The sequence below is a fragment of the Chiloscyllium plagiosum genome, unplaced genomic scaffold (assembly GCF_037043375.1).
Source record: "Chiloscyllium plagiosum isolate Xiang-an unplaced genomic scaffold, Cpla_swu_hap1 HiC_scaffold_14, whole genome shotgun sequence".
Lineage (NCBI taxonomy): Eukaryota > Metazoa > Chordata > Chondrichthyes > Orectolobiformes > Hemiscylliidae > Chiloscyllium > Chiloscyllium plagiosum.
In genome coordinates this window covers 16,618,147-16,673,771 of record NW_028270152.1, presented here as the reverse complement: position 1 = coordinate 16,673,771, position 55,625 = coordinate 16,618,147, and the positions used below count along the sequence as shown (strand labels likewise).

The window sequence follows — 55,625 nt, the reverse complement described above, 5'->3', positions numbered from 1 at the left end:
TCACCAGTAGTTGCTCAAGTGTAATATGGATGGGCACTAGTCAGGCAGTGCCAACATCTCATGAACAAATTTTAAAAAACAAAATTATGGCAACAAGTGCTGAACTTGCCAGTGATGCTTGCAGCCTATACGAGGACTTTTAAAAACAAATAAATTGCTTCAACAAAATTAAAATTTAGGTTCAGATATATTACAAAACAACAAAATTGAAACAGGTAAGTTTGCACAGAATATGGTTGATCCTTACTAGGCGTTTTTTTTTAAACTTGGGACCCCAGCCAGAACCACAAGTAATAATTGGCCTCAGTCACCCTGGACAGTAGAAAGTTCTCTCACTGTTACTTATAAAGCATGTGAAAATGGTTGGGTGTAATTGCATTATCCTCTGGTGAGTGAAAAGCTTGCTTCTGATGTGAACCTGGACAAGGAACAATCAGCAATACTACGGGAATGGTAGCAAAATGGTTACATTATTGAAGTAGTAATCCTGGTTGATCCATACGCAGACACAAATTCAAATTCCAATTCCATCACAACTGCAAGGGAATCTGAATTCAGTTAAATTAAACAAGTAGTAGTTAGGACCAGTACATGTTCAATTTACCAGACTGTATCGAAGGACCAATTACCCTCAGCAATCTAGCCAGTGTGGGATGCCAGGCACACAGCAATGTGGTCGACTTTTCAAGTTGCTCTCAGAAATGGCTGACCTAAGCTACTCGTCAAGGTGCTGACTCACTATCACCTTCCTGAGGCCAATTAGATGCAGGCAATAAATGTTGGCCTAGCCAGCAATACCTAAACCCATTATTAATTTGTAAATGTTTACTGAACCTGGAAAATTCAGATTCATAATACCTTTTTTCTCTCTATCATCCCACAAAACAACTGGAAGAGCAACAAAAATGATATCTCCAAATGTAACGGGAGGAGTTACAAAATTTGCATAATTCCAGTTGCCTGGTATAATAAGATGAGAGAAAAATAAGTAAGATAAAAGGTGAAAAATAAACCAAAGAACAGCAGATGCTGGAGATCTGAAACAAAATCAGAAATTTCGGGAGAAACTCAGCGCATCTGGCATCATCTGTGGAGAGAAAGCAGAGTTAACATTTCAGATCTAATGACCATTCTTCAGATAAAGATGACCAATAATTTTTGCACTGTGCATATTAAATCATTATGCAGATATAAGTATACTACATTCTCATGTGTTCGGGTTGCAACAATTTGAAGGCATTTCTCTGCCTGCATCCACGTTTTCTCACATTAGCTTTTGACAATTACTGAAAACAGAATTGAAAAAGTCTCACTTTCAGAATTTTTGCAGTCAGTATTCTCTCATTCTTGTTCCATTGCACCACCTGGTGATCATTTTGTATATTATAGTAATAATGTAGCAATCACAATTAACACTTCACAGAAAAAAAAATTATGGATCAAGGAAATCGACAATCAGCCCGACTGCAGTAAACACGACAGAAGGCCCAGGGATCATTGAGTGCAAAACAGTGAAGGGGTGGTGCGGATTAGAGGAAAACATCCCACACAAAATACAGTGCCTGCAGATCCTGCTGCCAGCATTTGAATGAAGTGTGCCCAGTTGGGTAGAGGAGACAATGTTCGAAATATTCAAGAAAAACGTTTACTTTCGGGATGTTGGGTGACAGCCAGTGTAGGTCAGTGATTGGCACATTTTTGGTACAAATGTCAACTGACGTGGTTGATTCTCAAGTGCCCTCTAAAATAGCCTAAAAAGCAGTTGTCAAAAACAAATACAAGAACCAATTTATGTGGACTACAGCAGTTCAGCCGAAGGGAGCTAGAATAGCAATTAAAGGCTGATCTTGCCAGTAATGCCAACATCCTTCAAATAAATTGGAAATGGTAAGGCTACGAGCAGGACATGATACAGTAGAGATGGGGATTAGGTTAGGATTCCAGGATTTCCTCATGGCCTGCAGGAACTTTGCATATGTCTAGATCCTTCTTTAGCTGAAAATGTGTTGCTGGAAAAGCACAGCAGGTCAGGCAGCATGCAAGGAGCAGGAGAATCGATGTTTCGGGCATGAGCCCTTCTTCAGGAATGAGGAAAGTGTGCCCAGCAGGCTAAGATAAAAGGTAGGGAGGAGGAACTTGGGGGAGGGGTGTTGGAAATGCGATAGGTGGAAGGAGGTTAAGGTGAGGGTGATAGGCCGGAGTGGGGGTGGGGGCGGAGAGGTCAGGAAGAAGATTGCAGGTTAGGAAGGTGGTGCTGAGTTCGAGGGTTGGGACTGAGACAAGGTGGGGGGAGGGGAAATGAGGAAACTGGAGAAATCTGAGTTCATCCCTTGTGGTTGGAAGATGAGGCGCTCTTCCTCCAGCTGTCGTGTTGCTATGGTCTGGCAATGGGGGAGTCCAAGGACCTGCATGTCCTTGGTGGAGTGGGAGGGGGTGTTGAAGTGTTGAGCCACGGGGTGGTTGGATTGGTTGGTCCGGGTATCCCAGAGATGTTCTCTGAAGCATTCGAAAAGTAGGCGGCCTGTCTCCCCAATATGGAGGAGGCCACATTGGGTGCAGTAAATGGTGTGTGTGGAGGTGCAGGTGAATTTGTGGTGGATATGGAAGGATCCCTTGGGGGCTTGGAGGGAAGTAAGGGGGGGGGGGGGGATAAAGGTGTGGGCGCAAGTTTTGCATTTCTCGCGGTTTGCAGGGGAAGGTGCCGGGAGTGGAGGTTGGGTTGGTGGGGGGTGTGGACCTGACGAGGGAGTCACAGAGGGAGTGGTCTTTTTGGAACGCTGATAGGGGAGGGGAGGGAAATATATCCCTGGTGGTGGGGTCCGTTTGGAGGTGGTGGAAATGACGACGGATGATACGATGTATATGGAGGCTGGTGGGTTGGTAGGTGAGGACCAATGGGGTACTGTCCTGGTGGCGATTGGAGGGGCGGGAAGTGGAAGAGATGCGGTGGAGAGCATCATCAAACACGTCTGGGGGGAAAATTGCGATTTTGAAGACGACAGCCATCTGGGTTGTACGGTATTGGAACTGGTCCTCCTGGGAGCAGATGCGGTGGAGACGAAGGAATTGGGAATATGGGATGGCGTTTTTACAGGGGGCAGGGTGGGAGGTGGTGTAGTCTAGGTAGCTGTGAGAGTCGGTCGGTTTATAGTAAATGTCCGTGTTGATTCGGTCGCCCGAGATAGAAATGGAGAGGTCTAGGAAGGGGAGGGAGAAATCCGAGACGGTCCAGGTAAATTTGAGGTCAGGGTGGAAGGTGTTGGTAAAGTGGATGAACTGTTCAACCTCCTCGTGGGAGCACGAGGCAGCGCCGATACAGTCATTGATGTAGTGGAGCAAAAAGGTGGGGGGTGGTGCCAGTGTAGCTGCAGAAGATGGACTGTTCCACATATCCTACGAAGAGGCAGGCATAGCTGGGGCCCATAGCTACTCCTTTGGTTTGGAGGAAGTGGGAGGATTGGAGAGAGAAGTTAATCAGGGTGAGGACCGGTTCAGTCAGTCGAAGGAGGGTGTCAGTGGAAGGGTATTGGTTGGTACGACGGGAAACGAAGCAGTCCTTCGTGATGGGGGAATGGAGGTGTATAGGGACTGGATGTCCATGGTGAAGATAAGGCGTTGGGGACCGGGGAAGTGAAAATCATGGAGGAGGTGAGGGAGTGGATGGTGTCCCGAACGTAGGTGGGGAGTTCTTGGACTAAGGGGGACAGGACCGTGTCGAGGAATGCAGAGATGAGTTCGGTGGGACAGGAGCAGGCTGAGACAATGGGTCGGCCGGGGCAGTCAGATGCGGGGTTGTGGGACTATGAGGGAGATCCCCTGAGGTGATGAGGTTATGGATGGTCTGGGAGATGATGGTTTGGTGGCAGGAGGTAGGGTCATGGTCAAGGAGGAGCTGTCTGCGAGCTGGTGCTTAGCCTCAGCGGTGTAAAGGTCGGTGCACCAAACTACTACCGCGCCTCCCTCGTCTGCCGGTTTGATAGTGAGGTTGGGGTTGGAACGGAGGGAGCGGAGGGCTGCACATTCCGAGGGTGAGAGGTTGGAGTGGGTGAGAGGGGTGGAGAGGTTGAGGTGGTTAATGCCCCCGGGGTAGCTGGCTATGAAGAGATCGAAGGCAGGTAAGAGGCCAGCACCTTCTTTACTCCTGTGCATTCTGCTTGACAAGGCACAAGTCCCCCAACGAAAACAGAAAACTGTCCACTTGCCCAAATGGGTACATGCTTAACAGTATTCAAGAAGCTTGACATCATACAGGATAAAAAGCCCACTTGATGATACCCACATTCACCACTGACAGACAATAACAGCACTGCTTACCAAGACAGCATTGTGGCTCTCACTGCTACCTCACAGCGCCAGGGACCCAGGTTCAATTCCAGCCTGTGGCAACTGTCTGTGTCTGCGTAGGTTTCCTTCAGGTACTCCGGTTTCCTCATTCCAAAGATGTGCAGGTTAAGTGAAATCACCATGCTAAATTGCCCGTGATGTTCAGGGATTTGTAGGTTAGGCACATCAGTCAGGGGTAAAGGGAGAGTAATAGGGTAGGGGAATGGGTCTGGGTGGGTTACTCTTTGGAGGGTCGGTGTGGTCTTGTTGGGCTGAAGGGCTTGCTTCCATGCTGTAGGGATTCTATGATTCCATACCATCTACCAAGATACCTTTGACAGCACCTTCCAAATGCACACACACTTCCAGTTAGGGCAAAGACAGCAAGTGCATGGGAGCACTATTGCCTGCAACTTTACCTTCAAGCCACAAGAAGCAAGGGTTCTCAAGGTAAATAGCCAGAACAGCAATTTCAACCTTTAGGTGGTGAGTAACATACCAAAGGGTCAGCAGCAAAAGGGAGGGTCAAGGCCAGGAAGCAATAATAGAAGCAATGCTTCAAAACTTGGCTGAGACATAACGGGATAACAAGGGGGGGGGGGGGGGTAATGTATGAGCTTTCTAAAAAAAAAATTCATTTATTGGACAAGATAGGCATCAGAAAATTAAACCTGGACTCTATGGTGAAACAATTTAAGCACTTTGTGCTGTTCTCTCATGTCACTGTTACTTCTGGTGCATCTTGCAACTTGAGAAGGACAGATGGTGTCTTGGTGCACCACACGGTGCAATGAATTAATGGATTATCGGCACGCATGGATTAACTTTCTGACTTCAGCCTACCCAAACATATAAGCAAAGCAAATTTCTTTGGGACAACAAGGACGGTATTTTCTATGATCCAGATACTCGATTGAGATACATCTCCTACAATGATGTTGATATTAAACACCAGAAGAAATTCTGAATAAAATACCCTGTAAAAAGTTTCAATATCTGCCTAACTGACATTAGATATGCCTTCACCTTCTGTTCCTTTAAAATTACCTTAAATTTATTTTTGTGGTCTGGTCATAGAACAATAATACCATAGGGTTTGTACTAGGATTTAAGTAGTTCAAGAGCAACATTAGAAAACTGAACAGAGACTTCCACTATTAGGCTAAACCCTTACCACAGTGTGCAATGTTGGTGAGTAATCGAAAGTAAAAATATTGTTCAATTTTTGTTCAGGAGTTTGACAAGATGCCCTCACACATTAGCAACTGAAGTCTATAAAATGCTAAAAGGAATTGACAAAGTAAATGCAGAGTGGCTGTTTCCCCATGGGAAAATGCAGAATGAGGGGTCATGGTTTTAGGCATAGGAATGGCAGATTATCACAAATCTCTGGAATTCACTAAAGTGTGGTGGATGCCAGGACAATAAATTTTATGAGATAGATTTTTAATTAGCAATGGTTTAAAGTGTTATGGGGAGCAGACAAGAAAGTGGGAGTTGAAGATGAGATCAGTCATTCTTGCATACAATTGCACAGCAACTGAAATACACAAACTGAATGGGACAGGCTCTCTGAAGCTGAAAATCCTTAGGCCAAATAGTTCGAGTTGCTGCCAAACTGACCTGAACAATAAACACATGGGTCAAGACAATAGTGCCAAGTGACCCATGGAAACTTAATTAAAAAAAACAATATTTCATATGTAATGTTCACACCCACCTCTCCATCTGTTGTGCAGAAGAGCAGAGTTTATGTAGTTCGCAATTTTCATATAACTGAACAATTTCGGCTTTTCACTTCAAACACTTCCATTTGTTTACTTGATTGGAATTTTAAAAAATGGAACATAGCATCTATGTTGATGAAATAAATGTCTAATTTAATTTTACCACAGTTTACAGAAATATTTCCAAGCAAATCTTCATGTATACACTAGCAATATGCAAAAGCTTTATACAAAATTTTGCAATACAATAGCTTTATAACTAATGAAGACAATTTCACCATATTCAAGAACAAATTGCACTGGTCACGGTTTAAAACATCTTCCCCGTGCTCCATTTCTTTTGGAAAAAAGAAAAAAGGTTTTGCCTCTCTTTCAAGCACCTCTCTGATAGATATACTCAGAGCAAAGAGAGTGGAAAGTGTCTTAATGCCAACAACATGACAGGATCATTCAAGGAGAACAAGCCCATCAAAATTACTTTGATGCACATGGGGAAGCACCAGATTATCTACCAACACAAAATTGCATCCTTGCATTTTCAACAGCAAACAGTCACTGGTCCTTTTCTTTAATAAAAAAATTTCTTATGAAACGATATAAAACGTTAAATACCACTGGGATATAAAATAATAATATTACCGCTAGGAATTAAACTACAGAAGCTGGCTGGGAACAGTATTTACAGCAATATGATTAGCTCTGAAAATACCAGAGATTAAAATCACATTAACAGTATTGTTTCATTACTATAGGTATTATATACATTATATTTAATTTATTGCAAGGATATGTGAAGTATCACATTTAATGTGCCAGAAATCATTTACTACCTTTCAGGCAGTGCAAGACCCAAGTACTGCTGCACATTAGAACTTGCATATGTTTCATAATTCTTCAATACTTATGACAGAATATACTGCAAGAGACTCCTAATATTGCAGAGGTTACAGCCATGATGTACATCATCAGCTATCATGTGATCCAAAAGCCCAATAGTGAATGCTGCAGGTGGTGAGCAGAGTACAAGTCAGAAGGTTCTCAGGATTCAAACTGCAAAGATATTTTCAAAACAAAGTTTTTGATTCTATATCTACCTCAGCAACCCAGACCAATATGACTTTTGACACTATTGTTATGTTATTTAAACTTGAGTAATTGCACATATTCATTGGTCAAAGCTGTGGACCTGCTAAAGAAGTACTGCTCACCTCAAGCCATTTACATTTTTATTGTCTTTTTATTGGGGGGGGGGGGGGGGGGGGTGTTTTAAATAAAACATGAAGTCCATAATCTATTGAACAAAGCAATCGAGAAATACAGAAAAGAACAGCTAATTTCACTAGGTCACACTAATGGAACATCTGTCCATAAATAAGACCGTTATAAAGCAGTTTCCAGGTGAATACTGGAGAAAATGAACACTGGTAACAACACAGCAGGCTGAACAGAATTTGGGAGATCAGAAAAAGTCAAGTTAGTACTTCATAATCCTACCCCAAAGAAAATAATTGCGATTTCACAAACTATTGGTTCCCTTCAATTGCATCCTATCCACAATATTTATTTTCTTGACAGGATTGAAATTCTGCATTAACAAGACTGTGTTAAAAAAACTCAGGAAACACCTCAAATTCAAGTCTCAAGTACAGAGCTTTGCCAAAACAATCTTATGCTAGCTGCAAGGTGTGTTATAGTCCATCACTCTCAAAATAAAAGCTCACTTCACAAAGAATAGGTGATGACTTTTGCACTTAATCCAATTCTTTAAACTTTCCATCAGAACCGTCAAAGTTGAAGTATTCACTCGAAGCCAAGAGTTGCATTGGTAGTGTCATTTGAAAACAATCATAACAATTTAGGTACAGAATCTGTACTTGAAGGGCACTATGAAATGTTGCATCCTTTTATAATTACTGGAAGTAAAATTGTTTTTGCAGATAACTCCACTAACAATTCCATTAATAGATTAGATTAATTTTCCAATCATCGCATAAAAATGCAAAATCCCCTATAATCAGAAAAATTGAAATTCTCTGGCCTATTATCAATTGTGGAACTGGCCAGCATGATTTGTTGCCAAGACAGTCAACTGAAAGGAGGAACCACTTTTCCCTCCCCCTCTCCAGTTCTGAAAAATTGCATAAGAATGGTGAGAGATTCTGATCTAGACTGTAAACCAAAACCTCAATTCAATACTTCAGATCATTCAAAATTTTCCAGGAAAGTAAAAGCCTTGGAGGCTTTTTTGCCAGTTGTGTGCAATTTATTGTTTTAACCTCCTCCCAAAAAAATTCCATCTTCCAAAGGGCTTCAGTGGTTTCAAATATTTAACTCAATGGATCAGAGATCCTCAGTTTTTGCATAGTTAATAATACTTTCCTGGTTGTGGCAGAAATGTTTCTTTGGCACATCAAAACACCCTAACAATAGAAGCAAACTTACTCAAAGCTGCAAAACACATCTCACTACAATATATTTTCAAGAGTTTTTAATATTTCAAAATGCTGATGGAGAAAGGGAGAGGGCGAACAAAAAACATTAAAATTTACATGTGAGAGAGTGCATTTAATAACATTTAAGAACTAGGCAAATTTAAGGACAGAACAATGAAAGAAAATACAAAAAAAACCCACTGAAATCACCCGACTGTATTCACATAAAGGATATCTCAAGAACATTCTTAAGAATAGTTTGTTCAGAATTGAAACCAGGTTTTGAACTGTACAAATATACAATATAGAAACAGTGATATATTTCTAATTAAAATTCAAGAGCAGTTGCAAGTGATTTAGAGTACCACAGCAAATCAACTGGCTCAACTCTGAAAAGCACACTGCCACTAGATGCTCAAACTCTGGAAAACAGGAGAAAGAGTTAATGATTCAAGTTCATGACAGCTATGAAGAAACATCAGTGGCTTGAAGGGTGAACTTCAGATGCTGGTTGACATTGCCAAAAGGTAGCAGTCAGATTTTAGCTTGGTTCTTCTGTAAAGCTAACCATATAATCCAAACAAGGAGATTCTGTTCTTCATATGCTGACATCCATTTTGATGAAATGCTGAATTGAATCTTCAGTTTTTAAATGAGCTGAACACCTAGCCTAACTCTGGATGATATCTGAAATGAAATCACAGCCATACTTGGCCCCAACATCTTGTGGCTAGTACTGTCCATGTTCCCAGACAACTTGCAAGTTCCTACTGAAAAAGAAATTCCACTATCTTCAACAAGTTTTAAAATGCAGTTGGCACGTACCCAAGAAAAAAAAATCATCATGCAGCAGGGATGAGTGCAAAATCTGAAGACTATTTGATGAGGGAAGAATAGTGGGCAAAAGAGTCTTTACTTTCACTGCTTCTTCAAGAACATACGCAGATGTAATCATCACCATGACCAATGACACCCAAGCACAAAGATTTCATTTGTCAGCCTGTAATCAAGTTCACAGTTCTATGGAAACCCCCAGAAAATCTGGGCATCCACTTTCCGCATTCAGTCTGTCATTGATTTCTCAGCCAATTTAAAAAATACCAATTTGTTTCTTTCTTCAGTCATCAATTGTAGGTAGCCAAAACGCCTGCAAAGAAATCAAAACACATAGTAAAGACTTTCAACCAACTAAAACACTATTCCACAGAGGTGAACAAATTCACTAGTCTGCATTCCAATTTTAGACCAAAACATGCTGCTGGCAGTATCCATGTCAAAGGTTTTGAAATATTGATTGTAGGCCCCAGGAAATATTGATACACCCAAACCCTTTATTCTAATTTCTGAAAAATTGTTTTATACTAAAAAGGGAAAGTATGCTATTGTGCAGAAGATTAGTCTACTGTAACAGCAGAGATAAGTACCAGAAAGCCCCTGAAGAATAAAACAAATGGGTGAAGGTGGAATACAGCAATACTTTAGGACCTTAGCAACCTTGTGCAGTTCAGAGGAATGAAAACCAAATTTTCTAAATCTATCCACATTTGAGTTGTTAATTTTATTAGCAAACAGTGCAACGCAAAACATTTACAGGGGAACCTCGATTATCCGAGCACGATGGGCGGGCACTATTTCGCTCAGATAATCGATTATGAGGTTAATCGATTAAATGCCTTTCCTCTAGGGCTTGGAGTTTTTAAAGTCTGCTCCCTATTCAGGAAACTGCAGCAGCACACAGTGCGTGCGTCTCAGCCCCATCTCGCACAAGAGTGCGCAATAGAGCACGAGAGAGAGAGCGAGAGTGAGAGACAGACAAAGAGAGGTCAGTCATTTGGAGACGGTGCCTGTATAAAATCAGTGTAAACAAAAGATGTGATCACTGTTAGAAACATGTCTTTGACGTAATGTAATCGGGACCTCGAGATCTCCTTCGGATAATCCGATTTTCGAATAATTGGTATTCGGATATTAGAGGTTCCTCTGTACTACATAATAGTTAACTTACGTAGAAGAATTAAATCATCCTGTTAGTGAATTGGTTTCTTGCTGTAGTTTGTTAAAGGGGCAAACATGTATGCAAACAGCCTAAAATAACATATCTTAAATGTAAATTTACCGTTTGAATGCAAATTTGTGATGGCCACAGGGCAGCCTGTTCATTATCACTTTCTCAGGTTGACAAAATTTAAAAGGGTAGGGAAGGGACAGGGAAAAATTATCCATTCTGCATTGGCAACTGGCTAATTGGGCTAATCAGTAAGCATGCTCCTCAGTGTGAAACCCATTCTTGTAGATTGGAGAGAATCCAGATTTTTGCCAAGTTCGCTGATACTTACTGATCAATAACTGAGGTACTCTCAAAAGAGCCAGAATAATATTAAATCATAAAATTCCATATTATAAATTCTGGCAATTGTTTTTTCTCTCAGATTGCTTTGCATACATACCATGTTTGAACATGCACTGGCAAATGTCATAAATTTGGGATTAAACTGGAGGCAAGAGACAGGACCTGTATGCTTTCCATCCAAAACAGCCACCTTTAACCCACTTTCTGCATTCCACACATGAACTTTACCATCCTCAGATCCTGAAAGCCAAAACACATTTGAATTGCACACTAGAACAGTTTCATTAATTTCATACTGACAATAACAAATTTAATAATCAACATTCTGACAAATGCAAAACAAAAAACTCTGTAGTGACCAAGATGGGTTCAGAGACATTGGGATCTATCAAATTAATTTACCTTTCGCTGCAATGTGTAATTTGTAATTATAAAAGACCGCAGATGTCTGCCCTCAAAGGGCAAACTGAGAGGCCTATTAGCAATTATCTAAAAGAAACCACAAAACAGCCAACATGGTTACCAAACTACCATAAGGATGTGGATGGTTTGGTCAGAGTGCAGAAAAGGCTTACCAGGATGTTGCCTGCAATAGGGAATTTTAGCTATACAGGAAAGTTAGATACACTGGGTTTGTTTTCACTGGAATGCAGGAGGTTCAGGGGCAATCTGACAGAAGTTTATAGGATTGTGACTGACATGAATAGAATGGAAAGTATGAGGCTTTTTTTTGGGGGGTGGAGGGGATGATGTTCAGATACCTCCCTACACAAGAACCTCTTAATTCACAAAATCACATTATAAACAAAACAGACATCTCAAATCTATTAACCAGTGTTTTTATGAACTTTGAATTAATCACCCCTGGTTTAGACAACTTGATATTTGTCTAATTGCACTCTTGAAACCTCTATGTATCACCTGCAACCAATATCACTTCCATGCAGTTCAGTTCACCGTATGGTACAGTGTATAGATGTCAACTTGCATGCTATCTGCAGCAATGCAGTATTTGGAGCTTTGGTGCAATGCTGCTTGCCTCGATTTCTTGATATGAGAGTGTTTTTGTTCAAATTTGCAGAACTTGAGACCTCTTTAGGAGTTTCTATTGACAGAGTTTGAATTGTTTTTCCTCTGTACAATGTTGCTGAGGGGAGGGATAAAGGCCTAGATCAAAACTAGCACACTTTTTCCACAATGGAGGAAGAGTGAGCAGCTAGCATATAAATATACCATGTTTGCAGCATTTGAGCAGAGTAGGCTGTTCAACTCTTTCATTACATTCCCATATTTTTTGATTTGACAGCAGAAGAGAAATAAATACATCAAAATGCTTAAACTGGAATTCCCAAACTTACCTATCATCACAAACTGAGAATCTGGTGTGAATGATGCTTCCAAACTAATACCTTTGTTGTTGTTGTATCCCTAAAATATTAAATAACATGATTCAGCACAAAGTCAGCGTTCTGTTAACTGAGAAATTAATGAACAAGGTATTAGTTTTAACAGTGCAATCCTCTTCAGAACAGCACAGGGAATTAGGCTACATTTTGCAGTGCTGCTTCCTTTCCCCCTGGGGAGACATTAATGTATTGAACTAATAATCCAGAACCCTCAAACATAGGTTTGAAACACACCATGCAGATGCTGAAATTTGAATTCTATCAAAACCTGGAATCAAAAGATAAAAAGCATTGCCGATTGCTATAAAAACTCATGCGATTGACTAATATCTGAAGAAATCTGACAGCATTTCCTGGTCTGGCCTTCACGTAATTCCAGACCGATACAGGCAATATGGTTGACTCTTATCTGTGCTCTGGCAATAAATAAATCATGTCCACATCCCAGTTGCAACAAAGTGAGTATGCACTATGTTGTTATCACACATTGGTCTTGAATAGGACCACTGGAATTCTTGCAGTTGAAGAGGAGAAGGCAACTCCAAATCAATTAGGTTAATAGTAACTGTTACAAGAGTCTTACAAGTGTCTAACTCAAAATAAAACTGGTGAGTACTTAGAAATGTATGAACGAATGAGAACAGCCAAACATTTGGGATACATGCAGCATTTGACACAGTTAACAGATTTGTGTGTCCAATTGGAAAAAGAATGTTTGGAAACAAAAATCACCATGCTGGTTCATTACAAAACATCCTGCTTATGGTATGAAAGAATTGCAGCAGTATCATAGATAGGGAATAAAAGGTTGGGTTTAATGGGTTTTGCTCGAGTTGGGGGTGATCTGACAGAGATGCAACTCAGGATCAGTGCTTGGTCCAATACAGCTCTTGGCAACTGAACTTTTGGCAAGAAGAACATGATGATTCGCTGATCAGGTAAAATTAGGGGATCAAGCTGGAATGTAAAGTGCTTAAGAGGGCAAATGGTAGAGGAGTGGCCAATACCATTTAATACAGACAAATGAGGCACCAAGATATTTTGGGCAAAACAGGGATTTTAGTTAATACTTGAGGATGTAGCAGGTCAAGTGCAGAAAGCCCTGATGGTACTAGTAGAGCTGCAAAGAAAAGCCAGTAAATAATTTGAGTTTTATAAAGTGGACAAGACTGTATTCTAGATTTGTTAGATAATACAAAGGCAACAAGGATCTGAGAAATTGGGATATGTTCACTAAAATAAAATGTTACAGCCAACATTTGAGGTTTACAAAAAAATTATGGAATATTTAATTGGGTAAAGCCTCTTTACACTGGAGTCAGTAACTGGTCATCTGTAGGAAAAGTTTATATTTCTCCTAGACTCATGGGCATGATGCTTTACTACAGGATTGAGGCAAATTTCAGTGCACTTTCCTTTTAAAAAAAGGCAGTAGAGATAAATATCATAAAGCAGAAGAAATGGGACTATGGGTCAGAACGGAGCAATGAGGTTTCTTAGCAAACTAATGACACACGTTTGGCCACATTGTGTTTAACATTTCTTGGATTCTAATGATCCGTTGTTGACCTCTACTTTATATGCTAAATACCATTTTTTGAAAACAATCTTTAACTCAAAAGCTTTACTGTGCTCATAAAAATTTCACCTACCCCAAATGTTTGAAGTACTGCTCCTTTAAATGCATCGATGAGTCTGACCATACCACCATTGGTAGACACCAGCATCAGTTTTCCATCATTGCTGAATTTCAGTCCTGTCCACTCGCATGTCCGCTCATACTGCATTTTAAAAGTGGCAAAAGGACCCTAACAGAAGTAGGAAACTACTTTCACTTTTACTGGATAAAAACTTTACAATGTATTTAATTTTCCTTGTAACTCCCAAGTTCACCACATTGGTAAGAACTAGGAGCAGGAATAGGCCGTGTGGCCCTTCAAGCCTGCTCTATCATTCAATAAGATCATGGCTGATCTTTTTGTGGACTTAGCTCCACTTACCTGCCCACTCACCATAACCCTCAATTCCTTTACTGTTCAATAAGTTATCTAATGTAGCTTTAAAAAACATCTCCCTGCTTTTAAACTCAACTCCTTCAGCAATGAAGAACAAAATTCGATTTGCCTTCCTAATTACCTGTTGCACCTGCAGACCAACCTTCTGTGATTCATGCACAAGGACAACTAGGTACCTCTACACAGCAGCATACTGCAATTTTTTACCATTCAAATCTTTTTACTGTTATTCCTACTAAAATGGATGACTTCACATTTATTAACATTGTACTCCATCTGCCAGACTTTTGCACACTCACTTAAGCTATGCCCCCTTGCAAAGTTTCACAGTCCTCTGCACACTTTGTTCTACCACTCATCTTACTTACTGTCATTCGCAAGCTTTAACATACTACATGTGGTCTCCAATTCCAAGTCATCTATATAAATTGTGAATAATTGTGGTCCCAACACTGTTCTGAGGTACACCACTAGTCACTGATTGCCAACCTAGAAAGCACTCGTTTAACCCTACTCTCTGCTTCCTGTACATTAAGCAATTCTCTATCCATGCTAGTACAGTGCCCGTAACACACCTTGATTCTTTATCTTCTGCAGCAGCCTTTTGCGCAGCACCTTGTTGAATTTAGGGTGTAGGTTTGCTCGCTGATCTGTAGGTTTGATATCCAGACGTTTCATTACCTGGCTAGGTAACATCAGTGGCGACCTCCAAGTGAAGTGGAGCGGTTTTCTCCTGCATTCTATTTATATCTTTCTCCTGGATGGGGTTCCTGAGGTTTGTGGTGATGTCATTTCCTGTTTGTTTTCTGAGGGGTTGATAGATGGCATCTAGACCTATGCGTTTGTTTATGGCGTTGTGGTTGGAGTGCCAGGCCTCTAGGAATTCTCTGGCATGTCTTTGCTTAGCCTGTACCAGATTAGATGTGTTGTCCCAGTCGAAATGGTGTTTTTTTTTCGTATACACACGGATGAAAAAACAACCCACCATTTCGACTGGGACAGGCTAAGCAAAGACATGCCAGAGAATTCCTAGAGGCCTGGCACTCCAACCACAACGCCATAAACAAACGCATAGATCTAGAAGCCATCTATCAACCCCTCAGAAAACAAACAGGAAATGACATCACCACAAACCCCAGGAACCCCAACCAGGAGAAAGATATAAATAGAATGCAGGAGAAAACAGCTCCGCTTCACTTGGAGGTCGCCACTGATGTTACCTAGCCAGGTAATGAAACGTCTGGATATCAAACCTACAGCTCAGCAAGCAAACCTACACCATAAAACTCAACCTGAGCTACAAACCTTGCAAAAACCTTGTTGAATGCCTTTTGGAAATCCAGATACGCATCTATTGGGTCCCCATTGTCCACTGTCCTCTTAATCTCTTCATAGAATTCCAGTAGATTAATTAAGCATGACCTATCCTTCGTGAACCCATGCTACACTGGCCCAACAGGACAATTTCTATCTAGATGCCTTGCTATTTCTTCCTTGATAATAGATTTGAGCATTTTCCCAGGAGAAAATGAGAACTGCAGATGCTGGAGATCAGAGCTGAAAACTGTGCTGAAGAAGGGCTTATGCCCAAAATGTTGATTCTCCTGCTCCGCTGCGCTTTTCTAGCAACACATTTTTGAGCATTTTCCCTACTAAAGAAGTTAAGCTAACTGGTGTATAATTCCCCATCTATTGTCTACCTCCTTTTATTTTTAAAGCAATGGCATTACATTTGCTGTTTTTCAATCTGCTAGAACTGCCCCAGAGCCCAGTGAATATTGGAAAATTATTACCATCTCCTTTCCAGCTCAAGTAAAGGCTACCTAACTTACAGGTTCTGATGTCACTGATAAATGCACAACAGTGATTCAGTAAGATTAATATGCATGGTGCAACATGTGGTCTCAGCTTGCCACTGTCTCCCATGTTAAACACTTTGATGTAAAGAGAAAATAACTCTACAAATCCATAGCCCATGACTGCCAGAAGACCAGCCTCATGGACAAATAATCTGCTGCCAATGGTGTTGCTCAGGTTCAGTAATTGAAAGGAGATGCTAGAAATGCAATAACATAACTAGACAGAGTATAAAAAAGTAATGCCATTTTTAAAATTACACAAATCTGCAGTAATACCATGGTGTCTTTTGCCAGTCTATCAGAAACTGAAAGCTAACTGGATTTCTCATGAGGAGAAAACTGAAATGTATCTATTGCCATACAGCCAGAATGTGGTTCAGATGTACAATCATTCAAAGAAAGCATAAAAAACATATTGCTCTTCCAAAGCAATTTTCAGCACATTCATTTCTAAAGATAGCAGTGCCTCTTTAAGAGAAGGTGTTATGCAACAGTGATCCTGCCCAAAATCTTACCCGTTGAACTACTTCCCAACCAGGAGTTGCACAGAAGCAATTTGCTTTCAAGCTGATATCAGCACTAGCTGTCTTAGTCTACCTCTAAGAAAATACTACACCAGGCATTATCTGCCTCTGTAGAAAACCAGTGCCATCCATTTGAATTTAGTGCTTGTAGAATGCATATCAAGTTAAAAGAAAAGATTCTACCTTGTCAAATGATCGTAGATCATAAAGTTTAATTATTTCAGAATTCACACCAGCTGCAAATATAAGTCCCTCAGGATCAAAAGAACATGTTGGCCTCCCCTGAAGATGCATTAATCCCTGGAAAAATGAAAACAGCAATTAATACCAGCAATTAACAACACTAAAAGATGAAAATTGTGACCAAGTTCTGTGCTTTTATTCTTCACATTAAAAGATGAAAATATCTATAAATTGTATTTCATCATCTTCACCTTTCTATTGTTTTCAGATTTGTTTTCACATCTGTGTTAAATTGGATCTGCTGCCAGGTCTCTGGGAGGAGGAGCTCCAAGTGATTCTTCATCTGCTCAATAAAGCAGTTGCCTTTTGCTCACTACCTCTCCCAATGCAGTATTGCCGAGCACGCTAAATGTATAATACTGCAGGATCACACAACCATATGATTCATTCCAATTTATTCAATGATTTCATCTACCTACCCAAGAAAATTTCCAAGGACCAGATGCACCATGTGATTTAAAAGGTTAAACATAGCAAACAAAGGAAAAGGTGCATAATTATACAAATATACGCAACAGAAGATTGGTCAAATACAAATCAAAGAATAACTAAAACGAGGAAAAAAAAATCAAAAGTATAAAACTAGCTAAAAATTTAGAAGACAATGTTTCTATAGCTATTTAAAAAGACAAAGAGGATGTTGGCCCTATAAAATGTAGGCCTACAAAATAATGAGATGGCAGACCAATTGAATGGATAATTTGCAGCATTCTTCACTTTAGAGGACTGAAGTACTATCCCAGAAGCAGCTGTAAATCATTAAAAATGGAAAAAGACACTGGGGCAAAGGCTCTAGAACGGAGTAAAATTACAAAGTGATACTAAGTAAATTGACAATGCTGCAGGCAGTTACATGCCAGGCCCTGATAAACTTAATTCCAGGATCTTAAAATAAATGAAGAGTGATTTTAATTTCTTCCAAACGTGCCTGGATTTAGAGAAGGTCCCATTTGATTGGAAGATCATAAAACCTCAAGATACAGAAGGTGTTCATTCACCCCCTCGAGTTTGATTAAGATATTAAAATTTAGATCACGGTTGATCCAAGAATCCTCAACTCTACTTTTCTATAATTTTCTCTTTTATTTTGGATTCCCTTAAAGGTTTGAAATCTGCCTCTCTCTACCTTGAAGATATTTAACAATATGGCCTTGACAGCCATTTCATGGTAAAGAATCCCACAGACATACTACCATCAAAAGAAACTCTATCTCATTCTTAAAAGGGCTATCCTTCACACAGATTATGCCTGTTAATCCTAGCCTTTCCCACAAGGGGAAACAATCACGCCACATCTATTCTTTCAAGCACTCAAAGACTTGCATATTTCAATAAGATCCCATTTCATTCTTCAACTCCAATTTGTAAATGCAGAAAACTACAGGTGAGTTAACATCTATCGTAGGGAAAACGTTTGAAGCTATGAAAGTCATTTAGCAGGAGATGCAGGAAAATTCAAGGAAAGTCAGTCAATATGGTTTTGTGAAGGGGAATTCGTGTTTAACCAATTTACGACATTACCTACAGCACATTTCCTTTAAAGGAAAGTGGAACTGGGGAATGTACTGCACTTGGATTTCTAGAAGACATTTAATAAAACACAAAAAAGATTACTGCAGAAGATAAAAGGTCAGTGTAAGGGGTATCATTTCTACGTGGATAGCGAAGAGGAAGCTATCAGCAGGCATAACCGCGGCTTTATACAACAATGACAGTTATGCAAAAGTGGTCTGCCATAATCAGCACTGCGACTTCACTATATTATATCAAATGACTTGTATGAAAGAATGGAAGGGACTGTTGCCTAAACTTCTGATGACAGAAAGATGGCTAGGCAATCAAGTTGTGAAGTGGACTTCAAAGAAAAGATTAAATGAACACGCCAAATAGAGTATAAAATTTGATTTTGGTAGGTACAAAACAGCACGTTATTTAAATCAAGAGAGTTCATGAATCTGAGAAGCAGAGGAATCTGAGTATCTTGTGCATGATTTTAAAAATGTTAGTCTGCAGGTAGTGCAATACTTATGAAACCACTAGAATGTCATTGCTTATTGCAAGGAAATAGGGAGGTTATGCTTCAGTTGTAAAAGACACTGGGTAAAATAGAGACACAGATAGCATCCTTTTGTAAACAGGATCAAGAATCCTGCATGGTTGTGCTGCCTATCTGGTGCCAAGGCAAGGGACATTCCGAATTGACATGAAAGGATTAGGTGGGGGAGGGGAAAGATATAATTGTTGTGGTCCATATTGGAACCAACAAAGGTAAGAGTAGGCAAGATGTTCTGTTTGGGGATAAACAGGAATTAGGAACAAAATTAAACAACAGGACCTTGAGTGTTGTAAACCTCACGGTGACCAGAGTAATATGAAAACTAGCAGAGTTAAAAAGAAAGTAAACACTAGAGGAGTGGTGCAGGAAAGAGGAGTTTCATTTTGTGAGACCCTGGCGTCAGTACTGGGGCAGGAAGGAACTATACCAAAAGGAAAGACTGCACCTGAACTGATCTGAGTCCAAAGTCCTAGAGGAAAGGCTAAACTAGTCAATTGGGAAAGGGGTTGGGGTGAGAATAAAGAGTCAATACAGTTTAAATCAAGTAACAGGGCAGAGAATAAATAAACAGGCAGGTATCCTACTTAATGACTGGCAGGAAATGGCCTCACAAATTTGTCAGAGATCTCTGAAGTGACCAGGAAGGTTGATGAGGTGAATAAAGGTATCAGCATTGAGGGACAGGAATAGTGCATGGCCCAAATAGTTTTTAAAATGGGGCAAGGTGAATTATGATGGCATTAGACAGGAGCTTGCATGGGTTGATTGGAGTAGTCTGTTTGCAGGCAAAGGGGCCTCAGGCAGGTGGGAGTTCTTTAAAAGTGTGATAGCTAGAGTTCATGGTCTACATGGAGACAGCAAGGACTGCAGATGCTAGAAGCCAGAAGCAACAGACGCAAAGCTGGAAAAGCATACCCTAAATGTTTTCTGACCTGTTGTGCTTTCTCAGCTTCACATCTATTGACTCAAGGTCCATATGTTCCTGGGAGGGTGAAGGGTAAGATTGCCAGGTGTAGGAAATTCTGGATGACAAATATTGAGGCTTAGACCAGAAGAAAGGAGGCATGGCTCAGGTACAGGCAACTGGGATCAAATGAATCCATGGAGGTATATAGGGGATACAGGAGCTAACTGAAGAAGAAATCAGGAGGGCAGAAAGGAGGCTCGGGATTGCTTTGGCTGAGAAGGTTAGGGTGAATTCAAAGAGATTCTTCAAGTATATTAAAGGAAAAAGAATACTAGAGAAAGAATAGGACCCCACAAGGACCAAATTGGACATGTATGCATGGAACCGCAGGAGATCGGCAAGGTCCTTAATGAATGTTTTGTCTGTGTTTATTGTGGAAAAGAAAAGATGACTTGGGAACTTGGGGATGTTAATGATATCATCTTGGAGACAGTCCATATCACAGGAGAGGAGATATATTAGAATGTTGGACATAATAAAATGTAAGATGATGGATAAATCTCCTGATCTTGACCAGATATATCCAAGAACACTGCAAGAGGAGAGAGAAGAAATTGCTGGGGCCCTGGCTGATAGTTTTGCATTACCATTAGCCATAGGGGAGATTCTGAAAGACTGGAGAGGAGCAAATGTTATACTCTCATTTAAGAAGAGCTGTAAAGAAAAACCTGGGAACTACAGACCAGTGATAGCCAAGTTACTTGAGAAGATTCTGAGGGATAAGACGTACATTCATTTGGAAAGACAGGGTTTGATTCGGAGTTGTCAGGATGGCTTTGTTAGCGAGAGGTCATGCCTCACAAATTTGTCAGAGATCTCTGAAGTGACCAGGAAGGTTAATGAGGGCAGGGCAGTAGACGCAATCTATATAGATCTCACTAAGATCTTCGCTAAGGTTCTATATGGTAGGCTGCTCTGGAAGGTTTGATTGCATGGAATCCAGGAAGAGCTGGCAAATTGGATATACAGTTGAATTGATGGTAGGAAGCAGAGGGTAATAGTGGAAAGATACTTGTTGGACTGGAGGCCTGTGACTAGTGGTGTGCCTCAGGGGTCGGTGCTGGGCCCATTGCTATTCGTTATCTAGATCGATGATTTGGATGAGGCAGGATTCATAAGTTTGCAGGTGACACTAAAGTAGGCATGTATCAGACGCGAGGAAGGTTATCAGAAATTGCAGCATGACCTTGATCAGCTGGAAGCGAGCAGAGAGATTACAAATGAAGTTTAATATAGATAAGTGGAAGGTGCTGCATTTTGGAAAGTCAAATCAAGATAGGAGTTTCATGGAGAATGATAATGCCTTAAGTAGTGCATAGTTTTTTTCAAAAGTGCAGTCATGGGCAGTGAAGGCTTTTGGCACAGTGACTTTCATCAGTCAAGGCATTGAATAAAGATGTTCAAAAGTTATGTTACACTTGTACAGGACTTCAGTGAGGCTACACCTGGAGTATTATGTTCAGTTTTGGTTACCTTGTTATAGGAAGCATGTTATTAAACTGGAAAGAATGCAGAAGAAATTTGCAAGTTTGCCAGGACTCAAATGGTCTGAGTTATAGGAAGTGGTTGGACAAGCTAGGACGTTTTTCTTTAGAGCGCAGGAGAACCTTATGGAAGCGTATAAAATCATGAGAGGAACTGATTGGGTGAAGGCACTCAGCCTTTTTCCCAGGGTTGGGGAATCAAGGATTAGAAGGCATCATTTAAGCTAAGAGGGGAAAGAATACATGGGAACCGGAGGGGCACTTTTTAAAAAAAAACAGAGGGTGGTATGGAATGTGCTGCCAGCGGAAGTGGTTGAGGTGGGTACATTAACAATATTTAAAAGGCATTCGGACAAATACATGGATAGGAAAGGTTTAGAAGGATATGGGCAAGTGCACGGAAACAGGGTGAGCGTGGATGGACATTTTCGTCAGCATGGACAAGTTTCGCTGAAAGGCCTGTCTCCACGCTGTAGGACTTTGACTCTAAGTAAGAATTCTATATACGAATGCACAGAGTGCAAAGGAATACATTAAATGAACTACAAGCACAAATTCAAAGTAGAGATTATATTACAGTTGTTAGAGACATGACTGTCAGGATTGGGAAATAAATATACCAGGTTGTAAAGATTTACAGGACAGATGGATAATGGCAGACGTGGAGTAGCCTTGCTGATTAGAAACAAACTTAATTGATGAGAGAGGATGTAATAACAGTAAGGCAGTGGAGACAGTACGGATGCAACTGAGGAACTACAAAGGGTTAAAATTCTAACAAGTGTAGTGTACATACTCCTGGTAGCAGCTCTGAACTGCTAGACAGCCTAATTTCTGTATTTATACAAGCATGTAGCAAAGCCACAGTGGTATTAATGGGGGGGGGGGGGGGGGGTTATCTTTAACATAGCCTGTGGGAAGCATACAAGTGCCTGTCAGAAAAGGTAGTACATTTCTGCAGCATGTCCAGGATAGTTTTCTGCAGCAATATTTCCTGGATACAACAGAACAGGCAATATTTGATTTGGCAATGAGTTAAGAGCCAGATTTAATGATTAACCTAACTGCGCATGAACATATGATCAAGTTTAATGTAGCACATGAAAGTGGAAAGTATGAATCAGCTACTCGAATTTCAGATGTCGGCAAGGCTGACTTCAATGAGCTTAAAAATGTGTTGCTGGAAAAGCGCAGGTCAGGCAGCATCAAAGGAGAAGGAGAATCGACGTTTCGGGCATAAGCCATCCTGATCCCCAGCTTCTGCAGTCCTCACTTTCTCCTAGTTGACTTCAATGAGACCAGACAGAGATTGTCCACAGTGAAAGGGGAAAAGTCTACCAATGGGTGCAACAACGGAGAATGTTTAAAGAAATACTTAACAATACAAAATCAGTTTATAGCTTAGAAATGGAAAGTGTCCACTTGACAAGAAAAAAAATCATGGACAATATAAAACTAAAAAGACTTACACAAATGGGAAAAAAAAAGGACAGACACTGCTGAATGGGAAAGATACAAAGACCAAAGGGCCACACCACAACTTATTAGAGCTAATAAAAGGAATAAAAAAGAAACTGGTCAGGACAACAAAATAAATAAGCAAAGATTTGATGTTTTATAAAGGGAAAGCGGGTTATAAGGAGCAATGTTGGCCTACCAAAGACTGAAAACGAGACTGTCAATGAGGAAAATGGCAAACATGATGAATAATTACTTTGCCTCTATATATAGGAGAAGTACCAAGGAAATGAATTGTGGATCAGCAATAGGGACTAAATGAAATTTAAGTTAAACATCACTACTGAGGAAATTAACAGAAATAGGTCAAATCCCCAGGACCTGGTGTCTTCCATCCAAACGTGTTAAAAGGGAGCAAGGATGCACATTGTAGACACTATAATCTTAAGAGATCTTCAGATACAGGAGTTGCCCTTCTGGATTAGAAAATTGCACATGTCACTACACATTTTCAGAAAGGCAAAAAAGGCAAGCCAGGAAATTACAGGCCAGTTAGCATAACACCTGTGATAGGGAAATTGCTGAAGTGAATAATCAAGTAAAGGGTAACTTATCACCTAGGAAATCTTCAGTTGATCAGGAAGGACCAGCATGGATTCTTGATAAGTAGGTCATGCCTGAAAAACCTGATTAGTCACCTCTTCAGAAAAAGGAAGGAGTGGACAGGAGTGTTAATAGATGCTGTTTAGGTGGACTTTCAGTAGGCATTTGATAAAGTCCCACATAAGAGGCTATTAACCAAGGTAGAAGCCCATGGAACTGAAAGCAAATTACTCAAGACTGGAAATTGGTTGAGTGGTAGGTGACAGAAAACATGAATAATGACTCGATACTCAAATTGGCACAAGGTGTCCACTGAGATCTGTAATTGGGCATCAGTTATTCACATCATTCCTTAATGACTTGGATACAAGACTATCTATCCATTATCCAAACTTGCTGATGACAATCTTAGGCAGAACCATAGGTGACAGCATAATATTTCTAAGGAATATCGATAGATGAAGTAAAAGAGAAACTCTGGCAGACAGAGATCAATGTAAAAAAAGTGTTAAGTTATCCATTTTGGACTAAACAGTGAGACCTAGACTTCAGGGGTTATGTTACAAGGACAGATTATACAAATTAGCCCTGCTTTCTCTAGAACTTAGAGTTAAGGGGTGATCTGATTGAAGTCTACAACTATTTCTGCTGATTTGGGAATTCTAGAACTGGGGACATAGTCTGAGAATTAGGACCAGATTGTTCAGGAGATATGAGGAAGCAACTCAACACACAACGGGTGCTAGGTGTTTGGAACTCTCGTCCACAAATGGCAGAAGATGCATGATCAATTGTTAACTTTAAATCAAGGATAGATAAATTTGTGTTAAAGCAAAAAGATGTTGAGAGATATGGGCCACAAACAGATTAGATTAGATTAGATTACATTACAGTGTGGAAACAGGCCCTTCGGCCCAACAAGTCCACACCGACCCGCCGAAGCGCAACCCACCCATACCCCTAAACCTAACACTACGGGCAATTTAGCATGGCCAATTCACCTGACCTGCACATCTTTGGACTGTGGGAGGAAACCGGAGCACCCGGAGGAAACCCACGCAGACACGGGGAGAATGTGCAAACTCCACACAGTCAGTCGCCTGAGGCGGGAATTGAACCCGGGTCTCAGGCGCTGTGAGGCAGCAGTGCTAACCACTGTGCCACCGTGCCGCCCACACGGTAAGATAATGGAGTAAGGCCAGATATCAGCCATGGTCTCAAATGAATGGTAGAACAGAAGAGAGGCTGAATGTCATACTCTTGTCCTATGACACTGGTGAAACCACATTTGGAACACAGCAGTGTTCACCTAATTTAAGATAGATTATAAGGTTCTAGGGGAGGCAGTAGTATGGTGGTAATGCAACTGGACTAGCAATCCAGAACCACATTCTGGGGATATGGCAGATGGTGAAGTTTTAATTCAATAAAATCTGACCTAATGTTGACCACATAACCATTGCTGGTTGTCTTGCAAACCCATCTGGCTCACTGAAGGAGATGTGCCACCTTTATCTGTTCTGACCAACGTGCCACTCCAGAGACACAGCAATGTGGGTGACTCTTAACTGCCCAATAGGGATGGGCAAAGATATCACCTAGCCAGCAACATCCACATCCCAAGAGCAATTTAAAAATGTGGTTGCAATTCAGTGAAGTTATACCAGATTAATATTTGGAGCTCTTGCTCTCTCAAGGAAAGATTTCAGAAACTACACTTGTATCTGCTGCAGCTTGGTAGAGTTAAAGCTGACTTGATTGAAACATACAAAAAGATTCTAATGGGTCTTCACAAGTTGAATAAGGAGAGATGTTTCCTCTTATGTGAGAATCTACAACTAGGCCTATTGTTTAAAAACAAGAGATCCACCCATTTAAAATAGATGAAGCTATATTTCTTGTTAGAGAAAAAAAAAGGCTCTTTGGAACTTTCTTGATGGAAAAGTGATGGAAGCAGAATCTTTGAACATTTTTAAAGCAAAGATAGATAAGTCCTGCTAAGCAAGGAATGTTACTTGGGTAAGTGGGAATTGAAGTTACGATAAAATCATCTTTTTAAGAAACAAAAATTAAGTCTGAAGCCTGCTCATGCTAAAAATTTATGGAAATGGAGAAAAGAGCAATTCACATCCTTACAGATTATCATTTGCCTATATACTGAGCGAAGAACAATGAAATATGATTTAACAAAAGCAGAGTTCTGTCAGAACAAGCTTCAATACCAAGGATACTTTACACCTGTGCAAAAGGCTGCAAATCAAAATTCTCTGTTGCTCACTCCTTCCCACAATATTTTTAAGATCAAAGCCAAAAGCAAATCAGTGTTACTAATTTAGTGCTATGGCAAGCCGATGAAATATTCATACCAGTTCATCTTCTGTTGACACTACTTAATTGAATATTTATTTAATAAGGACAGAAGCACATCATCCAGTACACAAAGCACTACACAATAACAAATGATGTGCTCAAATCATTATAGCCCTTTTGATAGTACAGAACTTCAGCATTGCTGTAAAGGAAAAGACATTGTGTCAAAGCTTTTCCTCTAGCACTATGGATATTTTGTAGATTGATACTCAAGTGCCAGATTGTGTTAAAATCTACGCCAGACGGGTTGATCAATTTTTAAATGTCCTGATCAATGAACCAGCAATTGGCTGTCTGCCATTTTATTGCGATGAAACAGGTGCACTGTGTCCATGTTCTTTCTTACTGCAAACAAGGCCCTATTAATATATAGTTTCCAGTACTTGCAAGTGCACGACTGGATGAACCCAACTGAACCCACTGATTTTCTGTGCAATTACTCTTAAAAACAGGATTTACCATCATTCTATCTAACTGCACAATCACATTTATTTTCAAGACACTGGAGTTGTGCTAACAGACTGGATAAGGAGATCAGTACCTTACTTGTTGCAAACAGCCAAATGCTATGCTGCTTCATATGATCCGTCAGTCTTCAGGACATACAGCATACATAACTGGTATCATACTCATGAAATCCACATGCCCCATTACTCATTTGTATGACACACAGAATGGCTTTTTATTTGATGGCAGAGTCCTGTTTGTATCAACCATTACATATGTTGCAAGTAGCAAGCTTCACGTTTTGCTCAAATCTCAAATTTCAGGGTTACCATAGGTAGGCAGGGCACCAGGGCTGCAGTTTACCATGCTTTTAGATTGTGGGCACACACTTGAAGAGGCAACAAACTATGGGGCTGATTGCCAGGTCTGGGAGATCAGACTGCCAGTAGGATTAATTTGATTACAATCATTACTGTAGTGAGAAGCCTATTGGACATATCAGATTCCTGCTCAGACTACAGCTCAACCTTCATCACCATTATGCCCACCAGACTGATCTCAAAACTCCCAGACCAGGTCTCAGCTCCACCCTCTGAAACTGGATCCTTAGCTTCCTGATCAATAGACTGCAATCAATGAAGATGGACAACTGCACCTGCTCCATGATAACACTTAACACAGAAGTCCCCCAAAGATGCGATCTCTACTGTACTCTCTGTACACCCACGACTGTGTAGCTAGATTCCATTTGAACGCAGTCTTCAAGTTTGCTGATGACACTGAGGAACTAAAATTTGAATTTAGGCTGTTGTCAGAAGCATATGTAGATTTTTATTAACCACAAAATGGCTGAATGATAGGACTCTGAACTCGTACTGCTGCTTTGCTGAGTTAAGCTAAATCGAAGGTAAGAACATATAATTCATATAATGAAAAATCCATTGTAAGACAGCGATTTGGTATTTGAACTAACCTTGAACTGGCAAACATGGGGTGATTCTGTGTGTATAACAATCTGCTTCCCAGGAAATATCACTGGATTAGCCTGTTGTCAATTATGTCACCTTATTACGGTTGATTGGACTTTTCTTTAATTAAGAACCCTTTCCCAGGAAATATCATTGGATTAACCTGCTGTAAATCATGTCACCTTATTGTGTGATTGGTCTTTTCTTGTAATTAAGGCTGTACTCTATTTTAAAAAAAAGTAAATAATGTGTAATTTTCAAATGTAATTGCACCATTTCTCCACAGAACACACAAGCTGTTAACCTCCGTGTTGCTGGACAAATCTGCGCCAGGCTGCCTTAAATTTATTAAACTGGTAACCTTGCTTTAAACAGACTGTACTCCTAGTGATTCTTTTGACCAATCTCGAACCAAGGGGACCCCTCTGGAGGGGTCTAGATCTTCAACACCACCGTGGTAGAACGGATATCAAACATCGAGTCAGAACACAAAGTAGATAGAGGGCTTGGTGACGTGTTGCAATAATAATCTCAAGTTTGTAAAATTTTTTAAATTGATCATTGACTTCACAAACAAAAGGAGGAGAACACATGCCCATCTATATCAACAGAGCAGAGGCTGAGAGGGTGGACAGTATCAAGTTACTAGGAATGACTATGACAACCTGCCCAGGGCTTCCCAGAGAGATGTGACAGTCAGGGTGGCTCAACAATGCCCCCTCTTCCTTGTCCTCCATTAGGACCATCACCAACTTTTACAGATGCACCACAGAAAACACACTGTCCAGGTGCTTAACAGACTGGTACAGCAATTGCTCTACCTGGGATTTATAAGAAACTACAGACTGTTGTGCACAGCCCAGACCATCACGGAAGCCAACCTCCCATCCATTTACAACTGTCATTGCCACGGAAAGGCTGGCAACAAAGACCAATTGCAAACCAGTAATGCTCTCCTCCAACCTCTTCCATCAGGGAGAAGATACAGAAGCTTGAACAGGCACAGAGTCAGAGATGTACAGCATGGAAACAGACCCTTCAGTCCAACCCGTCCACGCCAACCAGATATCCCAACCCAACCTAGTCCCACCTGCCAGCACCCGGCCCATATCCCTCCAACCCTTCCTATTCATATACCCATCCAGATGACTTTTAAATGTTACAATTGTACCAGCCTCCACCACTTCCTCTGGCAGCTCATTCCATACACATACCACGCTCTGCGTGGAAAAAGTTGCCCCTTATGTCTCTCTTATATCTTTCCCCTCTCACCCTAAACCTATGCCCCTCTAGTTCTGCACTCCCCGACCCCAGGGAAAAGACTTTGTCTGCTTATCCTAACCATGCCCCTCATAATTTTCTAAACCTCTAAGGTCACCCCTCAGCCTCCGATGCTCCAGGGAAAACAGCCCCAGCCTGTTCAGCCTCTCCCTGTAGCTCAGATCCTCCAACCCTGGCAACATCCTTGTAAATCTTTTCTGAACCCTTTCAAGTTTCTCAACATCTTTCCAACAGGAAGGAGACCAGAACTGCACGCAATATTCCAACAGTGGCCTAACCAGTGTCCTGTACAGCCACAGCATGACCTCCCAACTCCTGTATTCAATACTCTAACCAATAAAGGAAAGCATACCAAATGCCTTCTTCACTATCCTATCTAACTGCGACTCCACTTTCAAGGAGCTATGAACCTGCACTCCAAGGTCTCTTTGTTCAGCAACACTCCCTAGGACCTTACCATTAAGTGTATAAGTCCTGCTAAGATTTGCTTTCCCGAAATGCAGCACCTCGCATTTATCTGAATTAAACTCCTTCTGCCACTTCTCAGCCCATTGGCCCATCTGGTCCAGACCCTGTTGTAATCTGAGGTAACCCTCTTCGCTGTCCACTACACCTCCAATTTTGGTGTCATCTGCAAACTTATTGATGCTCAAGAACAGCCTCTTCCTTGCAATTATTAGACAATGAATGGGCACTAACTTCAAATAATGTTGATCTTGGTAACGTTTTTCTGGCCTAGTGCATGTCCTGTGTAGTGTAACCTGTATGCCTCAATCTGTCCAAGTTTTTTTCCCCACCCATGATCTGTATGTCCTTGCTTACCATGATCTGCCTGTACTGCTCGCAAACAAAGCACTTCGCCATACTTAGGTATAAGTGGCAAAAGTCAAATCAGTATGTTTGGATTAAATGTATTTAGTGCAGGATATGTTAACTTTAATTTATAAATTCAGCCATCATGACCTGCATAGACTTATATTGATACCAGAAGCTGAAATGATATGGGGAAATGCGTTATTATTACTGCATGGGTTCAAATAGTTAAATTAATTGTCTAAGCAGACATTTTGACCTTAATAAATGTAAACACTCCAGTGTGATGCAGCTTTCAAACTGAAGATGTTCTGGTTGAACACTTGCGTAACTGACCAGTTTTTTTTTAAAAATGCAAAAAGTCAGGGATTCACTTATACACTAGTAAAACTTCCAACGGACTGAAAACCTAAAATCAATGCATGTTCTTCTACATGGCAAAGCACTGGGCATTGGGAATTTTGCTTTCGCATTATTTTGTGTGGGGCCAACATTGTTTGCGCAACCAGAGTGCTACCATTTTGAAACAACCTCTGACAACTGCTGCAATCATGCCCAACATCCATTGTCTCCTTGTGTGGCAATGTGCTAGGAAGCAGACAATACACAGCACTGAGTAGGGAAGAGGAGAGATGGCCTTTGAGAGGGATGGTGAGTGTAAATAGAATTCAGATTTAGTGGGACATATACACTATTACAGTGTATATGGTAGTCCAACTAGTCAATATTGTCCTCAGACTCCACGTCTTATGACAATCCCAATTAAGAGAAGTGGGTGATTTTACAGATTTCAACTTCTACAAACTTCTCCCAATTTCAGGGCTTTCTAGCTAAGCCTTGAAAACATTTACTGTGCCCCCTTAGAACACACCTTTCTAATATTGTAATATTTCTCATCAATCCTACATTAGTGTTATTGCTCTTGTATCTGTTTTCTTCTTTTATTAGTTAAATTATAGTCACAAGTATCAAAAACTTTAATGCAAGAAATCTGAAATTAAAAAAAAGAGAAAGTGCTAAAAATGGCCCTTCAGAAGACATGCAACATGAACCATGTGTTCATGTATCAGCTCAAACCTCTGCACTACCCTAAAATGTCAGCCCATATTACACTCAAAGCCTGCAGTGTAGTTTGAAGCAATGATTACAAATTCATAGTTACTGCTTTCTCTCCCTAAAGCTGTTGTTCAAGTCAGTTAGAAGAACATACCTGACAATTGGGTGATCGAAGGTCCCACAGTCTAATGGTTTTATCCAAGGAACTGGACATGAAAGTGTCATCCACAGGAGACATACATAATGCTACAACCCTAAAGCATACAAAAGGAAAACAAGTACAACGTAAGGTTTGCAAAATACATTTTCACATCTCTATACAGTGCAATACAATATTTGCTTAAAATCTCTCAAAGTATCGAATCTCCTTGTAGAGTCCTGAAACAATCAATCTTCCAAATGAGTTTGTTGCAGTTGAAAACTAGAGGGGCGGGGCAGGGGGGGCATTGTTTTGGAGTAAGGTCATAAGCACTATTGCATCATACTAAATATTCAGCAACCACTGATCAAAATACAGAAATATATCAAACAATGATTAACATCAAGCTGGACAGTGATGGTCTTTGGTGAAAAAAAAACAAACTTGAGCACACAGACTCTCGAATAAAGAACAAGCAAAGTCTCTGAAGGCTGTTAGAACTTTTCTTTTTAAAAAATAATCAAAGATAACATCTTTGAGACACAGACCAAAAGAAACATCCGGGTTAGGTGTGTTCACAAGGGTTCTTAGAAAGACATATAGCATGGAAACAGACCCTTCAATCCAATTAATCTATGCCGAACATAACTAAATAATTCCTATCTGCCTGGACCTGGTCCACATGCCTCCAAACTTTTCCTATTCATGCACTTACCTAAATGTCTTTTAAAACACTAACTTTGCTTGCATCCACTTCCTCAGGAAGTTCATTCCACACTAAAACCACCATCCGCTGTGTTAAAAATTTGCCCCACATCTTTTTTAAATCTCTCTCCTCCCACCTTAAATATATGCCCCATGTTTTTGAAATCCCCATTTTATGGAAAAGGCACCTACCATTAACCCTACCTATACCTCTCATGATTCTATAAATAGTCACCTCTCAACCTATGCTTAAGTAAAGCAAGTCCCAGCCCATCCAATCTTTCTTTCCATACCAAGAAACTTTCCACATCTGGAAACATCCTGATAAGTCTCTAGCTTAATAATATCCCACATATAACAGGTGACCAGAACTGGACACAGTACTCCAAAAGAGGCCTCACCAATGTCCTGTACAATCTGAAATGTCTTCCTAAAACTCCTATACTCAAAAGGAGTGAGCAAAGACGACAAATGTGCTAAATGCCTTCTTAACCACAATCTAAATGTGATGCCGACTTCAAAGAATGATGAACCTGAACCCCTAGGCCCCTCTGTCCTATAACAATACTAACATTAATTATTTAAGTCCGACCCGTTTGTTCTTGCAATCTCTCGCATTTATCCAAACTGAACTTCAACTGCTCATTTTTCAGCCCATTGACCCATTTGATCAAAATCTCTTTAAGACCCAAGAAAACCTTCAACATCTATGCCACCAATTTTGTCTGTAAACTTATTAACCATGCCTTCTATACTCTCATCCAAATCAGTTAAATGACAAGCAATTGGTAAATAGTTCAATTAAGGAAGAGGCCATATTAGGGCTGATTCTGGGCAATGACCCCAGCCAGGTGATTGAAGAGTCATTGGGAAAGTACCTTGGGAAGTGATAGTAATTTCATAAATTTTAACTTGGTTATAGATAAGATCAGTCCTCAGGCGCAAGTATTAAATTGGTAGAAGGTTAACTGTGACAAGACCAGGAAGGAACTAGTAAATGTAGATTGGGGGCAGCTGCTTGAGGGCAAATTCACATGTGTTTTCTGGGTAGCTTCTAAGGTCAGTTGATTAGTGTTCAACACCAGCATATTCCCATGAAAATGAACAATAAGGATGGTACAATTTGGGAACTTTTGAACAAGAGAAACTGCAAGCTTAGTCAAAGGAAAAGGAAGCCTACCTAAGGCTTAGGAAACTGAAGACAGAGTCTCAAAGAACATAAAGAAAGCAGGGAAGAACTTAAACAGGGAATTAGGAGAACCTACAGACCAACAGAGTACAGAGGGAAAGGGTGAATCCACTCAAGGACAAAGGAGAAAATTTATGCATGGAGTAAGAGGAAGTGGGTGAGGTCCTTAAATGTTTTGCACTGGAATTCACAAAGCAGGAGACAGTGGATGGTGAGTCTAAAGAGGGATACATTGATATTGTCAGACATGTCGATATTAAAAAAATTGTGTTGGATGTTTTAAAAAGCATTAAGATAGGCAAGTCTCCATGTCCTGATGGTATCTATCCCAGAAGAGAGGGAAGAAACTACTGGGGTCTTAAATGAAATTTTTGTATCTTCTTTCGTCACAAGTGAGGTCCCATAGGATTGGAGAATAGCCAACATTGTTCCATTAAGATGGGCAACAAGGATAATCCATTAAATTAAGGGCAGCAAGTCTTAGGTCAGTGGTAGAAAAATTATGGAACAAGGTTCTTAGAGTCAGGATTTACTCACATTTGGAAAATAATGGGCTTATTATTGACAGACAGCAGAACATTACTTTCTTGGAGAGGTTACGTCTCAAGTTTGATCAAGATTTTTGAGAAGGGTCAAAAATGATCGAGGGCAGAGCAATAAATGCTGTATACACAGTTTAGCAAGACCTTCGGCAAGGTCCTTCATGGCAGGCTGATACAGAAAGTGAAGTCACATGGGATCTATGGTGAGGTGGTAAGATAGATACAGAACTAGCATGGTCATAGAAGACAAAGTAGCAGTAGAAGGGTTTTTTCTGACTGGAGATGAGAAAAGAGGTGTTCTGCTGGGATAATTATTTCGAAGAAAACGTAGACATGGTCTGATTACTAGGTTTGCACATCTCACAGATTGGGGGAAGATGTGGTAACTTACGAAGATCAGAGGATACAGCAGGCTACAGATAGGCTGAAGACTTGGGTAAAGAAATGGCAGACAGAACTTCTGGTCACCACACCTCCAGGAGGATCTGGAGGCTTTAGAATGAGTACAGAAAAGGTTTATCAGGATGTTGCCAAGTTTGGAGGCTATCTTGTATGAGGAAAGATTGGGGGGGGGGGGGGGGGGGGGGGGGGGGAGAACTGGTTTATGACCATGTGAACGTTTGAGGGGATATCTGATAGGAGGTTTACTAGAGGCTGAAAGAGAATGGATAGGCAGAGTCTTTTTCCCAGGGTATAAAGATCAATTACCAGGGAACATAATTTTAAGATAAAATGGAGAAGTTTAAAGAAGACGCCAGAGGCTTTTTTAAGAAAACAGAGGGTTGTAAATGCCTAGGATGTACTGCCAGACGTAGTAGTAGCAACATTTAAAGAAGCAACTTGACAAAATATGAAAAGGTGGGGAAGAGAGATATGGACTGCATAAAGACAAAAAGCTTCTTAGTTTAGAAAGGCAGGCTTGGTGGGCTGAAGGGCCTGTTCTGTACTGCTCTTTGTACATCATTACTGAAGTTTATCCCACAGAAAAATTCAATCTTAGTAGAGCAGAACAATACAAATACTTCACCTACCTTTTGCTGTGACCATGGAAATATCTAATGTATTTGTTGTCATGAAGTGACAAGTACCGGATGGTATCTAAAAAGGATGTAATACAAGTGAAAATAAGCAACATTTGCAGTATTTTAGTTCCTGCATTTTGATCATTTTTATGCTTCATTAGGACTTAGAAGAAAACTAACTTGCCTACATTAACAGAATACAACATTTGCTGTTCTTGTACAAAGAATGGTAGAATAGATTATTCCTGGGTTTATCCTTTGGTACTTGACTCATTCAGCAAAATGTTGGAATTGCAACAGAACTGTGCTCTGTATGAATTCAGTTGGTTTGTACATTTTGTTAAGAGTTGTGTTTATGAAGGTACTACTCTGTATTGCATGTCATTCTTGCTCCATTAAATATCCCAAGTGACAAATTTGGATCACCTTGTAGCCTGAGCTGTCCTTGGTTATTGTATTGGAACATGATGCAAAGGATTATGGTTGCAGCTTCAAGATCTCAGATCACAGTGCAGATACAGACCATTCAGCCCATTGAACCTCCAAGGAGTATCCCAGCCAGACCCACTTCCACACCCTAACCCATATTTGCCCTGGCTAACCCACCTCGCCTGCATATTCCTCGACACTACAGGCTGTTTAGCATAGCCAATCCATCTAACCGGCACATCTTTGGATTGTGGGAGGAAACTGAAGCAGCCAGCAGAAACTGATGCAAACACAGGGAGAATGTGCAAACTCCACACAAAGTTACCCAAGGCTGGAATCAGATCCAGGTTCCTGGTGTTGTAGGACAGCAGTGCTGCCAATCTGGTAGGTCTGGTTTCACTGGTTTGTTTCAAAGTTCACAGTTGCTTGGTCCTAGAGGTAGCATTTCACCTGGAAGTGATAGTGAAATTAATTGGGTGGGTGGGTGGGTTGGGGGGTGGTGTTGGAGGTTGATGGCAAAATGCAGTTTATTCTTCGGGAACTAGTTGCCTCAGTCTGGCCTTTCATGTCAATCACAAACTACTTCATGGAAATGGTTCCTTGGGCATTCTTCATTGTCATTAGGGGAAATTGTTATTGTATTTGTGTAACAGCAATTTCAAAACATTCAAGTGCTTCACAAATTAATTTTCTGAAACACTGACTAGTTAGGTATGGCAAATAAAAAAAATGTACACCAAAACAAGAAAGTCAGCTACTTTAGATAATTTCTGAAATCTGATGCCTTTTTTTAGGTCTATAATGGATAAAACTTTTGTTTACAGTGGACGGGAACTGATTTTAAGAAGTTGCTTATTTCCAATTACAACTGCAGATTTTGCAAGGTTGATTTAGTGCCTTAGTTCTAAAGAACAGGGCTTTCTAATGGGAAATGTCAGCTTTCAAAAATGGATTTTCCTTTTGAGAATCATAAACATCCCAAAATGGGACACTAAGTTTTGACAACTCAAGTTACATTTATCCACCATCAATTAAAGTTGGTCTAATCAATCATCTACCCTCCAGTTAATTAAAAACTTTTATTAGAAACAGTTTCTACAAGAAATGGAGCCTCATCATAAATTTATACTACAAAATACTAACTTTATAAAAGATTACCCACTCTGCATAATTCAACAAGAATTAAAACACTAATCTCTTTGTAACATAACACTTTTAAAAGTTTTAGAAAGTTCCATGCTGGGGAAAAAAAAACTTCACAAAACTTTATCAAGAGTGGAATTCTTTAATCTTCCGAAGGTAATGAATGCATCCAAGCAGCAGCTCACGGTCCATTATTGGCGATGCTGGTCCCTGGCCCATGCAAGGCAGTGGCTTGTACAGTTATCTCCATCAACCGGGTGGTGTCACAAACCCTCAAACTGTACAAACAACTACCTCTGCACAGGCACAGGCAGAATAGCGTATGGATATCTGTTGTACTGGCTGAATGAATAAGAACAAGGACATGAAACGCCACCACTGAACTGCAAATAGAAAGCAGCTGTAACTCATTTCTTAGTAGATATTCAAAACCTAAGTTCAACAAATGCTCATGAGTTACAATTACATTTTTAAAAAATTGTTCCTAATAAGAATGCTCATCAATTTCAAAAGCACAAAGGTTTTAAGACTGGCCACAATCAAAATAACTACACAATTTGCTTCACTCATTCTGCTGGCTCCAAATACCAAGCGGATTATAAAATCTTCTCATTACTTAGCAAAAGTGGGAAGAAAATGGCTATTGATGGCTGCAGACAACGGCCTTGTCAGATTATGATTTCACAATGCTCATTTTCATCTTAAATTGCACTGAAGTCTTCTGATTCAAGCTATGGAGTCAAATAGCATGGATACATACCCTTCGGACCAACCAGTCCACGCTAACCATGTTCCCCAAACTAAACTAGTCCCACACCACTCCAAATCTTTCCTATTCATTAACTTATCCAAACATCTTTTGAACATTCCAACTGCACCTGCACCCACCACTTTCTCTGGCAATTCATTCCACACATGAACCACTCTTGGGGAAAAAAAAGTTGCCCTTTTAAGTTGAGAGGAGAAAGATTTCAAAAGTAAACCCCCTAGTTTTGAACTCCCCCACCATAGCAAACAGGAACCCTTGCCACTCACTTCATCTATGCCCCTCATGATATTATAAACCTCCATAAAAATCACTTCATAACCTCATCCACTGCCTTAAGCATATGGGGTGACATATGTTTAAGGCAGTGGGTGGGTACCAATCAAGTCAGTTTTGTCCTAGATGCTAGGTTTCTCAGATGTTTATTCAACAGCTCCATTCAACAGAGTATTACACCACACTTCCAATATGTACCTTGCACATTGGTGAATGAACAGAGTTTGCAGAGTCAAAAGTCCCAACCTTCGACCTGCTGTTATAGCCAATGCAATTATATGGTTGGTGCAATTGGGTATCTGATCAAATGATACACAACAAAAATGCTGACAATGAGGGATTTAGGAATAGCAATTTCATTACATGTCAGTGGGTGATGATTAGAATCCCATTTGCTGCAGATAGGATTTACTACACGAGGGGCAGGTACTGTTCAAGTGCCACTTTCACCCAATGCCAAAACTTCATCCTTGTGTTGCACAAAGGCTCAAAATACTGAATCTGAGAAGTTGCAAGTGATATTGAGCATTGATGCATCACTGTTTCTGATGAAAAGAAAGTCAGTGATGAACAGCTGAAGATGGCTCAGTCCAATCATGACACCCTCTTTTAATATGGTTAACTTTCAATTAGCAGAACTACCTTCATCTTGTGTGAGGTAACCAGTGAAGGGACCCCATTCAGATTCCTACTAAATTCTATTTTACTAAATTTCCTTAAATGCTACACTAGATTAATTATTGCGATGTCAACTAAATTAATTCCTCTGGATTTTCAGCTCTTTTCTCGCTGGGTCTTGGACTCAAATGAGATCTACAGCTGAGTAGTAGAATCCAAACCAAGCACAGTGCACATGTTATGGGTGAGTGAGTGCTGCCTGACAGCATTGATGATGACATCACCCATCATTTTGCTGATGAGTGAAGGCCATTGGGGCCACAGTTAACCTGATTAGATTTGCTGTGCTTTATAGGGACAGGACATAAATGGCAATTTTTCAATTTGTTTGGTAGCATCGTTCGATTATAGGTTTCACTGTAATAACCTGTAGAATTCATGTAAATTGCAATCAAGTTTATAAAATTTTACACTTAGTTGTCCATTATAATATAATACAATACACCAACTTCAATGATCAATGCTAATTCTATCTAAGTCAATTGCATGAGACTTTCCACTCAGTAAGAGGCACTATGGTGCTGCAGTACTATAAATCTGATTTTCGATGAAAACCTAGTTATTTATAATAATACTACACTGACTGGTTTGTGGAAATATTTTCCGCTACAATCATGTCCCTACAGATCAAATTATTCTCAGAAGTGTTATACTACAGATCAGAATGAGAAAAAGGAATCAACATTATTCACTTTCCAAGCACCCCCAAGGCAATTCAGCTTCACTCAGTGACTTCCCATTTCTCACATGGTTAGGCTCAGTCCCTCATCCGAAACAGTACTTTGTGTTTCAATAGAACTCAGTGTAACAAAAAATATGCACTATATCAAGATAAGGACAAAATAATATTTAAATTTATCATTAGTTTTCTCTTTAAATTGGGCATTGATAACACTTGAAATATGCTCAAAAAGATAACAAAACAAATGAGTTACGGAATTGCACCTCAGTACGCCATCTCTTTACACTCAACGATTCTTTAATTTCAAAGCTTACCAAAACTCGTGAGCAAAACTTTTTGTAATTAAGTGCATGATTTTATTTTCGTTCTGTGCTGAAGAAGCTAAGCCCAACTAGTGTGACACTGAACAAAACTGGCTGTCATCCACTTGATACTCAACGCCCAGATCAAAGGAACAAGAAAGGATGACAAGAATCAGACCACACTGAGTCAGAGTCACCCTTGTGAAAAGTGCCCATGTGTATAAAAGGGAAAATAGCTAAATCAGACAAGGTTCCGTTGTGATGAATGCAGCTCTTTCCTCTAAAACAATTTGGTGGCGAGGCTCATGTAAATAATGCACATTTTGATGAAGCAAAGGATTGGCTACATTCCTTTCAAACAGTATCCGACCAGCAATCAACACTTTGTATAGAAAACAAATGCCCTAAAAAAAAGCATGCCTCTCTATTTCTTACCAGTTTATTCCCCCCCTCAAAAATTGATTCAACATCTCTACTAAATCTATAATTTTCAACTTCAAGATCAATCGATATATAAAACTTAATTTAGTAGTTATTTGATTTTTTGAAATAACAAATCAAAAGATTGACACGCTTTCAAAACCAAATTGCAAGCTCAAATGCACACTTGTCCCCCAGTAATCATCAGGCAGGACTAAAGCACAGGTTTCAAATGGGAAACTGAGAACAAAAGGATCCAACATGGGTGAGGTGCTGAGACTTCCAAACAAAACAAAAAGTTACAAAACTACATTTAATTAAGCATGCAAAACATTAATTCTGTAAAAGTGTTAATGCACTGGTAACAGAGAAATACAAACTTTATACAACAACTCATTTTACAGATGCAAAGGATGTCCCGGTCTTTGACAAGTTCAGAGCAAGAGAAACTAAACAGCTAGAGATTTGTACAACACAAACTAACTTACCATCAATTTTGTTAGAACTGTAAACCACTGTATTTGCTGCATGTGTGTATCTGATCAGGTCTACCCCATACTTCTTACTGTACAGTGTCCTCTTTGGTCTGACAGGTAAGAAAAAAATTACATGAAATGATGTTAAGCTTTATCAGAAAAGATGCCCAGCTTAACCTCAACACAGTTACACGGAGGTTCACAGAACTGTTGTTTGCCACCTTTTATCATTGTCTACTTGCAAGGCCTCCCTTAGTTAGTTGCGCCCAAACATCAGAAAAGGGAACAAAATCATCAATGCATGTTTCTGCATGTCATTGAGTAAATAACTGACATATAATGCTGTATTTTATTAAAGCAGTCAAGTATTTCTTTACCCACAAAGAAACAAGCCTGCTCAGGCATGTTTTGGACACACCCAGAGTTCAGTGGGACTTGAACTTCGATCCAGCGTTAGAAATACAACTGTTATGTCACAAGACCACCCAAAAGAGAACATTAACTAGGTCAACTAACGGATATCTTATGACTGACTTAATTAATAACTGACCTGACTTCAGTAACAGAGACACCAATGACAATCACAAACCACATGCATTATCACTGTGAAAAGAAAACAAAACGAATGGCAAACCTCAATTTCATGTTAAGTGTCAACTGCACAGTTCAGGAGGTACTGAAGCAGTTCTTACACCCTCCACTTGACTTGAGGAAGATCAAACAATTTACTATTTCAAAACAGAACTCATTTCCTGTTAGCAGTCAGTGCCCTCTGACAAAATGACAGTTTTTATTAACTGAGTGGCCCAAATTAATATAGAGCTATACATCAAATTTCCAGAATTAGCTGTAACAGACTGGAAATCAGCATGGAGGAAAAATAAACAAACAACAACAACAACAGACAGAACTGAGGCCATCTGCAATAGTGGAATAACCTGCCAACATTTACACACTGATGTAAAATGACCACAAAACTCTGCCACAGCAAAAACACAATTCAAAGAATACATGGCAAAAATCAGTCAATTTTCTTAAAAACTTAATACAGCTCTCAAAGGAGAACACCTAAGGTACTAAAATATAAACAGCTTCTCTTTGTGTGGTAACCATTCTACAGTCTTGTCCCTTCTACCTCTAGAATCTGTGTAAAATTTACTCCAAAAAACAGCTGCGATTTCAGTAATCTCAGACTTAAATTCTGAAATTCAATACTGATGCCTCTAACTTTTTCATCAAGTCATAATTCTAAAATAATTTAAATCAACCTCTGTGGGATTTTGATCTCAACCTTTGGGCACAACCATCATGTTGCAATAACCCATAAAGCTGGAACATTATTCTTAGATGTTTGTTAATCAACCTGTTCTGACATGCAATGGCACACCTCCACAACAGGGAGGACTTTAATCTAGACCTAATGGCCCAGAGCTAGGGATGCTACCACAAGTTCAGGGATTGGAATCAAATTCAGACTTCAGAGGAATGGACACTACCTATGATACCACAAGACCTAAACCATGCCCAGATTTTGGGTCCCATTTTAAGTATCAGCTTTCAGCTCTGTACCGATGTATAAAATATAGTTAACCTTTGCATTGTTGAGATGCAAGGTATTTGCCTCAACTATCGCATGTGCTCAGCCATCCAGGTAAACGACACCGCTGAAGCCAAACGCCAACTCGAGGACACCTCTTCCCACCGCCCCCTCAACCATGACCCCATCCCCCATCACCAAACCATCATCTCCCAGACCATACAGAACCTCATCACCTCAGGAGATCTCCCACCCACAGGTTCCAACCTCAGTCCGGGAACCCCGCACTGCCCGGTTCTACCTCCTTCCCAAGATCCACAAGCCTGACCACCCTGGCCGACCCGTTGTCTCAGCATGCTCCTGCCCCACTGAACTCATTTCTACCTACCTCGACACTGTCCTATCCCCCCTAGTCCAGGAACGCCCCACATATGTTCAAGACACCACCCACACCCTCCCCCTCCTCCAAGACTTCCGTTTCCCTGGCCCCCAATGCCTCATCTGCACCATGGATATCCAATCCCTCTACACCTCCATCCGCCATGACCAGGGCCTCCAAGCCCTCCGTTTTTTCCTCTCCCGATGTCCTCTTCCACCGACACTCTCATTCATTTGGCCGAACTGGTCCTTACCCTTAACAATTTCTCCTTCGAGTCCTCCCACTTCCTCCAGACCAAAGGGGTAGCCATGGGCACACGTATGGGCCCCAGCTATGCCTGTCTCTTTGTTGGCTACGTAGAACAGTTGATCTTCCATAATTACACCGGCACCACTCCCCACCTTTTCCTCCGCTACATTGATGACTGCATTGGCGCCACCTCGTGCTCCCGCGAGGAGGTTGAGCAATTCATCAACTTCACCAACACATTCCACCCTGACCTTAAATTTACCTGGACCATCTCTGACACCTCCCTCCCCTTCCTGGACCTCTCCATCTCCATTAATGACGATCAACTTGACACTGACATTTTTTACAAACCCACCAACTCCCACAGCTACCTGGATTACACCTCTTCCCACCCTACCTCTTGCAAAAATGCCATCCCGTATTCCCAATTCCTCCGCCCTATCTGCTCCCAGGAAGACCAGTTCCACCACAGAACAGATAGCATCCTTCTTTAGAGACTGCAATTTCCCTCCAATGCATCTCATCCACATCCCGCACCTCCGCCCTCAGACTCCACCCCTCCAACCGTAACAAGGACAGAATGCCCCGGTGCTCACCTTCCACCCTATCAACCTTTGCATAAACCAAATCATCCACCGATATTTCCGCTACCTCCAAAAAGACCCCACCACCAGGGATATATTTACCTCTCCACCCCTTTCTGCCTTCCGCAAAGACCATTCCCTCCGTGACTACCTGGTCAGGTCCACGCCCCCCTACAACCCACCCTCCCATCCTGGCACCTTCCCCTGCCACCGCAGGAACTGCAAAACCTGCACCCGCACCTCCTCACTCACCTCATCCAAGGCCTGAAAGGAGCCTTCCACATCCATCAACGTTTTACCTGCACATCCACTAATATCATTTATTGCATCCGTTGCTCCCGATGCAGTCTCCTCTACATTGGGGAGACTGGACGCCTCCTAGTAGAGCGCTTTAGGGAACATCTCCGGGACACCCGCACCAATCAACCACACCGCCCCGTGGCCCAACATTTCAACTCCCCCTCCCACTCTGCCGAGGACATGGAGGTCCTGGGCCTCCTTCACCACCAGACGCCTGAAGGAAGAATGCCTCATCTTCCGCCTCGGAACACTTCAACCCCAGGGCATCAATGTGGACTTCACCAATTTCCTCATTTCTCCTTCCCCCACCTCAAACTTCCAGCTCAGCACTGTCCCCATGACTTGTCCGACCTGCCTATCTCCTTTTCCGCCTATCCACTCCACCCTCTCCTCCCTGACCTATCACCTTCATCCCCTCCCCCACTCACTTACTGTACTCTATGGTACTTCCTCCCCACCCTCCTCTAGCTTATCTCTCCACGCTTCAGGCTCTCTGCCTTTAACCCTGATGAAGTGCTTTTGCCCGAAACGTCGATTTTACTGCTCCTCGGATGCTGCCTGAACTGCTGTGCTCTTCCAGCACCACTAATCCAAAATCTGGTTTCCAGCATCTGCAGTCATTGTTTTTACCCATTTTTAATTTTCCGGCTATTATTTCCAGCTTAAAAGGCTGTTACCTGCAATATTACGGAAGGAAATCCTGCAGACACGTTCTGTGCTACAAAAAAAAAATGAACATCAGAGACGATGAAAGAACATAATCTCTGGCCCCACAATTATGGTATTGCAGATCACTACTTCCCGCCTCTAACGCGTGACTGCCCTTTTCCTAAAACCATTTAATAATCTAAGGCAACTTTCTATCTTCTCCTCATCGCTGACTGAGTCTGCAGTCCGCACCACCCTCCCAACCCCACCCAAGGCGAACCGAACTCGGGATCTGTGTGAAAAATCAAGGCCGGGGGCTTCTAGGCCATCCCTGAGAGGAGAGGGTCATCGACAAATGAACCGGGGGGGGGGGGGAGTGGGTGGGCGGTAATATCACTCACTTGCCCTCTTGGCAGTCGTAAAGGACGATGGAGTCATCGTCGCTGCTGGAGATGAGCGTCTCTCCGTTAGGTGAGAAGTCGAAGCAGTTGATCTTGTCCGTGTTCTCTCGGAACACCTTAGCCACTCGGAAGCTGCGCAGCACATTATCCGTCAGCTTCATCTCGTCCTTCCTTACCCGGGGTTGCGGGGGGGGGGGGGTGGGGTGGTAAGTTGAAGATAGAAGGAATGGGACGTTGTAAAGGGGAGGGAAAGCTGCGAAAAGCGCCTTTAATTTTTTTTCAGCGCCCGGGGAGGAGAAAGTTTGTCTCTCTTCCCTTCCCTCGATATTTAAACACAGCGGCCAAAATGGCGACGCACGTCCCAGACTCAAAGGCCACAGCCGCTTCGCCCCCTCCCCCTCATCGCAGGGCATTGTGGATCCCCAGCCGCGGATGGCGGGAACCCGCCACTACCCATAATACCCAATCCTCCCCGCAGACGGGTGATCATGGAAATAGCGGGCAACGCCCCCGTCATTTCCATGACAACCGAGCGGTGGAGGCGGTGTCCCGAGACAGCTGCCATCCTTTTCACAAGGTAAAACATTCCACACGTAAATGACCATGACGTCAACCACCTTTGGATGTCTGTATGATGTTACCCATAATACCCAGCCTTGATTGTCAGGGAGACTTGCTGCGCATGTGTGTTCGATGTGCCGGAGCCGACTCGGTCGCCATCTTCCTGAGGGGCAAATCCGCTAGAGGGCCATTCTGGGTGATGATAGTGCTTTTCCATTTTACACACTTTCCTTCCTTTTGTTACTTTAATGCTTAATTTAATTTTTTTTTGCTAAATACTTTTTCATCATTTGCATCCTCCATTGCTTTCTCCACATCAACACTTTGGCCAACGAGAATCAGAGTCAAAAAGCGTGGTGCTCGAAAAGCACAGCCCGTCAGGACAGTCGACTTTTCGAGCATAAGCTCATCAGGAATGAGGGGGTAGTCCAAGAGAGCTGAGAGACTACGGAAGGGAGGGGCACAACATATTATCCTCTACCCTTTCCACCAACTAAAAACAAATCTCACCATCAAGGATATATTTTTGTCCTCACCACTATCTGCATTCTGCAGAGACCATTCCTTCCATGACTCCCGTGTAGGGTCCACAGTCCCCACGCATCCACCCACCCTCCACTCCCAACACCTTTCCTTGCCACTAACCCACCCTCCACTCCCAACACCTTTCCTTGCCCCCACAAGAAGTGCAAAACCTGTGCCCACATCTCCCCTCTCACCTCCATCCCACGCCCAAAGCATCCTTCCACATCTGACAGAGATTTACCTGTACTTCCACACACATCGTCCACTGTATGTGTTACTCTATGTGTGGGCTCCTGTACATTGGGGAGACAGTGCGCTAACTTGCAGAACATTTCAGAGAACATCTCTGGAACACATGCACTAAACAACCCCACTGCCCTGTGGCTGAACACTTTGCCAAGGACATGCAAATCCTGGTCTTTCTCCACCACCAAACTCTAGCTATCTAACTCCTGGAGGAAGAATGCCTTATCTTGTGCCTTGGGACCCTCCAATCACACAGGATCAATGTAGATTTCACCAGTTTCTTCATTTCCCCTCCCTCCCACACCTTATTTCCCCTCCCTCCCACACCTTATTTCAAATCCAACCTTCCAATTTGGCACTGCCCTCTTGAACTGTCCTATCTGTCCGGCTTCCTTCCCAACTATCCGCTCCACTCTCCTTTCCAACCTATCACCATCACCCCACACTTCCATCTAACTATCCTATTCCCAGCTATCTTTCCCAAGCCCTACCTCCCTTTCATTTATTTCTCAGCCCCCTTGGGCCACCCCCTTACTCCTGATGAAGAGCTTGCACTCGAAATGTTGATTAGCCTACTCCTTGGATGCTGCCTGACCAGCTGTGCTTTTCCAGCACCACACTTTTCGGTTCTGATCTCCAGCATCTGCAGTCCTCACTTTCTCTAGAATGAGCTTGCCAAACCAATCCTTCTTCTGTAGTATGAAGACCACTTGAAATTTGGCATTCTTCCATTTATCCTGATGAGTGCACAAGATAAAAAGCTTCAGCAACATGTCTTTTTTTAAGCAACGTGCAAGTTCTGATGTGCTTGTTTATTTTAATTCTCCACTTCAATACTGACCTCAGTTTTCCAGAGTTTACACTTCACAGTTCTTTGGGGAATGCCATGATTTTTCTCTGAAGTTCAAACATAAGACTGAGGAACAGTTTCATATCTTTCTCAACAGGTTACTTTACAACCTTCAGCATTTAGTTAATCAATTTCAAATTATAACCTCAACTCCATTATCTTAAATGGCATTCATAAGTGATGATTCTGCATTTTCCCATTTAGAGCTTTTCGAAATACATATTTTGCTTTTTTTGGTAATATCAAACCAATTGTCACTCCTTTTACCTGTATCTCAATTTCTTTTGTTATTAATGATGTGGAGTGGAGTGTTGGACTGGGGTGAACAAAGTTAAAAATCATAAAATCAGGATATAGGCTAACGGATTTATTTGGAAGCACTAGCTTTTGTAGCGCTGCTCCTTCATCAGGAGCATAAGATCATAAGACACAGAACTGAAAGCAAAAGATTACAGTATCATGCGACTGAAATGATATATTGAACAAACCTGGATTGTAAAGTCATCATTTAGAATGGGAATTCCCACCTGCCTTTACCCCAGCCCCTCTATTTATCTCTCAGCCCCTCCCCCCTCCACATTCCTGATGAAGGGCTTATGCCCGAAATGTCAATTCTCCTGTTCCTTGGATGCTTCCTGTCTGGCTGTGCTTTTCCAGCACCACACTTCTCAAATCTGACAGTCCAGCGTCTACAATCCTAGCATTAGCCTGGGCGGATGGATTGTTAGTCTAGTGCCATTAGCAGTGTGCCACCATCTCCTGCAAATTGTCCTGCCTTTGTGATTGCTGAAAACCTGCTCCATCTCTCACTTTCCCAAATGAAAACAAAAGGTTCACTTTAAACTTTAACTTTCTTTCTCTCTGGTATTCTGTCTGCCTTATTGAGTATTTCCACCATTTCTAGTTTATTGCATCTAGCCCTTCGTGGAATCGTTAAAATTTACAGCACAACAGGAGGCCATTCAGTCCATTATGCCTATTCTGGCTTTTGCTCCCGACCCTGCTCCTGCTTCTTGTCTTTCCTGCTAGTTCCACATTCTCAACTATTTGACGAAATCCCTTTTAACCTTATTGTTAGAATCAGCTTGCATCACTTTTCAAGTAGAGGATTCCAGATTCTGTCAATGCTCTGCATGAAAAATATTTTCTCATCACCTCTCCACACCTTTGTCAATTTTTTAAAATCTCCTTAATTCTACTCAATGGTTTACTTGCAACAGAGAATAATTTTTCTACATCTACTCTGTCATATGCTCCCTGAACTTGTTGATACTTATTTTTAGGAGAAAGTGAGGATGCAGATGTTGGAGATCAGAGCTAAAAATGTGTTGCTGGAAAAGTGCAGCAGGTCAGGCAGCATCCAAGGGGCAGGAGAATCAACGTTTCTGGCATGAGCCTTTCTTCATCCTGAAGAAGGGCTCATGCCCGAAACGTCGATTCTCCTGTTCCTTGGATGCTGCCTGACCTGCTGCGCTTTTCCAGCAACACATTTTCAGCTCCGATACTTATTTTTACACAGAATTTACAGTACTGAAACATGTCTTAGCAGACAACAGGGACACCAAGATGGATTGAATAACCTACTGTTTTCCTTATTGACAAATCCACACAACAGATTGCATCTAAATTGGAAGAGGACTAATATACTGGCAGAGAAATTTGCTAGAGCTGCTTGGGAGGATTTAAACTCGTAAGGTTGGGGGGGTGGGACCCCAGGAGATAGTGAGGAAAGAGATCAATCCGAGACTGGTACAGTTGAGAACAGAAACGAATCAAACAGTCAGGGCAGGCAGGGACAAGGTAGGACTAATAAATTAAACTGCATTTATTTCAATGCAAGGGGCCTAATAGGGAAGGCAGGTGAACTCAGGGCATGGTTAGGAACATGGGACTGGGATATCACAGCAATTACAGAAACATGGCTCAGGGATGGGCAGGACTGGCAGCTTAATGTTCCAGGATACAACAGGCTACAGGAAGGATAGAAAGGGTGGCAAGAGAGGAGGGGGAGTGGCATTTTTGATAAGGGATAGCATTACAGCTGTGCTGAGGGATGATATTCCCGGAAATACATCCAGGGAAGTTATTTGGGTGGAACTGAGAAATAAGAAAGGGATGATCACCTTATTGGGATTGTATTATAGAACTCCTAATAATCAGAGGGAAATTGAGAAACAAACTTGTAAGGAGATCTCAGCTCTCTGTAAGAATAGTAGGGTGGTTATGGTAGGGAATTTTAACTTTCCAAACATAGACTGGGACTGCCATAGTATTAAAGGTTTAGATGGAGAGGAATTTGTTAAGTGCGTACAAGACAATTTTCTGATTCAGTATGTAGATATACCTACTAAAGAAGGTGCAAAACTTGACCTACTCTTAGGAAATAAGGCAGGGCAGGTGACTGAGGTGTCAGTGGGGGAGCACTTTGGGGCCAGCGACCATAATTCTAATAGATTTAAAATAGTGATGGAAAAGGATAGACCAGATCTAAAAGTTGAAGTTCTAAATTGGAGAAAGGCCAATTTTGACGGTATTGGCAAGAATTTTTGAAAGCTGATTGGGGGGCAGATGTTCGCAGGTAAAGGGATGGCTGGAAAATGGGAAGCCTTCAGAAAAGAGATAACGAGAATCCAGACAAAGTATATTCCTGTCAGGGTGAAAGGAAAGGCTGGTAGGTATAGGAAATGCTGGATGACTAAAGAAATTGAGGGTTTGGTTAAGAAAAAGAAGGTAGCGTATATAAGGTATAGACAGGATACATCGAATGAATCCTAAGAAGAGTATAAAGAAAGTAGGAGTATACTTAAGAGGGAAATTAGGAGGGCAAAAAGGGGACATGAGATAACTTTGGCAAATAGAATTAAGGAGAATCCAAAGAGTTTTTACAAGTACATTAAGGACAAAAGGGTAACGAGGGAGAGAATAGGGCCCCCTCAAAGATCAGCAAGGCGGCCTTTGTGTGGAGCTGCAGAAAATGGGGAAGATACTAAATGAGTATTTTGCATCATTATTTACTGTGGAAAAGGATATGAAAGATATAGACTGTAGGGAAATAGATGGTGACATCTTGCAAAATGTCCAGATTACAGAGGAGGGAGTGCTGGATGTCTTGAAACGGGTAAAGGTGGATAAATCCCCAGGACCTGATCAGGTGTACCCGAGAACTCTGTGGGAAGCGAGAGAAGTGATTGCTGGGCCTCTTGCAGAGATATTTGTATCATAGATAGTCACAGGTGAGGTGCCGGAAGACTGGAGGTTGGCTAATGTGGTGCCACTGTTTAAGAAGGAGGTAAGGACAAGCCAGGGAACTATAGACCAGTGAGCCTGACGTCGGTGGTGGGCAAGTTGTTGAAGGGAATCCTGAGGGACAGGAGGTACATGTATTTGGAAAGGCAAGGACTGATTAGGGATAGGCAACATGGCTTTGTGCGTGGGAAATCATGTCTCACAAACTTGGATACAGAACTGGCTCAAAGCTAGAAGACAGAGGGTGGTGGTGGTGGTTTTTTCAGACTGGCGGCCTGTGACTAGTGGAGTGCCACAAGGATCGGTGCTGGGTCTTCTACGTTTTGTCATTTACATAAATGATTTGGATGCGAGCATAAGAGGTACAGTTAGTAAGTTTGCAGATGACACCAAAATTGGAGGTATAGTGGACAGCGAAGAGGGTTACCTCAGATTACAACAGGATCTGGACCAGATGGGCCAATGGGCTGAGAAGTGACAGATGGAGTTTAATTCAGATAAATGCGAGATGCTGCATTTTGGGAAAGCAAATCTTAGCAGGACTTATGCACTTAATGGTAAGGTCCTAGGGAGTGTTGCTGAACAAAGAGACCTTGGAGTGCAGGTTCATAGCTCCTTGAAAGTGGAGTCGCAGTTAGATAGGATAGTGAAGGTGGCATATGGTATGCTTCCCTTTATTGGTCAGAGTATTGAATACAGGAGTTGGGAGGTCATGCTGCGGCTGTACAGGACATTGGTTAGGCCACTGTTGGAATATTGCATGCAGTTCTGGTCTCCTTCCTATCGGAAAGATGCTGTGAAACTTGAAAGGGTTCAGAGAAGATTTACAAGGATGTTGCCAGGGTTGGAGAATTTGAGCTATAGGGAGAGGCTGAACAGGCTGTGGCTGTTTTCCCTGGAGCGTCGGAGGCTGAGGGGTGACCTTATAGAGGTTTACAAAATTATGAGGGGCATGGATCGGATAAATAGACAAAGTCTCTTCCCTGTGATTGGGGAGTCCAGAACTAGAGGATATAGGTTTAGGGTGAGAGGGGAAAGATATAAAGAGACCTAAGGGGCAATGTTTTTACACAAAGTGTGGTACGGGTATGGAATGAGCTGCCAGAGGAAGTGGTGGAGGCCGGTACAATTACAACATTTAAGAGGCATTTGGATGGGTATATGAATAGGAGGGATATGAGCCGAGTGCTGGCAGGTGGCTCTAGATTGGGTTGGGATATCTGGTCGGTATGGACGGGTTGGACCGAAGGATCTGTTTCCATGTTGTACATCTCTATGACTCCATGACTCTAAGAGAAGCAGGCCATTGTGCGCACTGGTCCAAGCCAGCATTTATACTTAATGAAAATCTACTCCCAATTGAATTCATCTAACCCAATGAATGTAACTTTCAATTCCTTTCTCCCACATGTTTACCCAGCTTCCATGTAAATACAACTTACTCTTCACTTCGACTTATTTCTTATGGTGGTGAGATCCATATCACCATGTGTCTGGGTAAAAGAAAAACTTCTGAATTCCTTATAGATTCACATAACAATTACAGCACAGAAGGAGATTAACTGGCCCATCATGTCTGTGCTAACTCTCTGAAGGAGAAATTCTCCCAGCACTTTCCCCAACCCTTGCACTCCCGCTTTCTCTTCATAGCCCTGGCATCGTTCTATTTCAGATAACCGTGATCCCCTGTTGGATGCCTTGATTGAACCTGTTGCCAGCACACACTCAGCCAGTGCATGGCAGTCTCTAACCTAGGGCTTACCAAAGTGGGAGCATTAGCCAGGACACCAAGTGGGGTTCACAATTTGAATGGAATTTTGCAAAGGTTGAACACCCCTCCCCTCATGGGTCTTCTCCCCTTGAAAATTTCAAGCCCCAAAGTGGGGTCACAGTAGGAAATAAAAATTTTGGAAGCACTGCCTTAGCCACACATTTGTTCCTCATCGAGTCATAGAGCATAGAAACAGGCCCTTCGGCCCACTGAAACTACAATGACCAACAAACCATCAAACTATACTAATCCCATTTACCTGCACTTGGCTCACGTTGCCGTTGCTTCTTATAACTGCTTTAAGTCTGTATCATTTGGTTCTTGATACATGAACAGGATTTACAAACGAGTCCTTATTTGCTACAGGAATAGGATTATTTTAGGATTAGTTTAGAATGGTACCAAGAAGGGCTGAATGGCCTGTTCCTGTGCTTCATTGTTCTATGTTCTGTATATTCATTAAGCCTGCACTGCATTGTTGTATGTTTTATGTACTGCATATTCATAAACTGTTTTGGTCTCACGCCCACCCTCTTCTCCTCCCCAACCATGAACCATCTTCTCTATACCATTTAATAATTAAATAATTTAGCTTTGAAAACCCCTGTGAGGGAAGTAGAGTTGGTGGGAAGAGGAGGAGCTACTACAGCCTGCGAGGAGGAGGTGGAGCTGGGAAGATGACAGATAGTTGGTGGGATTGGGGGGTGGATGTATCTGTCCAATCCTTATAATTCCACATATGAGCCGATAGCCTCTTTGCTCCGCGCAGTGGAAATGGTGGTTCAGTTTCGCTGATAACGGCCAGCCATCGCTGGACCATAGGTAAGAGCATAAGCCAAGGGCCGGTTGCTCCTGCAGATCGACCTCCGTCTCAGTTGCACATTGGCCGTGTTGTGGCAGAAACATGAAAGGGATAAGAGTTTCCACACTGAGGCGCAAGGCGAAGCTCAAAGCGAAGACTCAAACCTTCACTGACACCCAGGTGCTAAATTTCCAAAGTCCCTTTACTAACAAGAGCTGGCAGCTTTTAAACGCCCAGTTCGCAGTTCTAGATGTGTGGAATAAGTCTGGAATAAGTTTGGATCAGGATTTTTTTTCGAAAAAGTTTAACATTCCAGTGTTGACCAGTACTCTGTTAATAATTAACATTTGATTTGGCAACAGATTATCGCTTATTTTCGTTGGCTATTTCTGTGTCCTGTTATTTTGTACCTACAGTCCCTTTCTGAGTCTGCAATGACCTATAGTGTTAAATAATAAATTACATTGTTAGAAGCAACTCTGAATTTACTTTTTGAGCAAATTGATTTTGTGGCGATTTTTAAATTGTGGATTTTTTTAACAAAAAAAAACTAAAGGGAAGGAGTGAAGTAAGGTAGCCAATGGGATTTCGGTTCTTCCCTTTCAAATTTTTAACCCCAGACGATTTTCTTGTCCTTCACCTGCCCCTCTGACTAGGTGTCAGATGTTTTTATTAACCCTCCAGTGCCTGTCAGTAAATGGGGATGCGAAAATGTGGTTTCTATTGGGTAAGAGTTTATGAAGTGAGGAGAATAGACAGAATTAAGATATAGGAAACTGAATAGTTAGGTCTGAGGGGCTGAGTGACCTTTCCCTTTATTTTTGTGCATTGTCTTTGCATAAAATCCAAGACAATGAGTATTGGCCAATAGTTTAACAGGGCAGAACAGGAGAACCAAGTCTGAGGCCAAATTCATAGACATTCAACAATTACTTTAGGACAACCCCCTGTTTGGACATGTTATGAGACACCTTTGACAGGGAATCCAGGTTTCCTGATTCACAGATACGGAATTTCGCACTCTACCCCAACAGCCCTTTCATGAAAATATATTAATACTAACCAGCAGTTGGAATACAATCAGAATCAAAATCTCCTCTCTTTTTCAGTTCAACAGCTATCCTTTGACATTGAGATCAATTAATTAAGTCCAGCTTGTAATGGACACAAGGATGTGAGCAATCTGTGGATCTGAGTATCGTGTCACATAGTCCATTTACCCACTAAAAGGAACCAGAAGGTCCATGTAAGACCATAACACGTAAGGGCAGAAGCAAGCCATTCAGACCATTGAGTCTGCTCTACCATTCAGTGGCATCATGGCTGATCCGGTAATGCTCAAACTCGACTTTCCTGCCTTTTCCTCCATAACCCTGATTCCTTATTTATTTAAAAATCTGTTTATCTCAACTTTGAAATGTACTTAATGATCTAGCCCCCTCTACACCTCCCTGTGATAAGAAAAATTACATAAATTCACTATCTTCTGTGAGAATAAATTTCTTTCCATCTGTTCTAAAAGTGCAATCCTCATTCTGAAATTATGCTTTCTGGTCCTAGATTCTCCCACAAGGAGAACAACCTTTCCATATCTACCCTGTCAAGATCCCTAAGAATATTCTATGTTTTATTTAAGATTGCATTTCATTTTCCTAAATTCCAAAGAGTACAGGCCTAACCTACTCAACCTCTCCTCCTAAGATTGCCCCTCCAAATGCAGGATCAACCTCGCCAACCTTCTCTGGAATGCCTACAATGCCATTATACATTTCTTTCGATAGTAGGCTCAAATTTGCTCACAGTATTTCAAGTCTGGTCTGACAAGTGCCTTATGTAGTTTTAACAAGGCTTCCCTATTTTGTTATACCTCTTTTCCTTCAAAATAAAGCCCAACATTCAATTTGCCATCCCTATTACCTGCATGTATACTAGCTTTTAGTAATTTATGCACAAGGACTCCCAAATCGCTCTCTGCTTCTCTACTTTAATAATATTTAGTTCCTGTATTCTGGCCAAAGTGTACAATTTCACACTTTCCCATATTATATACCATTTGTTTTTGTGTCATCCTCAAACTTGCTTCAAAGTCATTAATATATAATGTAAATAATTGTGACCCTAGCACTGATCCCTCTACATTCCACTCAGTCCAGAGAACTTATCAGTTCTAGTTCCATTAGTTTCCCTAACATTTTTTCTTGTGACAATTATTGTATTTATTCCTATTACATATATTTAAAACTACATACCTACCGAATCTCAAGGATCCTGAAACTTGACACAACAGTGTTAGTCAGATTTTTATGGCTGAACAATATAGAAGTGAAACAATTTCTTTTCAGTGGAACAACAATAGTAAAATAAAGAGATTACTCATGTATTGCTGTTACTTGAAATCTCTGCTGCCTTTGACACTTTGAGCCTTTCATTATCCTAATCTATGTTATCTTGGGGATTCACAGCTACATACTTCAGTGTAAGACCTTCAAATAAATCTTTTTGATTGGTGCTGTGGTTGTTTGTTACAAATTTATCTATTTAAATTTTATTTAAATGCATGTATTTGCTTTGTGACTACTGAACATCTTCTAAAATGCCCTGACCAGCTTAGTCCTTGTGCATAAATCACGAAAAGCTAGTATACAGAGGTAATTGGGAAGGCAAATGGAATGTTGCGCTTTATTTCAAAGGAAATGGAGGATAAGAAATAGGGAAGCCTTGTTAAAACTATACCAGGCACGAGTTGGACTAGAGTTGAAATACTGTGAACAATCTTGGGTCCATTATCAAAAGAAAGATATACTGGCATTGGAGGCAGTCCAGATCTTTGATTATGATGCTCGGTGAATAATGAGCAGTAGGCTCACAGAGTATGGTGTACAGTTACTGATCTACATTGTCTTAATTCAGTAAGTGTAATCACCTTTGGTTGTTACTGTACATATGTTTCACTGATAAATTAGTTTAACAGGATAGAGGTTACGTATTCAAGAAATTTTTTAAAATGTTCAGATTTTAATCAATTACAGCCTCTCTCTTCATATCCCTGCAGTGCCATATAAGAGAATGTTAACAACAACTTGCACTATTTCCTCCATTACAACAATGACTACAATTGAAAAGGACTTGATCTACTGTAAGATAGTTTTGGATGATACAAGATTATGAAAATGCATATTTATAAAAATGCATACTTATTACAATGTTAACAAGATTATAACTGTTCTTTGAATGTTCATAGAAGTGTGTTTAAGAAAAGTGAATAATTTCAACAGCTTTGCAAATTAAGTAGCAATATTCTAAGTGTTATTATAAATAAATTTGTTTTAATTTTCCAAATAATTCAGCTTAATTTTCATATGCCTGTTGCTCACTCTAACTTGAAGGAAATACAAATTAGATGCTTGGCTACGGAGTCAACGGTTTTCCCGGTTTGCTGCTTCTTCAGTCTTTTTTATCTAAGCTATATTTACTTGCTAATTTTCCAAGACATTTCTCTTCTAAAGCTGTATATATTCCTATTCTAAATTGTCATTTGTGATAAATCATGTAAACCTTTGTCTTCCATTGCAACAATCTGGAGACTTCCTTTAACTAAGAGTACTACAATGTGATGGTGGTGTTAGAATTCAAGTAGAGAGTTCAAATATTGCAGTAACTTGCATTTATATGTCTATGTCATAGTCAGCATTCTACATAGCAATGAAGGCGGCTCTGGTGTTCTTCACATTGCATGACTTGAAACATTATCTGCCATTGGAAGGATTTGCAGGTTGATACTCAACCTGTTTAGATGCATTACCTATTCACCTTTCGGCCTTCAAAACATTGTTGTGTTGTGAAACTCAACCTCAGTGGGTCAGAGACAGAGACACTATCCACTGTGCCATAAGACTTCTTTCGTATCATAGGAAATACAGGTATTTTGGAAAAACTGGATGAGGAATAAAGCAGCAAAAGAATATGCAGATTGGGGTAATTTAAGAGAAAGGACATAAATTCCTAATGGCTTGTTCTTTGTAATTCTTTGAATTAGATATTTTCAAATTAACATGTTACAACACACCTCTGAAGCATGCAAGACTTAAACCGAGGCCTTCAGAGGGAGGGACTGTGCCACAAAATCTCCCTGTTAAAGACTCTTCATCAGATATTTTCTCTATCAATCTATTAAGAAATGCTATAACACACATCTGAAGCAAATGGGACTTGAACCCAAGCCTCCTGTTTGTAACATCAGCAACACTATGCCACAAGGGACTTAAGTCTTTGATACCTTGCTTTACATTGCTAAGATCATTTAACTTCTTCAAGCTCACATGTAAATTACGTTGAAGTATTTTGCAAAATTAGAACAATATGTTTTATGATAACA

General features: G+C 41.1%; 1 protein-coding gene and 1 long non-coding RNA gene across 2 annotated transcripts in view; both read right to left on the bottom strand.

The window, feature by feature from the left end:
- Positions 1–6,182: 6,182 nt before the first annotated feature.
- wdr82 (WD repeat domain 82) lies at positions 6,183–43,633 on the bottom strand. The gene is made up of 9 exons (XM_043707690.2): positions 43,250–43,633; positions 39,164–39,261; positions 33,989–34,055; positions 30,537–30,636; positions 16,820–16,936; positions 13,891–14,046; positions 12,191–12,260; positions 10,930–11,072; positions 6,183–9,629 (listed from the first exon to the last, which is right to left on the bottom strand). Exons 1-9 carry the CDS (start codon positions 43,408–43,410, stop codon positions 9,600–9,602), a joined length of 942 nt encoding a protein of 313 aa, XP_043563625.1. The 5' UTR covers positions 43,411–43,633; the 3' UTR covers positions 6,183–9,599.
- Positions 43,634–54,245: 10,612 nt separating this feature from the next.
- Positions 54,246–55,625, bottom strand: part of LOC148147927 (uncharacterized) — a 15,310-nt gene continuing 13,930 nt past the window's right edge. Inside the window, exon 5 of the long non-coding RNA XR_015759364.1 lies at positions 54,246–55,625. This exon is cut by the window's right edge and continues 956 nt beyond it. This is a non-coding gene — a long non-coding RNA (uncharacterized LOC148147927).

Coding starts and splice junctions, on each gene's coding strand:
- wdr82 (XM_043707690.2), bottom strand. CDS start 43,410: ATGAAGCTGACGGATAATGTGCTGCGCAGCTTCCGAGTGGCTAAGGTG. Junction 14,047..16,819: donor ATCTACGATCATTTGACAAG/GTAGAATCTTTT, acceptor TACTTCTGTTAG/GGTCCTTTTGCCACTTTTAA. Junction 12,261..13,890: donor CAGTACTTCAAACATTTGGG/GTAGGTGAAATT, acceptor TTAATATTTTAG/GGATACAACAACAACAAAGG.